The following is a 72089-nucleotide window of genomic DNA, read 5'->3' as shown; positions in this document are numbered from 1 at the left end:
AAATGGAACTTGAAATTAAAAACAATACCATTTATATTAGCACCTCCAAAAAAATACTTAGGTATAAATCTAATAAAATATGTATAAGATATGAGGAGAACTATAAAACGCTGAAAAAAAATCAAAGAACTAAATAAATGGAAAGATATTCCATGCTCATGTATAGAAGATTCAATGTTGTCAAGACGTCAGTTTTGCTGAGTTTGATACACAGATTGAATTCAGTCCCAATCAAAATCCCAGAAAGTGCTGGGCACGGTGGCTTATGCCTGTAATCCCAGCACTTTGGGAGGCCGAGACAGGCAGATCATGAGGTGAAGAGATCAAGACCATCCTGGCTAACACGGTGAAACCCCGCCTCTACTAAAAATACAAAAAAAATAGCCGGGCGTAGTGGTGGGCGCCTGTAGTCCCAGCTACTCGGGAGACAGAGGCAAGAGAACGGCATGAACCCGGGAGGCAGAGCTTTCAGTGAGCCAAGATCGCACTACTGCTTTCCAGCCTGGGTGACAGAGTGAGACTCCATCTCAAAAAAAAAAAAAAAAAAAAATTCCCAGAAGGTTATTTTGTGGATGTTATCAAACTGATTCTAAGTTTATTCGGAGAGACAAAAGACTCATAATAGCCAACATAACATTGAAGGAGAAGATCAAAGTTGGAGGACTGACCCTACCTGACCAAAACTTGCTATGAAGTTACAGTAATCAAGGCAGAATGGTATTAGCAAAATAATAGACAAATGCAGCAGTGGAACAGAATAGAGAAACCAGAAATTGACCCACATAAAGTTGACTGATCTTTGACAAAGGAGTAAAGGCAGTTTGATGGTGAAAAGATAGTCTTTTCAGCAAATGGTGTTGGAACAACTGGACATGCAAAAAAAAAAAAAAAAAAAAAAAAAAAAAAAAAAAAAAAAAGAGGGAGAATCCAGACATAATCCTATACCCATCGCAAAAATTAACTCGAAATGGATCATGTGTGACAATGTTTTGTGGACAATGTGAAATGGGAAACTATAAAGCTTAAATCTATATGACCTGGGTTTGGTGATGACTTTTTAGATATGACATTAATGGCACCGACAGGATGATCCATGAAAGAAATAATTGACTAGACTTTATTAAAATGAAAAATTTCTGCTATGAGAAAGATACCTTCAAAAGAGTAAAGCAAGAGGCCACAGACTGGGGAAAAATTTTTGCAAAAGACATATCTGGTAAAGGACTCTTATCCAAAACTTGCACAGGACTTTTAAAACTGAACAATAAGAAAAACCAAATTGATTTAAAAAAATGACCCAAAGACCTTAACAGACACCTCACCAAATATGCATATGATGCAAATAAGCATGAAAAGATGATCCACCTTTTATCATCAGGGAAATGCAAATTAAAACAACAGTAAAATACCATTACACAAATCTTAAAATGGCCCAGATCCAGAACACTAACAACATCAAATACTGGTAAGGATGTGATGGAATAAGACTTCTTATTCATTGCTGCTGGGAATGCAAAAGGGTTATAGCCACTTTGGAAGACAGTTTGGCAGTTTCTTACACAAGTAAACATACTCTTCTTACCATACAATCCAACAGTCATGCTCCTTTGTATTTACCCAAGTGAGGTGAAAACTTGCCACACAAAAGCTGGCATGCAGATGTTTATTATAACAGCTTTATTCGTAATTGCCAAAACTTGGAAGCAACTAAGATGTCCTTCAATAGGTAAATGGATGAATTAACTATGGTACATCCAGACAATGGAATATTACTCAGTGCTAAAAAGAAATGAGCTATCAAGCCATGAATGGCATGGAGTAATCTAAAATGTGTACAACTAAGCGAAAGAAGCCTATCTGAAAAGGCTACATACCCTATGATTTTCACTATAAGACATTCTGGAAAAGACTAAAACTATGGAGACAGTAAAAAGATCAATTGAGGGGAGAGGGGGATGAATAGGTAGAACACAGAAGATTTATATGGGACAGTGAAACTACTCTATATTATACTATAATGGTGAATACACATCATTATACATTTTTTCAAACCCATAGAATGCACAACATCAAGAGTGAACCCAAATGTAAATTACAGACTTTGGGTGATAAGGATGTGTCACTGTAGGTTCATCAATGGTAAGAAATGTGCCACTCTGGTGGGAGAAGTGGTATATAACAAATCTGTGTTCCTTCTGCTCAATTTTCTTGTGAACAAAAACTGCTCTAAAAAATAAAGTCTAACAAATTAAAAAGCAGTAATACAAAATAATTATAAACTAAGCAAATAGATGTAGGAATTTGGATTGAATGATAAATTGGTTGGGTTTAGTTTTGTTCAGATTTTTTTAAAGCAAACTATGGTTTGAATAACTGTGTATATTAATTTATAGAATGTTAAAACTTTCATAATGTTGTATTTCCTACCTAAATCTAGTTTTTCAAATTTGGCTGTAAGTTCTTGAAGGCAGAAACCATATCGTGCCTTTCTGGTATGCACAATATATTTTAGCATGTGAATGGAAGCATGTCGAAATTTTATAAATACCATTCAAATGTTTACAAATAGAATGAGTGAATTTATTGCACATTTAAAAATAAAAGTACTAAAAAAAAAAAAACAAAACCCCAAAAAGTGCTTTGGCTTCATGTATTGATCAATAAAACATTATTAAGTGGGTTCAACTCAACTTGAAGTTTAGGGAAATAATGGGATTTGTTTGATTTAGGAGTTATTTTTGTTTCATTTATTTATGTTTTATTTGTACAAGTTTATGGGTACATGTGAATTTTGTTACATGTATTTAATGTGTAGTGATCAAGTCAGGATTTTTAGGGTGTCCTTCACTTGAATGCAGTACGTTTTTGTTAAGTATAGTCACCCTGCCCTGCTATCAAACACTGAATCTATTTCTTCTATCTTACTGTATGGCTGTGTCCTTTAACCCACTTCTCTTCATCTCCCTCCTCCCCCAACTCACCCTTCCCAGTCTCTGTTGTCTATCTTTCCACTCTCTATCTCCATGTAATTTTAGCTCCCACATATGTGAGAACATGCAATATTTGTCTTTTTGTGCCTCTCTTACTTCATTTAACATAATGACCTCCAGTTCCATTCATGTTGCTGTAAATGACATGATTTCATTAACTTTTGTGGCCAAATAGTACTGCACTGTGTATATATACCATATTTTCCTTATCCATTCGTCTGTTGATGGACGTTTAGGTTGATTCTATGTCTTTGCTACTGTGAATAGTGCTGCAATAAACGTGAGAGTGCAAGTATCCCTTTAATATATTGATTTCTTTTCCTTTAGATGGATAGCCACTAGTGGGACTGCTAGGTCATATGGCAATTCTAGTTTTAGGTTTTTGAGAAATCTCCACATTGTTTTCCATAATGGCTATACTGGTTTACGCTTCCACCAGCCACATGTAAGAGTTCCCTTGCATCCTCATCAACATCTGTTATTTTTTGTCTTTTTAATAATAGCCATTCTGACTGGAGTAAGATGATATCTCCTTGTGATTTGATTTGCATTTCTCTGATAATAAGTGATGTTGAGCATTTTTTTCATTACTCGTTAGCCATTTGTATGTCTTCTTTTGAGAAATAGCTATCATGTCCTTCATCCACTTTTTAATGGGATAATTGTTTTTTTCTCTCAAGAGTTTGAGTTCTTGTATATTCTGGATATTGGTCCCTGTCAGTTGGACCAATGTTGTTGAATAATTTGCAGATATTTTCTCCTATTCAACAGGTTACCTCTTTGCTCTGTCGATTGTTTCCTTTGCTGTGCAGAAGCTTTTTCGTTTAATTAAGATCCATTTATCTATTTTTGTTTTTGTTTCCTGTGCTTTTGAAGTCTTAGTCATAAATTCGTTGCCTAGCCCAGTATCCAGGTGAGTTTTCTGTAGGTTTTCTTCTTGTATTTTTATAGCTTTGGGTCTTATGTTTAAGTCTTAAATCTGTTTCGAGTCGATTTTTATATAGTATGTATAAATTTTTGAATAGATTTGGTATGGTGAAAGATGGGGTCCAGTTTCATTCTTCTGCATGTGGGTATCCAATTTTTGCAGCAGCACTTATTGAAGAGGGTGTCCTTTCCCCAGTGTAAATTCTTGTTGGCTTTGTCAAAGATCAGTTGGCTGTAAATATGTAGTTTTACTTCTGGGTTCTCTATTCTTTTCCATTGGCCTATCCATCTATTTTTATAACCAGACTGTGCTGTTTTGGTTACTCTAGTTTTATATTTTGAAGTCAGGTAGTGTGATGCCTCTAGATTTGTTCTTATTTGCTCAGGACTGATTTGGCTAATCAGTTATTTTGGCTAGTCAGTTCTTTTCTAGTTCCATATACATTTAGGATTTTTTTTTCTAATTCCATGAAAGAGGACATTGGCATTTTGATAGGGACTGCATCGAATCTTTAGATTGTTTTGGGCAATATGGTCTTTTTAACACTGTTAATTCTTTTGATCTATGAGCATGGGATTTTTTTTTCATTTGTTTGTGTCTTCTTGGACTTCCTTCATTTATGTTTTGTAGTTTTCCTTGTAGATACCTTTCACCTCCTTGGTTAAATTTATTCCTAGGTATTTTATTTATTTTTGGCTATTGTAAATAGGATTTCCTTCTTGATTTCTTTTTTGGCTAGATCGTTATTGGTGTATAGAAATGCTACTGGTGTGTGTGTGTGTGTGTGTGTGTGTGTGTGTGTTTTGATATGGAGTCTCACTTTGTCACCCAGGCTGGAGTGCAGTGGTACGATCTCGGCTCACTGCAACTTCCACCTCCGGGGTTCAAGCGATTCTCTTGCCTCAGCCTCCCAAGTAGCTGGAACTATAGGTGCACACCACAACACCTGGCTGATTTTTTAATTTTTAGTAGAGATGGGGTTTAACCTTGTTGACCAGGCTGGTCTCGAGCTCCTGACCTCAGGTGATCCTCCCACCTCGGCCTCCCAAAGTGTTGGGATTACAGGCGTGAGCCACCGTGCCCGGCCACTACTCATTTTTGTATGTTGATTTTGAATCCTGCAACTTGAATGAACTCATTGATCAAATATGAGAGTTTTCTGGTGGAGTCTTTAGTTTTTTTCTTTGTATAAGATCATATTATTAGCAAAGAGGGACAATTTGGCTTCCTCTTGTCCAATGTGGATGCCTTTTATTTCTTTCTCTTATTGCTCTGGCTAGGACTTTCAGTACTGTGTTGACTAGGAGTGGTGAAAATGGGTATAGGATATCTTTTTTTAAAGTTATTTTAATGGAAAAATTTAAACAAAAACTAAACACTTGTAAAGGGTTAATGTTTTAGAATATTAAGTTTTAGAAAGTTTACTTATTTTATGGAATAGTGGAAATTCAAGATTATTGCTATAAAAAACTGTCATTTATTTGCATTCTTATATGCTTTTGTTACAAGAGAGAAAATTGTGTTAACAGAAATTGCACTTGAACGATGATCTATTTCACCTATGCCACAAGCTGTAGAAAATAGTGTAGTGAACTTCCAAGTACCCATCACTGGGCTTCAGTAATTATCAGCACATGGACATCTACCCACTAACTTCTCCCTATCTTTTTTCATATTGAGGCTAATCCTAGGTATTATATAATTTCATTTACAAATACTTCAGTGTGTGTATCTTTAAAATATAATTGTTGCAATTATACTTAAAATTAATAGAAAATTAAAAATATATCAAGTATTCAATCTGTGTTCAATTTCTTCAATTATACGTTTCAAACACAGTGCACCTGTTGTACTTAGTCATTACATCTCTTAAATCTATAGACCCCTCTCTTTTTTGTTTATTTTGTTTTGGTTAGGTCCCTTAATAGAATTCCTAACTTGAAGGTGGCTAGAGACCTTGGAAAGGTTACCAAATTCATACTTCACGTGAAGCACGATCACACCTAAATTATCTTGGGCAGAGAGGTGCTGTCTGAGAAAGTTTCCATCCTGATGAAATCAGCTGTGTTGAAGTGTCTTCTACATTGAGATATGTTGAGGTTGTGATACTTTGCAGAAGGGAGATATCTAAATCTAACGTGTACAATAGCTAGTAGTGCTAGAAAGACCTCTTATTTGCTCCAGCTCTGTTTATTAGAATGCACTCTCATTACTAACCTGACAACAAGAGGTTTTCTTTGTGAGAGGCAGAGGGGTTACTAGGGAAGTATAAAGAACCTTTCTCAATGGAAGAATTTGTCCAGGAATGGTGTGTCCCTTCTGTGAGTCTCCGGAATTCTTAACCTTAGTCAGAAATTCAGTTAAACAGTGTTTATATGCTATTTTATATTATCAAAGGGTAATTGGTGTTTTCTTTAGGATCCTGGCCAAATTCCAACTCTGATAAATACATTCTACTTCCCTAAATTTCCCCTGCAATTTCAAATGGATTTGGTATTCTTAATTACCTGCCCCAACCTGTTGCTTGATGTTGAAGTTCACCTATTAAGCAGCTGCTACTTTTGGTTTCAGAGGGACCCAAGTAAATTTGGCAAATGAGTGGGTGTATGTGTGTGCATGAATGACTTGGAGGACTCTAGAACTTAAACTTCTTTTCTAATATGAAAATGTTTAAAACAGAGGGAAAGAGAGAGAAAGAGATACACATAATAAATATATAGTCACCCCGCAACTACAACTACAACCCCACCACTATGGGGCCTTTCATTTTCTTGCTCTGTTACCCAAGCTAGCTCAATCTCCTGGTCTCAAGTGATCCTCCTGACTTGGCCTCCCAAAGTGCTGGGATTACAGGCATGAGCCACCACACTGGCCTGCTCAGTAAACCTTTATTAGGAAGTTTATATGTGTGAGGTTTTGCTCTAGGTATCATGGAGGATACAAAGATGAAATAGATAATAGTTCTTGCCTTAGAAGAATGTACAGTCTAGTAGGGTTGATGTTTTTATAATATTAGGTAGTACTAATTAATCTTTTTAAAAAGTCTCCTTTATAGTGAATAAAAACTTGAGCAAGTTATTTGCCTCTTTAATCCTAGGTTTTCTTATCTTTAAAATGGAGATAAATATTTAACTGAGAGCATCTGTGAGCATTTTAAGATTTGAAGTGCTTTTGATATTGCCTGGCACATAGTAAGTGGGTGCTTAGTGACCATTAGTTATTGTGCATTTTAAAATGTATCACTTAGGTCAGCTGCTAGGAAAATGTGAATACCATGGAAGACTGTACTAGGTTGAGCATTCAGATTCAGATATCTCAACTGTCTAGATTACAGAACCATGGATGGACAGCTCACTCATCCCATAAATGCCAGGATTACAGGATAATTCCACACCCAAGTTTCTAGCAGGCTCTAAATCTTTCATTTACTAGATCTCTGGTAAAGATCGTAAAGTCAGGAAAAGGAATTGGTGTCCTTCTGCTTCTACCCCATTATCTAGTTTAAGATTTGGAATGGTGTTAGGGACTAAGATTTGGAAATTCAGAACTTTAAAGCTGTTATAACAGGAGAAAATAAAAACTTTACTGTTTGGCATTGGCATATATGCCAAAGTTCCTCCCTATTTAATGAGCTTTAAGCTTTCATATGAAACATAAGACACTAAAGGAAAAAGTATTGCCACAAGGCTAATGATGACAACAGCTGCCAGCACACCTTCCATCAAAAGCATGTGAAGACTTGAAACAAACCTGAGCTTTGGTGTGTTTTAGAAGCATCACTGTGACATGCCTGTGCCGGCAGAGGCTCAGAATACATTCCTTAACACTAGGACTCCAAGATGTGCTGGATGCCAGAAGCCCGGTGGTGATGAGAGAGCATTGTGAAGCTTCATTCAGATGATGTTCTTTCATTGTGGGTATGCTAGCTCAGAATGTTTGGTGTAGGGAGCCACAGTAAAGAATCGGCCAATCCCTTTCCTTCATCAGGGGTTATAGTCTGGCAAATACATGTATCCATACCCTCATCCTCCAGATATTGACTGCCCACTATATTTAAAGGCAGTGTGCTGGTGATTAAAGCAAGTAAAATACTATATTTGGAACTGTCAGTAGATTATAAACTTCATATCCTATTCTTTGTGTTTTTAAAGAAAATCCACTGAGATACTTTAAATTGAATCAAATACACACACACACACACACATACACACACACACACACAATATGACTCCAAAAAGTAAATTTTATTCTCTTATATTGACAATTTACTATATGTAGAACACCATTCTAGGTACTTAGGAAATCCTAAAAAGAATATAGTTGGATTGTGATAACTAGGTTAGAGTGAGAACAGGCTACTTCAGCTTCACAGAGAAATCTGTGTATTTTTTTCCATGGGAAACATACTCTGCTTATAAACATATGGTCCATTTACTAAGTCTTGGCTTCCTACCTATATATCAGATAGCTAGGTCATTCTAAAAACCCTAAATTGGCAAGTTGTGATCTTAACCTTAACAGTTACTGTGGGCTTTCCATACACATTCTCATTGTGATCACTTTCCCCACTTCAATTTGAGTGAACAGTGGAAATTCACCTCCCCCTTTCAGCATTTTTAAAGATTATAGTTCCACAAGTATCCATTGGGATAAACAGTGTAGCTATATTTTGTCTTTCACAAGTAGAGTAAGAGGGAGTATTGGGAAAATATGTACAAATCTAATAAAATCAATGCTATCTAATCAAAGTTTTATTGGATAAGGAACACTTACATAGTAAAAATGTCCTGCATTTCTAACTTCTAAAAGTCTAGGAACAAACAGGAGTTTTATTAAACTATTATCAACAGGTTGATGTGCTAAGACAGAATGATACATTTTGTTCTCTTTGCTATCTGAAAAGCGAGTTATATTCATTTGCACCCACTCTTTTTTTCCTATCATATTCTTAATAGTTAAATTTCATTCAACTCCTCCTCCCCACTTCTGGCCAATTCCATCATGCCTTGAAATACACAAAATCTATCAGATCTTTCTTCATGGTCTGGCCTTCTCTGTCTCCTTTAGTGCCCAGGAATATTACCCAGATTCTTTTTAGCTTTGGCAGTTCCATTTTCCAGGCATTCATAGCCTCATTAGCATATTTTAACAAAGATGTGATTTCTGGTCTCAACGAGTGTTTAACACTCTATTTAAAATGAAAGGCAAGACATGCCTTTTAGGAGAAGTAACTCATACCAATACTGTTTTTCATGGAATTTTAATTTTATGAAAGACCATGAAGGTCTTATAATTTAATAAGGATAAGTAGCATTGGAAACCCAGGCACATAAAAATAAAAATCTTTTTACTTTAAATGATTTCAGCATTGTGGAGTGATTCAAAATATTAAACAGCAGCACAGACTTCTTCTAAAAATGGTTCTTTGTTTATATCACTGGCTATTCAGTTGGTTAGCCTTTGGTATGTTGGGACTTTTTATGCTGTTGTTGCTTTAAATGGCATAATCAAATGGTCCAGCCGTGTAGGGATTCAAATTATTGTTAAATCAAACAACATAATACTATATTTTTTAATTCTAAATATAAATTATATCTTCATGTAATTGTATTTATCATAGTCCTTTAGTCTAGTAAAATAGAAAAAAGTAGAAGGAAGTAGAGATAACATTGGCCAAAGAATTATTTTTTGAAATTATTAATAAGAATGCTTCTGATTTCTTTTTTTTTTTTCTTGAGACAGAGTCTCCCTCTGTCGCCCAAGCTGGGGGGCAGTGGCATGGTGATCTGGGCTCATTGCAAGCTCCGCCTCCTGGGTTCCCACCGTTCTCCTGCCTCAGCCTCCCAAGTAGCTGGGACTACAGCTGCCCACCACCACGCCCAGCTAATTTTTTGTATTTTTGGTAGAGATGGGGTTTCACCGTGTTAGCCAGGATGGTCTTGATCTCCTGACCTCGTGATCCACCCACCTCGGCCTCCCGAAGTGCTGGGATTACAGGCGTGAGCCGCCACTGTGCTGGACCAAGAATGCTTCTGATTTCTAAAGACACAGCATTACCTCTGGTGGGTCAATGGGTAATAAACTTCACATGTAGTGGAACTAAGTTATTTATAGTTAGGCAAACGAAGAAAACAAATATTAGTTTAATGGAAGCCATACTGTTGAAAATGCAAACACAATTTATACAGCTGTCTATTATGTTTCTGGTTCCAGATAAGATATGGTTCTGGTTCAATTAGAATATGCTGCTTGAAAAGTATTTTCAACTCCTATTTGAAAAGTAATAGTAGGCAGAAAGCAGTACAGAATTCAAAGTACCACCAAATAGGTGATAAGACAACCATTTCTTGTTTCTAGGTAAACCCTAACCTGAACTTAAGGCAACCCCAAACCAAAAAAGGAACATAGACACAGAGCTCCAGGAGGAGACCTCTAATTCTTCCAGGAAAAGATTAGCTAACATTTAGAGAAAGAGTTGGAAATCCCCTTTCTTCCTTCTTCTCTCCCCCAGCTCCTCCTCTTCTTTCTTTTCCTCCTCTTCTTTTTCTCCTACTCTTTCTCCTTTAAGTCTCTACTCCATTTTCTTATGCCAGTCTTTAGGCAATTGTGCTGTGATAGGGGCACTGACAGCAAGAACAGCAGCTACTGGGTTCCTCCTAAAACTGGGGCAGGGGAATATTTCTGTCTGATGGGAGAAGCTGTGGTTTCAAAAATGTGGAGTGAAACCCTGTTACTCTCCCTCCACCTGTTATCTTGCTTTGGCTCCAGAGAGGGGCCACTAGAAAATGTGGAGGAGAGGGGGGTATGGTGGCTCATGCCGGTAATCCCAGCACTTTGGGAGTCTGAGGTGAGTGGGTCATTTGAGGTTAGGAGTTTGAGACCAGTCTGGCCAACATGGTGAAACCCTGTCTCTATTAAAAATGCAAACAACTTAGCTGGACATGATGGTGCACACATGTAATCCCAGCTACTAGGGAGGCTGGGGCAGGAAAATTGCTTGAACCCAGGAGGTGGAGGTTGCAGTGAGCCACTGCACTCCAGCCTGGGTGACAGAGTGAGACTCTGTCTCAAAAAAAAAAAAAAAAAAAAAAAAAAAAAATGTGGAGGAGAGAAGTTCCGTGTCCTGATTAGAACATTGAAAAGGGAGCCCAGGGCACCAGAAATACCAAGGAGATCATGGAGAACAGGGAGACTGGGAAGAAAACTCATAAAGTTGTCTGTGAACTCCTGAGCTCACCCTGGATTTGTGCATGCATGGATCCTAAACAGGATACCAAATACTTTGAGAACTGAACTAAGGGGTAGATCACAGTCTAGGTCCCACACTGGTCATTGGATGACACACACATGGAACAGAGCTGAACACCAGGAAATCTCAACCTGCATAAAAATCAACAGATGCCACTGCTAATGTATCACCAATGTTGAAATTATCTGATAAAATATGTACAAATAAGTAATGACATACACTCTTGAAAGTAATGAAGAGATAAAAAGTCCTAACAAAGAAATAGGTAATATAGAGTATAATCAAATGGAAAATTTAGAACTGAAAAATACAATAACTAAAATTAAAAATTACAGAATGGGTGTAATAGCAGAATAGAATTGACAGAGGAGTCAGCGAATGTGAAGATATAGTAATAGAAATTATCCAATCAGAAAAAGTATTTTAAAAATGAAGAAAGATGTGTGGTATAATACTCAAAAGTCTAATGTTCATGTGATTAGAGACTCAGAATGAGAGGAGAAAGAACATGGGGGAAGAAACATCATTTGATAAATAATGGCTAAAAACTTCTCAAATTTGGTAAAAGATATACACCTACAGACTGAAGAAGTCTAGTGAATCCTAACTGTGACAAAAACCAAATAAATCCATGTCTAGACCTATCACAATTAAATCATTATGAGCTAAAGACAAAATATTACAAAAGCAGCAAGAGAAAAATTATGTATTATTGAACTGGCTACAGTTTTCTTATCAGAAACTGTTCATGCAAAAGATAGTGGAGGCTGGGCGCGGTGGCTCACGCCTGTAATCCCAGCACTTTGGTAAGCCAAGACGGGCGGATCACGAGGTCAGGAGATCGAGACATCCTGGCTAACACAGTGAAACCCTGTCTCTACTGAAAATACAAAAATTAGTCGGGCGCGATGGCGGGCGCCTGTAGTCCCAGCTACACGGGAGGCTGAGGCAGGAGAATGGAGTGAACCTGGGAGGCGGAGCTTGCAATGAGTGGAGATCACGCCACTGCACTCCAGCCTGGGCGACAGAGTGAGACTCCCTCTCAAAAAAAAAAAAAAAAAGATAGTGGAATAGCATTTTTAAGTGCTGAAAGAAAAAAATTGTTAACCTTGAATTTTATACCCAGTGAAAATATCCTTCAGGAATGAAGGTTAAATAAAGACATTCACAGGTGAAAGAAAACTAATAGAGTTCACTACAAACAGTCTTCATCTAAAAGAATTACGAAATGAAAGTTTTCAGATGGGAAATGACACCAGAAGGAAATTAGGAGCATGAGGAATGAAGGAAGAGTGGTATAAATGGCAAATATTTGGGCAAATATAATAGACTGTTCTTCTCCTTTTAAGGTGTTTGAAGTATATTTGATAGTTGAAAACCAAAACTATAACATTATCTGATGGGTTTTCAATGCATATAGATGTAATATATAAGGCAACTACAACATGAAGGATGGAAGGTAAAGGGATCTTAGAAAAATTTCTGCATCACATTTAAAGTGGCAAATATTGATTCAAAGCATGCAGAGAAGGTTTAAGTGTGTTTACAGTAACAGTTCATCACCACACACACACACCCCAAAGTGAAATAATAATAAACTAGAATACTAACAAATGCTCAAATAACCCAAAAGAAGAAAAAAAAATGGGTAACAGAGAAAGGAAAAACATAAGGAATAGTGAGTAAACAATTAATTAAATAGTAGCCCTAAACCCAAACATATCAATATTAACATTAAATGTAAATGATCTAAGCACACTAGTTAAAATAGAGATAATCAGAATGAGTAAAAAGGTATCACTCAACTATATGCTGTCTACCGGAAACATACTTCACGTATAAAGATATAGGAATGTTGAATGAAAAAGAATGGGAAAAGACCTATTTTAAACATGAATAAAAATAGAGTTGGTATAAATATAGTAATTATCAAAGTAGACCTCAGAGCAAGGAAAATCACTAGGGATTAACTGAGACATCATGTTATAACATAAAAGTAAATTCACCAAGAAGACATACAAATCTAAATGTGTGTGTACCTAACAACAGACTTTAAAAATACATGTAGCAAAAATAGACAAAACTGAAAGAAGAAATAGCCATATTCTCAACATACATATAATAATTCTAAAATGTATATGGGAAGACAAAAACAAACAAAAAACCAGAATAGCCAAAACAATTTTGAAAAAAGGAAACAGTTGAATGACTTACATTGATGTTAAGATTTGCTACAAAGCTATAGTAATCAATATAGTGTGGTGTTGGTGAAGGGATAGACATGTAGATCAGTGGTACCAAATTGAGTCCAGAAATTGACTTCACTCAAGTATGGCCAATTGATTTTTTATGAAATTGCAAAGGCAATTCAATGGGGAAAGGATCGTCTTTTCAACAAATGGTTTTGGAACAATTAGATATAGACATGCAAAAAAAAAAAAAAAAATTAACCTCCACCTAAACCTCATGCCTTTTTAAAAAAGTAAATAAAAATGGATCATGGTTCTAAGTGTAAAATGTAAAAAAAAGACCAGGCTGGGCACGGCTCATGCCTGTAATTCCAGCACTTTGGGAGACTGAGGTGGGTGGATCACGAGGTCAGGAGATTGAAACCATCCTGGCTAATACGGTGAAACCCCGTCTTTACTAAAAATACAAAAAATTAGCCAGGTGTGGTGGCATGCACCTGTAGTCCCAGCTACTTGGGAGGCTGAGGCAGGAGAATCACTTGAACCCGGGAGGCGGAGCTTGCAGTGAGCTGAGATTGCACCATTGCACTCCAGCCTGGGTGACAGAGCGAGATGCCATCTCAAAAAAAAAAAAAAGTAAAACCATAAAGTATTTAGAAGAAAACATGAGAAGGAATGTTCATGACCGCGGTAGGCAAATAATTCTTAGATATAATACTGAAAGCATGATCTAGAAAATAAATAATTGATAAATTAGACTTCAAAAATAAAAACTTTTGCTCTGCAAAAGACTTCACTGTTAAAATAGAAAAGATAAGATTTTATCACTCTCCCAAATCTACTGATCCTCATGTAGGTACTCCTTTCTTTTTTTCTGTTTTATTCCACTGTGCTGGAATTTAGTCCTGTGACTTCAGGACCTCTCTTTGCTCATCTCCGGGGCATCCATCTCTAGCACTTTCTTGGAACTATCTAAGTAGATCCCCAGGTTTCTTTCTCACTCAAGCCTGCCTTGGGCCATGAGAAACATGTTTCTTTGCTCCACAGTTGGTAAGAGTGCAACTAATTCACTTTTTTCATTTGACCACCTCAGTTCTTCCAATCCTAGATAGTTTTCTAATAACTAGAATGGGACTACCACCATCTAGTTATCTAATATTTAGAAATTGAGAATAAAATTTTATTTTTGTCTTGTGTATAATGCATGTGTGGGTTAACTCACAAATGCTGACTCTCAGATTTGCTATATCCGAGCTTGTATGCGCCTTGCTTCCTACAAATGTGTTCCAAATAAGAAAAATAAATCTTAAAATTAATCTAAGCAAAGTGTAGGAAGATGGCATTGTTGCTGCAAAGAGTTACCCAAAATATTTCAAATAAACTCAGTTTTCACTTCTTTACTGTTGGATTGTCCCTGCAAACAGTTTTCTCTCTACATAGAAAGTTATTATATTGAGTTAATGTGATACTCAAATAGGAGAACTTAATTTCAATTTTAGATTCTTTTCTCCTGGAACAAATACCATTTGGACATCCATTTTATCATAAAAATCCTTCTATAAGCTAAAGAGTTGCTTTTTGTTTCCCCAGCTTAAAATTATTTTATGGCAGTTAATGAACAGGTAAGTATCTCTATGCTGTGACACAAAAACTGGCCAATTTGTTGCAAAAAAAAAACTCAGTTAAACTAGTTGTTTTGGCATTGCATAATTTGAGATTGATCAATTCGTGAATGGATGGAACTCGAGATTTAATGATACATGTGAATGCTTTTAAGTTTCTGGGTGTTAGCGGTAATTTAGAGTGTTTTACTCTATTAAATTTAGCCCTTGCTCATCTCTTTTCCATACTATTAAGAATGGCCGGCTGGGCGCGGTGGCTCACGCCTGTAATTCCGCACTTTAGGAGGCTGAGGGGGCAGATCATAAGGTCAGGAGATTGAGACCATCCTGGCTAACATGGTGAAACCTCGTCTCTACTAAAAAATACAAAAAAATCAGCCGGGTATGGTGGCGGGCGCCTGTAGTCCCTGCCACTCGGGAGGCAGAGGCAGGAGAATGGCATGAACCCGGAAGGCAAAGCTTTCAGTGAGCCGAGATCGCGCCACTGCACTCCAGACTGAGCAACAGAGCGAGACTTCGTCTCAAAAAAAAAAAAAAAAAAAAAAAAAAAAAAAATGTATGGCCATTTAGCTGATCTTGACTACAGCTTACCCACTTTCAAACTATCCTCCACACTGTCATTCAATGACCTTTCAAATTGGATCATGCTGCTCTCCTGCCTTTTTAAAGGCACCCCAGTGGTTCTCTCTTACATACAAAATAGAGTTCACATTCTTCAGCAGGCCTTTGGGTCTTCAAAAGCTAGTCTCAATCTGCTTTATCCATTTTATTTTCTTTAATATCTTTTTTCTCACACTCTATAGGTGTTCTTACCTTTCTCTGAATATAGAATATTCTTTCAGGTCTTCATATTTTGCATAACCTGTTCAATTAACCTGTAGTACTCATCCTCTGCCCCATTGCCCCTCTGCCACCCATGGTGATTTCTTCTCATATCTTTACATTCCAATTCAGATGTCACTTTTTTTTTTTTTTTGTGAAATAGGCCCTCTGATGCTCACTTCGTGCCATTATAGTACTTTTTTTTTTCAGATGGAGTCTCCCTCTGTCGCCCAGGCTGGAGTGCAGTGACACAATCTCTGCTCACTGCAATCTCTGGGTTCACGCCATTCTCCTGCCTCAGCCTCCCCAGTAGCTGGGACTACAGGCGCGCGCCACCACGCCCGGCTAATTTTTTGTATTTTTAGTAGAGACGGGGTTTCACCGTGTTAGCCAGGATGGTCTCGATCTTCTGACCTCGTGATCTGCCTGCCTCGGCCTCCGTAAGTGCTGGGATTACAGGCCTGAGCCACCACGCCCGGCCACATAATAGCACTTTTTACATACTCCTGACAAGGTAGTACAAGTATTTCTTTACTTTTCTATTTTGTTCAATAGATTGTGAGCTTCTTGAAGACAGAGTCTGTTTATTCCCGTATCTTGAATCCTAGCCTAGTGTTTGAGATAATGCACACCCAGGCAATATTTGTGGAATGAATGATTTATTGGCTAAAAGAGTTAATGCACTTTTAGTGGCTTGTAAAGGGAATACCTACCCTGGGAGAATCTGGCACACATGTATTTCATAAAGTTCCCTATATAATGGAGTGAGTGCCTGAAAGAAGTTGTGAAACTCTTATGGGGCAGTTTGTTCTCTTCTTATTCATGGACTCAGGCCAGGGCATTAGAAGAAAGGTCTGACTATACTTATTAAGCAATCCTCTTAGAATTCCTAAGCATAACCAAGTATTTGACAAATGCAAAATTAAATTTGGCTTAAAGCTGAAGGAATTCAAGTCCCCCAAATATTTTAGAGTCCTTTCTCCAAAAAAGGGCCTATCATTTTCATATCATAAAATTATTTCTTTAATAGGGCCTTGTCCCAAGTAGATGCTCAATAACCACTTGTTAAATGAATTGATTTTTTCCCCTATCTAGTGAAATTATAATAGCAAATGTCACCTATGCATATGTTCCCCAGTATATCCTTATATGAACATGATCCTATAACTCATAGAATCATAGAATATCAAACCTAGGACTTTTGAGTTTGTCTTATTGAACATCCCCAAGTTTAAGATGAAGAAACAGGTCTAGAGAGATGAGTCCTTTCCTGAGCTGAATCAAGTGAAACTGCGGTTTCTATACGTCAAAAATGGTACAAAATTAGCAATTTTTTTGGTTGCATCCTAAAACCACCAAAATGTACATTGTATATCAGGTTATAGGACTCTTCCTGAGGATGATAAGAACAAAAGAAATATCATGTAAAGTAAAAAACACCAAATCAGTTAGCTTCTGAGTTGTAGGAGAGGGATCATGTCCCTGTGGCTTTACCCATGGTCAAGGATACATTTGGATCACAGGGTAAAAATAATGATTTGCATGGTATGTTGGGTTGGGAAACTTGTAAAGAAATCATTGGTTTTTTAAAAATATACTGAGTTATAAAATCTTCTTCAGTGAGTTTTTTTTTTGTTGTTTTTTTTTTTTTTTTTTTTTTGAGACGGAGTCTCGCTCTGTCGCCCAGGCTGGAGTGCAGTGGCCGGATCTCAGCTCACTGCAAGCTCCGCCTCCCGGGTTTAGGACATTCTCCTGCCTCAGCCTCCCGAGTAGCGGGGACTACAGGCGCCCGCCACCTCGCCCAGCTAGTTTTTTGTATTTTATTATTATTATTATTATTATTATTATTATTATTATTATTATACTTTAAGTTCTAGGGTACATGTGCATAACGTGCAGGTTTGTTACATATGTATACTTGTGCCATGTTGGTGTGCTGCACCCATCAACTCGTCAGCACTCCACCCATCAATTCGTCATTTATATCAGGTATAACTCCCAGTGCAATCCCTCCCCCCTCCCCCCTTCCCATGATAGGCACCAATGTGTGATGTTCCCCTTCCCGAGTCCAAGTGATCTCATTGTTCAGTTCCCACCTATGAGTGCAAACATGCGGTGTTTGGTTTTCTGTTCTTGTGATAGTTTGCTAAGAATGATGGTTTCCAGCTGCATCCATGTCCCTACAAAGGACGCAAACTCATCCTTTTTCATGGCTGCATAATATTCCGTGGTGTATATGTGCCACATTTTCTTAATCCAGTCTGTCGCAGATGGACATTTGGCTTAATTCCAAGTCTTTGCTATTGTGAATAGTGCCGCAATAAACATACGTGTGCATGCGTCTTTATAGCAGCATGATTTATAATCCTTTGGGTATATACCCAGTAGTGGGATGGCTGGGTCATATGGTACATCTAGTTCTAGATCCTTGAGGAATCGCCATACTGTTTTCCATAATGGTTGAACTAGTTTACAATCCCACCAACAGTGTAAAAGTGTTCCTATTTCTCCACATCCTCTCCAGCACCTGTTGTTTCCTGACGTTTTAATGATTGCCATTCTAACTGGTGTGAGATGGTATCTCATTGTGGTTTTGATTTGCATTTCTCTGATGGCCAGTGATGATGAGCATTTTTTCATGTGTCTGTTGGCTGTATGAATGTCTTCTTTTGAGAAATGTCTGTTCATATCCTTTGCCCACTTTTTGATGGGGTTATTTGTTTTTTTCTTGTATATTTGTTTGAGTTCTTTGTAGATTCTGGATATTAGCCCTTTGTCAGATGAGTAGATTGCAAAAATTTTCTCCCATTCTGTAGGTTGCCTGTTCACTCTGATGGTAGTTTCTTTTGCTGTGCAGAAGCTCTTTAGTTTAATCATATCCCATTTGTCAATTTTGGCTTTTGCTGCCATTGCTTTTGGTGTTTTAGAAATGAAGTCCTTGCCCATGCCTATGTCCTGAATGGTACTACCTAGGTTTTCTTCTAGGGTTTTTATGGTATTAGGTCTAACATTTAAGTCTCTAATCCATCTTGAATTAATTTTCGTGTAAGGAGTAAGGAAAGGATCCACTTTCAGCTTTCTACTTATGGCTAGCCAATTTTCCCAGCACCATTTATTAAATAGGGAATCCTTTCCCCATTTCTTGTTTCTCTCAGGTTTGTCAAAGATCAGATGGCTGTAGATGTGTGGTATTATTTCTGAGGACTCTGTTCTGTTCCACTGGTCTATATCTCTGTTTTGGTACCAGTACCATGCTGTTTTGGTTACTGTAGCCTTGTAGTATAGTTTGAAGTCAGGTAGCGTGATGCCTCCAGCTTTGTCCTTTTGACTTAGGATTGTCTTGGCAATGCGGGCTCTTTTTTGGTTCCATATGAACTTTAAAGCAGTTTTTTCCAGTTCTGTGAGAAAATCATTGGTAGCTTGATTGGGATGGCATTGAATCTATAAATAACCTTGGGCAGTATGGCCATTTTCATGATATTGATTCTTCCTATCCATGAGCATGGTATGTTCTTCCATTTGTTAGTGTCCTGTTTTATTTCACTGAGCAGTGGTTTGTAGTTCTCCTTGAAGAGGTTCTTTACATCCCTTGTAAGTTGGGTTCCTAGGTATTTTATTCTCTTTGAAGCAATTGTGAATGGAAGTTCATTCATGATCTGGCTCTCTGTTTGTCTGTTACTGGTGTATAAGAATGCTTGTGATTTTTGCACATTAATTTTGTACGCTGAGACTTTGCTGAAGTTGCTTATCAGCTTAAGGAGATTTTGGGCTGAGACAATGGGGTTTTCTAAATATACAATCATGTCATCTGCAAACAGGGACAATTTGACTTCTTCTTTTCCTAACTGAATACCCTTTATTTCTTTCTCTTGCCTGATTGCCCTAGCCAGAACTTCCAACACTCTGTTGAATAGGAGTGGTGAGAGAGGGCATCCCTGTCTTGTGCCAGTTTTCAAAGGGAATTTTTCCAGTTTTTGCCCATTCAGTATGATATTGGCTGTGGGTTTGTCATAAATAGCTCTTATTATTTTGAGATACGTTCCATCAATACCGAATTTATTGAGCGTTTTTAGCATGAAGGGCTGTTGAATTTTGTCAAAAGCTTTTTCTGCATCTATTGAGATGATCATGTGGTTCTTGTCTTTGGTTCTGTTTATATGCTGGATTATGTTTATTGATTTGCGAATGTTGAACCAGCCTTGCATCCCAGGGATGAAGCCCACTTCATCATGGTGGATAAGCTTTTTGATGTGCTGCTGAATCCAGTTTGCCAGTATTTTGTTGAGGATTTTTGCATCGATGTTCATCAGGGATATTGGTCTAAAATTCTCTTTTTTTGTTGTGTCTCTGCCAGGCTTTGGTATCAGGATGATGTTGGCCTCATAAAATGAGTTAGGGAGGATTTCCTCTTTTTCAATTGATTGGAATAGTTTCAGAAGGAATGGTACCAGCTCCTCTTTGTACCTCTGGTAGAATTCAGCTGTGAATCCATCTGGTCCTGGACTTTTTTTGGTTGGTAGGCTATTATTGCCTCAATTTCAGAGCCTGCTATTGGTCTATTCAGGGATTCAACTTCTTCCTGGTTTAGTCTTGGAAGAGTGTAAGTGTCCAGGAAATTATCCGTTTCTTCTAGATTTTCTAGTTGATTTGCGTAGAGGTGTTTATAGTATTCTCTGAAGGTAGTTTGTATTTCTGTGGGGTCGGTGGTGATATCCCCTTTATCATTTTTTATTGCATCTATTTGATTCTTCTCTCTTTTCTTCTTTATTAGTCTTGCTAGCGGTCTGTCAATTTTGTTGATGTTTTCAAAAAACCAACTCCTGGATTCATTGATTTTTTGGAGGGTTTTTTGTGTCTCTATCTCCTTCACTTCTGCTCTGATCTTAGTTACTATTTCTTGCCTTCTGCTAGCTTTTGAATGTGTTTGCTCTTGCTTCTCCAGTTCTTTTAATTGTGATGTTAGAGTGTCAATTTTAGATCTTTCCAGCTTTCTCTTGTGGGCATTTAGTGCTATAAATTTCCCTCTACACACTGCTTTAAATGTGTCCCAGAGATTCTGGTATGTTGTATCTTTGTTCTCAGTGGTTTCAAAGAACATCTTTATTTCTGCCTTCATTTCGTTATGCACCCAGTAGTCATTCAGGAGCAGGTTGTTCAGTTTCTATGTAGTTGAACGGTTTTGATTGAGTTTCTTAGTCCTGAGTTCTAGTTTGATTGCACTGTGGTCTGAGAGACAGTTTGTTATAATTTCTGTTCTTTTACATTTGCTAAGGAGTGCTTTACTTCCAATTATGTGGTCAATTTTGGAATAAATGCGATGTGGTGCTGAGAAGAATGTATATTCTGTTGATTTGGGTTGGAGAGTTCTATAGATGTCTATTAGGTCCGCTTGGTGCAGAGATGAGTTCAATTCCTGGATATCCTTGTTAACTTTTTGTCTCGTTGATCTGTCTAATATTGACAGTGGAGTGTTGAAGTCTCCCATTATTATTGTATGGGAGTCTAAGTCTCTTTGTAAGTCTCTAGGACTTGCTTTATGAATTTGGGTGCTCCTGTATTGGGTGCATATATATTTAGGATAGTTAGCTCTTCCTGTTGAATTGATCCCTTTACCATTATATAATGGCTTTCTTTGTCTCTTTTGATCTTTGATGGTTTAAAGTCTATTTTATCAGAGACTAGGATTGCAACTCCTGCTTTTTTTTGTTCTCCATTTGCTTGGTAGATCTTCCTCCATCCCTTTATTTTGAGCCTATGTATGTCTCTGCATGTGAGATGGGTCTCCTGAATACAGCAGACTGATGGGTTTTAACTCTTTATCCAGTTTGCCAGTCTGTGTCTTTTAATTGGAGCATTTAGTCCATTGACATTTAAGGTTAATATTGTTATGTGTGAACTTGATCCTGCCATTATGATATTAACTGGTTATTTTGCTCGTTAGTTGATGCAGTTTCTTCCTAGCCTTGACGGTCTTTACATTTTGGCATGTTTTTGCAATGGCTGGTACCGGTTGTTCCTTTCCATGTTTAGGGCTTCCTTCAGGGTCTCTTGTAAGGCAGGCCTGGTGGTGACAAAATCTCTAAGCATTTGCTTATCTGTAAAGGATTTTATTTCTCCTTCACTGATGAAACTTATTTTGGCTGGATATGAAATTCTGGGTTTAAAATTCTTTTCTTTAAGAACGTTGAATATTGGTCCCCACTCTCTTCTGGCTTGTAGAGTTTCTGCCGAGAGGTCTGCTGTTAGTCTGATGGGCTTCCCTTTGTGGGTAACCCGACCTTTCTCTCTGGCTGCCCTTAAGATTTTTTCCTTCATTTCAACTTTGTTGAATCTGGCAATTATGTATCTTGGAGTTGTTCTTCTCAAGGAGTATCTTTGTGGTGTTCTCTGTATTTCCTGAATTTGAATGTTGGCCTGCCCTACTAGGTTGGGGAAGTTCTCCTGGAAGCTATCCTGAAGAGTGTTTTCCAACTTGGTTCCATTTTCCCCTTCACTTTCAGGCACCCCAATCAGACGTAGATTTGGTCTTTTTACATAATCCCATACTTCTTGCAGGCTTTGTTCATTTCTTTTTCTTCTTTTTTCTTTTGGTTTCTCTTTTCACTTCATTTCATTCATTTGATCCTCAATCGCTGATACTCTTTCTTCCAGTTGATCAAGTCGGTTACTGAAGCTTGTGGATTTGTCACGTATTTCTTGTGTCATGGTTTTCATCTCTGTCATTTCATTTATGACCTTCTCTGCATTAATTAGTCTAGCTATCAATTCTTCCACTCTTTTTTCAAGATTTTTAGTTTCTTTGCGCTGGGTACGTAATTCCTCCTTTAGCTCTGAGAAGTTTGATGGACTGAAGCCTTCTTCTCTCATCTCCTCAAGGTCATTCTCTGACCAGCTTTGATCCGTTGCTGGCGATGAGCTGTGCTCCTTTGCAGGGGGAGATGTGCTTTTATTTTTTGAATTTCCAGCTTTTCTGCCCTGCTTCTTCCCCATCTTTGTGGTTTTATCTGCCTCTGGTCTTTGATGATGGTGACGTACTGATGGGGTTTTGGTATAGGTGTTCTTCCTGTTTGATAGTTTTCCTTCTAATAGTCAGGACCCTCAGCTGTAGGTCTGTTGGAGATTGCTTGAGGTCCACTCCAGACCCTGTTTGCCTAGGTATCAGCAGCAGAGGTTGCAGAAGATAGAATATTGCTGAACAGCGAGTGTACCTGTCTGATTCTTACTTTGGAAGCTTCCTCTCAGGGGTGTACTCCACCCTGTGAGGTGTGGGGTGTCAGACTGCCCCTAGTGGGGGATGTCTCCCAGTTAGGCTACTCAGGGGTCAGGGACCCACTTGAGCAGGCAGGTCCGTTCTCAGATCTCAACCTCCGTGTTGGGAGATCCACTGCTCTCTTCAAAGCTGTCAGACAGAGTCATTCGGGTCTGCACAGGCCTCTGCTGCTTCCCCTGTTGTTTTTTAGCTGTGCCCTGTCCCCAGAGGTGGAGTCTACAGAGACAGGCAGGTTTCCTTGAGCTGCTGTGAGCTCCACCCAGTTCGAGCTTCCCAGCGGCTTTGTTTACCTACTTAAGCCTCAGCAATGGTGGGCGCCCCTCCCCCAGCCTCGCTGCTGCCTTGTGGTTAGATCGTAGACTGCTGTGCTAGCAATGAGGGAGGCTCCGTGGCCGTGGGACCCTCCCGGCCAGGTGTGGGTATAATCTCCTGGTGTGCCCGTTTGCTTAAAGCGCAGTATTGGGGTGGGAATTACCCGATTTTCCAGGTGTTGTGTGTCTCAGTTTGCCTGGCTAGGAAAAGGGATTCCCTTCCCCCTTGCGCTTCCCAGGTGAGGCAATGCCTCACCCTGCTTCAGCTCTCACTGGTCGGGCTGCAGCAGCTGACCAGCACCGATTGTCCGGCACTCCCCAGTGAGATGACCCCAGTACCTCAGTTGAAAATGCAGAAATCATCGGTCTTCTGTGTTGCTCGTGCCGGGAGTTGGAGACTGGAGCTCTTCCTATTCGGCCATCTTGCTCCGCCCCCCTCTGTATTTTTTTTTAGTAGAGACGGGGTTTCACTGTATTAGCCAGGATGGTCTCCATCTTCTGACCTCGTGATCCGCCTGTCTCGGCCTCCCAAAGTGCTGGGATTACAGGCTTGAGCCACCGCGCCCGGCCTTCAGTGAGTTTTTTTAAGAATACTATTTTAAAACCTTTTACCAAGTTTAACTGTGTGGCTGTATTTCAAAGAGCTAGAATTTGCCAAAGAATTCCTGTTCCCTGAACAATCTAGTTCCAACCTAAAGTAAAGAAATGGAACTGAAAGTGAGGATGATTTTGTTTACTCTGTCCTGCCTTTATGGAAAGCTAGGCTTATCACAGGGACTGCGTTTCATTTTCAGAATGAGCTTTCAGCAGGAAGCAGTCTGCTCATGCATGCATGACGGGAGAGGAATGTGCCCTGAAAAGATGATATTTTTACTTAAGAAAGGGTTTTGGCTCAAGGATTTCTTCGGGAAATTTTTTATGGTATTTTCCCCCCTTAACACATGTGGTCTAGTTGACACTTTCCTTCATAAACACATATACTTCAACCCAAGCCATCCTGTGGACCTTTCTTTTTTTTGTTTTCTCTTGTTTCTCTAGCCTGTCAGAAGAAATGTGACATTAGGTTTGGGGCCAGGAAAGTCATTATGACCTTAGAGTATTCAGAGATTTCTATCTTGGAATTTGGTCCTTGGAAGACCTATCCATAGGTGAAATAGAACACAGGTGCAATTTCCTGGTCAATCACGGTAAACGTGTTTTTCTTTGTTTTACTTTTAGATGAGATAATTGCTTTTGCTCTTACCTTTGCCTCAAATGTTCAGGTAATTATTTTTGCTCTCTGTTTTGCTTTGTTAACTGAAAAAAATCAGCAGTGAGAAATAGTTTTAAAACATGTCTCATGTTTCTGATTGTCTAAATGAACATATTCTGATTTACTGGACAGCCTATCCAATTAATTCCATAGACAGTAAAAACAAATGCTTTATGGCTGTCTTCAAACGTAGCTTACATTAATAAGCATGATTTGTAAATGCCATAGGACAGGAATTGTTGGTTTTGCTCACTGTCACATCCCCAGCATTTAGTATTCTGCCTGGTACACAGTAGGGACTCAGAAAATACCTGATGAATAAGTAAATGGCAATAGAAATATTGACCTTGAGCTCTGTGAGGGATACTTACCTAGACTTACGAAAATTAACTTAATGAAATATTCAATTATGGCGGACAGAGAAGACATAATAAATGTTATTCTGATAGAAAACAGCCTAGGGAAGCAAGTGCCTGTGGGAGGATTTAACCCTAATTCTTGCCCTTCAAATCTGGGTGTTTGTGAGCCTTTGAATAGAAGGAAACTTTCAAGGTCATCAGGTTCAATTACTTATTGACAAAAGGTCATCCAGCTTTCAATTTGCTCACCATTTATAATACAGTGATAGGGCTTTTCTAATTAATAGGGAACATAGTCTTTTATGGGAAAATTCTGATTGCTAGAAAGTTTTGTCCTTTTGAGCCAGAATTTACTCGTCTGTTATTTCCAAATGCTGGGACTAGTTCTGCTCTCTGGGACTGCATGTTGTAAGTCTGACGGGAGACCAAGGAAGACCTGACTTAATATCTGAAGTCCTTTATATCAGCACTAGTCTAGATTTATTTTGGGATAAGGCCCAAACTAGATAATAAGCCTCACCAGTTCTGGTCACATAATAAGTATAAATTAGCATGCTTAGCACCACCTAGTGTTCTCCTCTTGTACATTATTTATGGGAATGTACATTGATAACACTTCTTTCCAGAGCAGTTTGCCCCTACATAGGAAATTACATCATTTCACCAAGAAATTCCATTATAGGAATTTACCTTAAAGAAGTACTTCCAAATTTGTACAAAGAGAGATAAACGAAGATGCCTTCAGGTGATCCAGGATACCCATTACAAAATTTTAAAGCCATTTAAATATTCATTAGCAGGTAAATAAACTTGATATGTCCACTGAATGGAACAGAGTCATGAAAAAGAATGAGATAGAGCTACATATATCCAATTGGCAGAGGTTCATGATATTAAAATTTAAAAATCATAAAAGTATGTATATCTTCATTTTCATAAAATATAATAATACATCTATGTTAGTCAGACAATTTTGAAAGATTATATAATAAGCTGTTAACACAATCTCTAAGGGATAGCATTATGGTGGACTCTAATTTTTACTTAATATATTTCTGTGTGTGTGTGTGGATATATATATATATATATATTTTTTTTTTTTGAGGCGGGGGATGGTGTCTCACGCTGTAGCCTGGGCTGGAGTGCAGTGGCGCAATTTTGGCTCACTGCAGCCTCTCCCTCCTGGGTTCAAGCGATTCTCCTGCCTCAGCCTCCCAAGTAGCTGGGATTACAGGCACCTGCCACCACACTGAGCTAATTTTTTGTATTTTTAATAGAGACAGGGTTTCAGTATGTTGGCCAGGCTGGTCTCAAACTCCTGACCTTGTGATCTGCCTGCCTCGGCTTCCCAAAGTGCTGGATTACAGGCATGAGCCACTGCGCGGCATATTTCTGTATTCTTGGAATATTTTTAAGTGAGCAGGCATTACCTTTGTAATTAGAAAAATAACCCAGACACTTAAAAATGTTGTCTGGATGAGTTATAGGATATTAGGGCTGGAATAGACCTTGGCTTGAGTAGGAAGAGTCTTGAGAATTAATCCAACACCCTAATTTTACAGATAAGAAAACTGAGTCTTTAGTTTTTAGAAAACTAAAAATGTGAAATGAACTACCTAAAGCCCCAAAAGTAGTTAGTAGCAAATCCATTTTTAGAAGCCATGTTTAGTATTGTTTGAATTATACCACAGTGCCTTTAAGAAGCAGCACAGATTTTGAGAAAAATAAAATAGGAAAATATTTACTTATAAATGTCTTTATATTTCTTCTTTTAAAAAAGTGTCTCATCATTAGAGCAATATAAAAGAGTAACAACTTCACAAATTATGATAGATTTTTTTAAAAGCCTGGATGTTACTTTAGAGACACTTAACACCAATGTTCTCAATCTCAGAAGAGAAAATTAAAGCCAAGTGATTTGTGGAAGATTGTATAATGCACTAGCAGCAGACTTGGAACTAGAACCCTGGTATCTGGGTTCTCAGTTGATGACTCTGTTAAATTGTCCACACTTCTTCTTGCAAGTTGATGTGCATTTATTAAATATCTGTCACTGTGCTAGGTTACGCCCTTGAAAAATAAAATGTGCCAATGAAATGAGGATTCAACAGACTTAAGTATAGATAAATAATTAATTTGAGAAAGTCTAATGAATTAATTCTCAAGATTTGATTGAATTCTTTGGCCTTAAATTTAAAATGGTGTGTATGAGAACTTTTTTTCCCTTTTCTCATTAAAGATTTCAAGGCATTCCATACAATTATATAAAACATTACAACCTTCTCAAAGGGAGAGATTATTATATCCATTAGGAAATGAAGGTACAGAGACATTAAATGGTTTGTACATTAGTCACCAAGAATAACCCTAGGATCCCTTAGTTCTGGGTGATTTCCAGAAAACCACACCTTTCATGGATTCAGATTAACTTTGGACCACTCCTAGAATCCTGGACTTGTCTGGAAAGTGAATAGGTCATTGCACTTTAAGGTTAAGTCAACCACAAATCTGGCTGAACCTGACTAATCTGAGCAGAGTCCACCAAACTATGGCTTCTAACCTAGGTTAACTCCAACAGAACTGGGGAACCATTTATTATTCTGTGGGTGAGGCCGCATGCATCAACAGCCAAGTCAACAGCAGATGAATGAAAACCACAAAATTAAAGGTGTTACTGGCACCAAGACCCAAACTAAAAGTGCTGATCCAGGAATGACAATCTCTAAACATTTTCAGACAAGTTAGGAACACAAGTAAGACTAGCTTTGGGCAGATCCCATTTGTGTGACTGGCATCAACACAGAAAATATTGTACAGTGTGTGCCTCATTTACCTTGGCACTGAGGCTGCATCAGCCCTTTTGTGCCCTGACTATGCCTTATACAAATTTTAAGATACAAAGCAAATTTTTGTTCCAGGTTTATTTTAATCATCTTTAGATTCTTCTTCCCTTAGCAGGTTACCTTCATTGTGGCAAAAATAAAGAAATAAGTAAGTCTCTGATCCCCTTGTATAGTTTAAAAACATTCTGATTGCCAGGGGAAATGCAAATGCAGATCCTTTCTTCCATAGTCTTCCAGGTTTTCAGGGTATATTAGTTCAAGTCCACTAAGAAGTAGGAGATTTACTGGGGGAAGGAGGAGAAGGTGGGGAGATCCTTCAGATTGTGTAGAAGAGAGGGAAGAAAGGAAGACTGGATATGAGGAGTCTCAGACTGCAGTGCAGTACCAAGGAAGATTTGGCCAGGTTGACGGGGAGTCCTTGAATCAAAGTTACTGAGGAGTCCTGCATATTGCCGAAATGGACCTACCTTAGTATCTCTGAAGTGGTCCAGAATTGGCTGGGAACCCTCCCACAAAAGTATGTCCTTTGGGCAAATGCAGTGCTGGATCCAGAGGGACAAGATCTCAGGCTGTTGGTCAATTATGCTTCTCACAACAGGAGGTCTGACAGGAGCATTTTCCTGCCTGCTCCTGTCTAACCCTTGTTCCACACAGGTCTACTTCATGGGATGCTAACTCCTCCATGGTTCCTTAGGGGTCTCTTTCTAAGGGGGAATTTAGAAGAGGGATAGTAGAACTATGTCTGGCACAATAGCTATCATCAGGGATACTCCTTTGTTGAACTTGTGATAGTCTACAGATGGCTTTTGCAGGGGCCAGATTAGTGAATTAAATGAAGATATGATGAGAGCCACCATCTCTGCCTCCTTTAGCTCGTTAATGACAGCAACAATCTCCTTCATCATCTGTAGGATATACTGTTTTTGAATTACTATGTTGGCTGTGAGGAGGAACAATTTTAAAGATTTCCACTTGGTTTTTCCTACTGTGATAGCTCTTACTCCATAGGCCAAGGGTCTTAATCTGGGGGTTACTCCAACTGCCAAATTGTTGCAGTGGGTGTCATAGGAATGATTATAGAATATACTTTCTGCGGTATTTGGTCGATGAATTTTGGTTCTAAAAATCTGCTCAAGTCTGGGAATATTAGCAGAGGATTGTGACTTTTTTATAGGTATGACTATCCTCCGCCTCTTGCTCTCCCATTCTTGTCTTTTTAAAAAATTTATTTAAAGATGTTAAGTAGTCCGGGCACGGTGGCTCAAGCCTGTAATCCCAGCACTTTGGGAGGCCGAGACGGGTGGATCACGAGGTCAGGAGATCGAGACCACCCTGGCTAACACGGTGAAACCCCGTCTCTACTAAAAAATACAAAAAAACTAGCCGGGCGTGGTGGTGGCGCCTGTAGTCCCAGCTACTTGGGAGGCTGAGGCAGGACAATGGCGGGAACCCGGGAGGCGGAGCTTGCAGTGAGCTGAGATCGTGCCACTGCACTCCAGCCTGGGCCACAGAGCGAGACTCCGTCTCAAAAAAAAAAAAAAAAAGATGTTAAGTAGCACCCTTGCTGGCTGCCCTTCTATTTTGCTCCTAGGAAAACCATGCTTTATCAACCGTCTCCACAGCTCCCTGTGGGTGAAACCCATTGGCCGCTCTGATCTTGCAGGCTATTATGGTAATTGCAACCTCCTGACTTCTGACAGTTAAGTGCTGTCACCTGGTCTCTATTCCTGTGGGGCCTCTATCATGAATATAAATACTAATGAGCCCAGCTCTATGATGGCCTCTCCTACAATCAGCCCTGGCCCGCAAAGGAACCGCTACCGAACTTCTTAGTGATACGGCTGTCCCTCTCAGCACATGGTGGCCTTGGTAGAAGATGTGTTTTCCGGGCTTTCTTGTGAACACAATCCTCTAGGGGAATCTTACTGCCTTACATAATAGGTACACTCTATCATACCCATTTCCAGGTCCAGGACTAGGATGAGGCAAAGACCCTAATATTTCAAGACCATGAGAGTGAATGGCTCCTTCAGTTATGCCCCTTAGAGACTGCTCTTGCCTCACTCTAATCTTGGCCTTGCCCACTTCCCTTAGCCTCGCCCTCTTCATTCTTTCCTCTAGCGTTTGTGAGGGCAACTCGGGTACTTACACTTTGCTGTGTTGGTCATCACTTTTTTCAATCTTCTCAGAGCCATTCTACCAGTGACTTTTCCTCGTACTCTGGGATCCTTGCCAGGCTTTAAATCCTGTGTCCCAAGTAAGTACCTTCAAGTTAAATTCAAGTTAATGAATTTCTGCTTACCCAATCCAGTCTTACATTCTGGCCCTTTTTATCAAGCACACTTAAAATCTAATCCTAGGCTCCTGGCTCCTGCTGGTACATGCTAGCTCACTCTTGCAAGCTCTTCTTTGGTATAGAGTCTCTTTCTTATCAGGCCCATCAGGTGCTCAGCTGGGTAACCAAGGGGAGGAAAGGGCAGTTTCTGAGGGGATATTTACTTCCTCCTAGAGGGGACAGGACTCTAGCATTTTCCAGCACAAAGGGAGGTGCTTCCGCTTACTAGGGATGGGTAGGCCACCTTTGCAAGCTCTGAAGGTTCAGGGGGATCTTCATAGCCAGTATCTTCAGGAGGCATCCATCTAGATATTGTCATCTAATTTTTCTGGATCCTAGTTTTTCCCAGCTAGGGTCCTGACCTTACCATAGTAGACCTACTTTGGTGGATCATTCAGACATCTTTGGAGCTCTGCGTGCACCACCACACCCAGCAATTTTGTATTTTTAGTAGAGACAGGGTTTCACCATGTTGGTCAGGCTGGTCTAGAACTCCTGACCTCAGGAGATCCACCTGCCTGGGCCTCCAAAAGTGCTGGGATTACAGGTGTGAGCCACTACGCCTGTTGTTTTTTCAAATGCCTGAATGATTGGACCTGAATGATTGTTCCCTTCCACTGGGACATTTTCTCAGGCCATCACGGGTGAAATCTTGAGCATTTCGGCCTCTGCCTTGGGCCACGGACTATCTGTACCCTACCTACCACATGAGATGGCCCCCACTTAATCTACTGTTGGGTGAGTGAGCCAATCCCAAATCCCCATCTTCCTGTCTGTTTTCTCTCACCACTCTGTGTACCACCTGTTTTGATTTGGACCCATCCCAAATAAATCTTGAGCTAGGATTAGATATGAAAGAGATTACTGAGGGAGGGAGCAGGAAGAGGTGGAGAGAAACTTTAGAACCACAGTGTAGAAGAGAAGAAGGAAAGTAGCAGGATTGGGTAGGATGGGTCTGAGACTGCCGTGCAGTGCTAAGAAAGTTTGGCCAGGTTGATGGTGAGTCCTGTATATTGCCAGAATGGGCCTATCTTAGTATCTGCTGTGCTCTATCATTGGCTAGGAAGTATGGCCTTCGGGTAAGTGCAGTGCTAGCTGCATCCAGAGGGACAGGATCAATTAAGCTCTCTACAGCAGGTGGTCTGAGAGGAGCATTTTCATGACTACCACACACAGCAACCCAGCTGCTAATGATTTATAGTCTTCATGGGTTAGACATATTTGTGTTTTACAGTTGAAAACAGCTGAGAGGAAATAGGCTCAGTAGGTACTCCTGGAACTGCATTTAGATAAACACTTTCCATTTTTAATTTTAAAGAATAAGGCAAACTAAATACATCTAAACAGTTTACATCATAGTTAAGTGGAATAACAAGTCTGGCACAGGTTAGATAATTCAGACCACAAATTCCCATTCTCTGGTTCCACAGTGGCTTTTTGGATCTATGAAATGTAGAGGTGTCATTTTGTGGACAGGTGTGCCTTGGCATAACAGTGCTTTAGCTCATCCAGATGATCACACACTACCAATATCATTGAGTAATTTTGGATTGAGTGGTCGGTTGGAGGCAGAGTCATGCTCCCTGGTCTGTAGTGCGGTGTGATTGCTTCATGACACCTGCATTACACAAGTGTTTTTATCTTCTGAGTAGCTATTTGCCTTGTGTTTCCTCTTGCCTATATTTCTCTTTTTACATCTCATGGGTGTTAGAATGTAAATTCCCAGACAATACATAAAAACCCAATAATTATCAATGAGACTGATAATAATGATGCTATTTGACATTTGGCAACATAGAGGGTTTTCTTGGCTCACGTTGGATATCTTGAACCTGTGCCCTATTAGGTAACTTTCTTTTTTTTTTTTTTTTTTTGAGACAGAGTCTCGCTCTGTCGCCTGGGCTGGAGTGCAGTGGCTGGATCTCAGCCCACTGCAAGCTCTGCCTCCCGGGTTTCCGCCATTCTCCTGCCTCAGCCTCCGAGTAGCTGGGACTACAGGCGCCTGCCACCTTGCCCGGCTAGTTTTTTTTGTGTATTTTTTAGTAGAGACGGGGTTTCACCGTGTTAGCCAGGAGCCAGGATAGTCTCGATCTCCTGACCTCGTGATCCTCCCGTCTCGGCCTCCCAAAGTGCTGGGATTATAGGCTTGAGCCACCACGCCCGGCCTAGGTAACTTTCTTAAACTGCCTGGAGTGTATGATTTTTCTCTGTTATCTCAATGAATCATTATTCTTCTAATGTCTCTTCAAGTTTACTTCCTCTGTTGATATCTCTCTTTTGTCCCTCATTTGGCATTTTGGGAGTAATGATAAATGTTGGGTGGAAAAAATAAGCAAGGTGGAGCATAGCTTTGCATATGCTCATTGCATTTTTGGAGCCCCTTTGCTCTTACTGTATCATCAGGAAGAAGTCCTAGGATGCTTGTATGGCTAAGGTAAGTCAGATAACTTGGTAGCTATTCATCTCCAAAGGTATCTTGGATTTATAATGGAGATAAGGCAGAGAAAGGAGAGATTACATTAGTGACCTCTGTTCAGGGCTGTGGGAGTTCCCTGAGTCTAATGAATAAACAGCTATATCATCTTAAGATCAAAACGGAAACTATAGGCTAAGGTCAGCAGTCAGAATATTCAGGAGTCTGTAAGCTGGTAAGCACTATTAAGCTTGAGTTTTCAAGCTGCACTCAATAGGGATATAGAATATTTGTTGTTTTTTGAAGCTTATTTATCTTTTGTGACATACTTAAGAACTTCCTGTGATCTGACAGTGTATCATAAAGCATTTTAATGCATTTCCTTCTCAATTTATTTTTATCGATAACTCAAATTGTGTAAGCAAGGAGGTATACTGAAAAACAAACAAACAAACAAACAAAAAACAGTTCTAAACAGATTGAGAAGACTGCCTTAAAGATTTAACCACCTTAGTTTTCCAGGAGGGTCTGGCCGTCAGACAGTTTCATCTCATGAGCCTCTCTGCCTACAATTCCTTTTCCTTTCTGTAACTGAAATGCAGGTTCCGTCCATCTCTGCTTTCACAGTCTGATTAACTAGAGTGAGATCTAGTATAAATAAAGTGTTTTTTTATTCTGAAACTAGCTTAGGGGAAGAAGTACAGGCTTCCTGCCTTAAGGGTACGGCTTCGCTTTTGGAGCAGAAAGTGAGTGCTTTTAAAGGGGAGCTTATGAAGGAGGAGAAGTGAGCAGGATGATGGGGGAGCGGTCCACATACTCACTTCAGTGCCTTATCTGCCAGGCAGTTGGTGTTTTCATGGGCAGAAATAGGTTGTAAGAGTGGCTGAAAACTCTCCGGGTGGGAGGGAGTTTCATAGCAGGGGTACTTTGGGCTGTAAATTGACTGTTATCTCTCAAGGCAGGCTCCTGGTGGGAGGGAGTTTTGTACTGGGCATGTTGTGGGTGTAGATCGAATGTTATTTTGTGAGGCAGTCTCCAGGTGGGGGAGAGTTCCTTTCTGGAGCTTCTAAGCACATCGTTAGATGAACTTGTTCCGTAGGGAGCATCTGGTGAAAAGGAGGTAGAAGGTTATAATTGCACTTCCAGAGGGCTAAGTAGGAAGTGGGGAAGAGGGGGAAATGGAGAAAAGAGAAGAGAAAATAATTTTTAAAAAGTAACTCACTCTCTTTCACTTAGAAAAATGGGGGTGCTTGGTTATGCTTCTACCCCCTCTCCATTAGAAATACAACTTAATCCAAACAAAAAAATCATCACATATACATCAAATAAATTCCATATGAATGTTCTCATGCTTTATTCATGCTTTTGGAATGGGAAGAGCAATTGTAACATTTTTCATGTTATAGGGAAGAAATGCTAGTAGGGATAAAAGATATGGAAAGAGGTTGAATGATCAGGATTTAAGAAAAGAAGGTAAGAGCTGTGATACTGTTGGCAAGGGGACTTTGATTTAGAATCTATATTCTTTTTATATTGAAAGAGTTATTTGGATCTTCATTGCTTCAGGTGAACCCATTTATATTTTTCTTTTTCTCTTCTCCTCTCCTCCCTTCTCACCTATTTTGTGTCAAAGCAACCTTGTTTAAAAGATATTTACTTTTCTAAAAGGAGTTCTCATAGAACAAGTCTAATAATTACCTTCTAAATATTAGCATTTAGAATAATTGTAAAAAATAAAACCATTATAGTCCAGAGGAAGGAAGGCCACTCAGCAGGAGATATTCAATTTCAGCAGCTGAGGGAACATAGTCATGAGTATCTTCTCATATGTCAGGAAGGGACTAGTATTTAGTCTTTCTTGAGATCTTATGGTATCATTACATATAGAAAGTCATCTAATTCTGACAGTGGACTATCAGATAGGTGCAATATTATTCATCTTACTGTACACACAAGGAACTGAGAGAAGGTAAGAAATTTTCCCAATGGGCTGAGAGAGCTGGGGCTGAGAGAAGTTAAGAAGTTAAGAAATTTTTCCAAGTTCATATAGCTAGTATGGAAATGGTAGAGCTGGAAATGGTAGAGCTAGGACTGGTTCCATAGTCTATGATTTTCCCATTCTATCTCTATCAGGCTATAATTACACACACACACACACACACACACACACACACACACACACACCCCACATACTTAGAACCATGAGTAACCCATTATGATTGTTTCTTATATACAAGCCCCTAGATTGAATAACAACCAACCATCTGAGGAGAAAACATCAATTATGAGGCGAGAGAATGTCCCACACCAGACGTGAGAGGAAATGACAGAGCAGCCTTTAGTAGAATTGATATGTTTTCCTTAAAACACTTTCATCATTTGGCTTTCCTAATTTTCCTACCTCATGAGCCACTATTTATGTTTCCTGAACTGATTTCTACTCTTGTTCCCAAACTGTTAATGTCGAAATGACCCAGAAATCAGGTTTTGGACCTTTTCTTTTACCTATACACACTCTCTCTTTAGATTTTATGTATTCCCAGAGCTTAAAATAGCAAATATATGATGGTGATTATAAGTATTTATCTCCAGGTTGGACTTTTCCCCTGAACTTCAGATTCATATATCCAACCTCTTCAGTATCTTCACTGGGATGTCTGATAGACATCTCAAACCTAATCCTTCTCAGGCCTCACATACCCACATACAGTCTTCCCCATCTTAATGAATAACAACTATTTGCTTCTAGTTTAGGACAAAAACTGTCTTGAATCTAAAGTGAGACTCCTGTAACAGCATATAGTTGAATTATTGTTTTCCATCTGTTCTGCCAGTCTCTGTCTTTCAATGGTGATATTAATCCATTCATATTTAAAGTGATTACTTGATAAGAAAGGACTGCTTCTGACATTTTTCTATTTATTTTCTATATGCCATTTTTTAAATATTCCTAATTTCCTTCAATTCTACTTTGTTTTGTGTTGTGGGTTTTTTTTCTAGTGTATCATTTTGACTCTCTTCTTATTCCTTTTTTGTGTGTATTTTTAGTTATTTTCATAGTGGTTACCATGAGGATTATAATTAAAAATCATATGTTCATAACCTCATTTGAATTGATACCAACCTAGCTTCAATATTATATGAAAACTTTGCCTCTTTAGAGTTCCACCTTTTTTATATTGTTATTGTCACAAAATTATTGTGTACCCATTAACACAGAATTATAATGATTGTTCATGCACTTGGCTTTTAAATTATGAAGAAAATTAAAAAGAAGTTACAAACCAAAAATAAAATGATATTGCCTTTTATGTTTATCTATATGGTTACTTTTACTGGAGTTCTTTATTTCTTTATTTTTTCATATGGCTTTGGGTTACTATTTAGCATGACTTCCATTTCAGCTTGAAAGAATTCCTTTAGTATTTCTTGTAGGGAATGTCTAAGTGATGAACTCTCTAAGCTTTTGTTTATCAGGGAATGTCTTAATTTCGTCTTCATTTATGAAACGTAGTTTTGCCAAATTTAGAATTCTTGGTTGACATTTTTTTTTTATCACTATAAATAAGTCCTCTCAATGCCTTCTGGTCTCCATGGTTTCTAATGAGAAATTAGCTGTTGACCTTTATTGAGGATCCTTTGTTTGTGACAAATTACTTTTCTCTTGTTGCTTTCAAGATTCTTGCTGTGTCTTTGGCTTTCAACAATTTGATTGCAATATGTCTCTGTGAATCTTATAGTTTATCCTACTTGGAGATTATTGAGCTGCTTGGATGTGTGGATTCACACTCAAGAATCCCATTGAGTCTCTTGGATATGTGTCTTTCATCAAAATTGAGAAGTTTTCAGCCATTATTTCTTCAGATATTCTTTCTGCCCTTTTCCTCTTTTCTCATTATGCATATGTTAGTATTCTTGCTGGTATCCCACCGGTCTGTGAAGCTCTGTGTCCCTCCATACTGCTATTTGTTTTCTATTTGTTGTGTATGTTCCAGGTTCTATGTACCATTTTTCTTCTTTTCTTGCCCTATTTTAAACTACGTGCATATTTTTAAGAATTCTGCTTTATCTCTATTTTGTTGCATTCTGTTTTATTTTTTAGTGGTTACTTTAGTGTTTCCTATGCATCTCTACATTGTAGCAGTCTAACTTCACATTATATTACCTCATATATAATGTAAGATCTTTATAAAAGTATAATAATATTTCTTTCCTATTGTACTTTGTGCAGTTGTCATACATTTTACTTTTACATATATCACATATATTGCTTTAGTTCAATTATCTTTTGAAGAAATTAATAAAGTGCAAGGTACAGTGGCATACACCTGTAATCCCAGCACTTTCGGAGACTGAGGCAGGAAGATTTATTGAGCCCAGGAGTTTGAGACCAGCCTGGGCAACATAAATGAGACCACATCTCTATTAAAAAAAGAGACTAAAAAAAGAGAAAAGATCCTTTATATTTAATCATTTATTTACCCTTTTTGACAATCTTTATTCCTTTGTGTAGATTCAAGTTTCCATCAGATATTATTTTCCTTCAGTGTGAGAAACGTTCTTTAGTGTTTCTTGTAGTATAAGTCTTCCGGATATTGTCTCAGCTTTTGTTTGTCTTATGAACTCTTTATTTTGTCTTCATTTTTGAAGGGCATTTTTTGCTGTAAATAGAAGACATGGTTAACAGTTTTCTTTCATCGTTTTAAAGTTTTAAAATGCCATTTGTTATATTCTAGTTTGCATAGTTTCTATCAAGACATCTGCTTCCATTATTATCTTTATTCATCTGTATGTACTATGTCTTTTTTCCCCTGGTAACTTTTAACATTTTCTATTGGTCACTTACTTTTTAGCTATTTGATTCTGATATACCTTGGAATAGTTTTCTATGTTTATTCTCTTTGGTGTTCATTGAGCTTCCTGAGTCTGTATGCTTAGAGTTTTCATAAAATTTTACAAAATTTTGGCCATGATTTCATCACATTTTTCTACATTCTTAAACCCTTATCCCAAGAATTCAATTACACTTAGGTGAGTCCATTCAATACGTCACAGATGATCGAGGCTTTTTTGTTGTTGTTGCTCTGCCTTTTTTCTGTGCTTCAGTTTGGACAGTTTCTGTTACTGTACTTCACGTTTATTGATGTTTTCTTCTGCAGGGTCTATTCTGCTCTTCATCCCACTTAGAGAATTTTTCATTTTGGAGACTTTTTCTTCTCTAGGAGTTTTCATTTATTTATTTTATCTTCTTGTTAGGTTCCTGCTTTTCTCTAAATACTTTCATGTATGTTCATTTTCCTCAACCATAACAGAGGAATAATATTATTATCTGGCCTTAGAATTATTCCAAGGATTTAATGAGGTAATGGACACTATGGATGTAGCATGCCTGTCACATATAAAATGCTATATAACCATTATTATTGTGGTTTTATATTAAATTTACTTCTAAAACCATATTTCCTACTACTGCTGTGACAAATTACCACAAACTTATTGGCTAAAAACAATACAAATTTATCATCTTACAGTTCTGGAGTCAGAAGTCCAAAAGGGAGTTCACTGGGTTAAAATAAAGATATTGTCAGGATTATATTCCTTCTAGAAAGGTGTGGAGAATACATTTCCTTTTCAGTTTATAGTGGCTGCCCCCAGTTTTTGGCTTGTGTTCACCTTTCGTCTTTAAAGCCAACAATGGAGGATTTGAGTCGTCACATCCCATCACTCCAATATTGTTTCTGCTGTCACATCTTCTCTGATTCTGACTCTCTTACCTGTCTCTTTCACTTGTAAGGACCCTTGTCCTTACATGGGCCCCTTCACATAGTCCAGGATAATCTCCCACCTCAGGATTCTTAATTAGATCTGCAAAATTTCGTTTGCTCTATAAGGGAACATATCAACAGGTTCTGTGTGTGCTTGGTGTGTTAGAAGCAAAGAAAAAGAAAAAAGAAAAAAACAGATTCTATGGAATAGGATATGGATGCCTTTGTCTACCACTTCATTGTATAAAGCCTTACTGGATATTTCCATTCTTCTTTCCCTGTCATTAAATCACCCATTAAGTAACTATATGCAAAGACAATCTCTTACAGAAAGGTTACACATGGTCAAAAAAAGAAAAAGTCTAGAAGAAAATTCAGATTAGTAAAGAAGAAAGTATCCTGAATTTGGGTTCTAGTCCCAGATTTGTTTGTCAATAGCTGTTTATCTCTGAGAAAATGACTTCCCTTTCTGAATTTCTGTTTTCTTACAGGGGAAAGTAACTAAGAAACCTCTTAGATAACTCTGTCACTATGGTTCAATAAATCTAATATATCTTGCAGTTTGACTAAAGTAGGATATGAAATGTGCTCATTGTGGAGTATCCTGAGCCTCCTTTAAGTCTTTAAGGAGACACAGGTTTTTGGATAAAGGAGACCTACCCTTGCTGTTGCTACCAGAAAAGAACTATGCAAATATTATTACACATGAGGTAATATAAACCAAACATAACAAAAGAGACTATTGGAGGAAGGCCCAGGACTCAGAGAGCAAAGATCAGAAAAGAGACAAAAGGCTGGCACAGGTTCAGTGCTCAGGAGGGATATCTTCTAGCAATGTTCCAAAGGGATGCAACGAAGGTGAGGGTAAAAGCCCCAGCATCAAACACTTGCAAAGCCCTCCTCTAAGCTTAGACAATGGAAAAACAGACAGACAATGACTCAGAGCCTTAGCTGTGTGTGGGAGCCACTGAAATAAACTGTCAAAGGGGAAACGGGGGTTGCAACAGCATCCATCAATGGTACTATGCAATATACAAATGAGGTATAGGGTAGAGGCAGTGGTTATAACCAAAAGCATTGTGAGTGATCAAGGAAATGCCTGCAGGTTACTAATCAGCCTGTGGGTCAGTGTGCATAAAAGGGTTTGTGAGAAAATGACTCCTCTCCTGGGACTTTGTTGGCTGTCCAGGTGCCGCACTGAGAAACAGATTTTGTTGTGGCAAAAGGGCCCAAAAAGTCTTCATTCTTGATCTGACCCATCACCTGATAATTTCATCATGTTTCTGGCTTAAAGATGATAGTGGGCAACAGCTTGCATGTTGAAAGAAGCAGGGAGCATGCCAGTCACATGCCATAGTAGTGAGCTTAATGAGGAGGTCAAACTCACTATTTTCAGAATTCTGTTAAGACTGTGAGGAAATATAGACAAACAGCAATGCAAGGCAATGGATCATCAGAAATGAGACCCGTTATTTGGCTGGAATAATTTGAATAGTATTGCTGAGGACCAATGTCCCTGCGAAAGGAGAGGAAGATCTTTTACCCTCATGCTAAAGACACAACGGGTTATAGAAAAAGAGTTTGATGTTTAATTCTACTGTAAGATTCCAAACAATTTTCCTTACCAGCTTTTTGGTAAGTATGCCGTATATTATGTCAAATTCGTAGGACATGTGAGGATAATAATTTTCTTTCAGGTTATTCTAATCTTTACCACATGGGAATTGAATCACTAGATTATATAGGTTATATTGGATCACTAGGTTATATAGCAGGGTAGCAGTGGCAGTAATGCTAGAGGGAGATGGTGGTTGCCCCAAGATTAAGCTCCTAGGGGCAGTTGTACAAGCCATAATGTTTGGTGCTTTTTGGTAGCACCCATGACTACTTCACAGGATGAGTTTGGCAGCATGATTTTTGGGCTTTGTTCTTGACTGTGTAGCTCCAAAGCCTTCCTTTCCATACCTTCTTAATACCTCCTTGATTTTGTAAGCTGCCTAATGTCCTTTTTTTTTTTTTTAATCTTTTCTAATGTCTTTTAAATTATTTTTATTTTGGCTCTGCTAGACTTTTATTTCTGCTGCTTGCAACCCAGAACATAAGATACTGTTGGGGATCTTGTTAAAAATGCAGATTTCAAGGTCTAGACATAATCATTCAGAATATCTGACATTGGGACACAAGAATCTAGTTTTTTAAAGATCTAGAATCAGTCAAGTATTTTTTTCTGTAGCAGGTGACAAAATCCTCAGTTTAAACCAGTTTAGGCAAAAAACAGAATGTTATTGACTTACATAATTAAAATGTCTAGGGAGTAGACTAAATTAAGGCAGTACTTAATCCAGAGCTCAAGCAGTACCTTCAGGATTTGGTTTCTCTATTTCCCAATTCTATCTCCTGTAGTGTTTTCTTTAGTCTCAGATTTCATGTGGTAGTCAGATAGTGGCAGGGACTCCAGGCATCCTCTCAGCTTGTGTTTCAGGAGACAAGAACACACTTGTCTTGGTCCTAGAAGGTGTGACTCTGTTGGAGGTCCGTATCTGAAACCATTGCTCTGGCTAAGGGAATCCAAAGGTTAGTTGGTGTGAGTCTCCTGCCATCTCTGGAGCCCAGATTATTTCAAGAGACTTTTTATTTTTATTTCAAGAGACAGATTATTTCAAGAGACTTTTTATTTTTTCACTTCAATGACAGTCTCAACTTTTTGTTAACCATCTTTCTTGAGGGCTACTGAACATCCTCATACTTGCTGTTAAGTTGTATACTCATTTATATACTTACTCATAAATAGTTTGAACACTTACTAGGCATTGTGCTAGGCAAAGGGGATTTAAAATGGAATAAAATGTGGTCCTTATTTTAAAAGAACATAGATTCTAGTGGGAGAGACATCTAGCAAACCAGTATATAAATCCATTTGATTTATTATTGAACATCTATTGAATGCTTGGCACTATTCTAGTGCTGGGGATACACCAGTGAATAAAATAAAGTACTTGTCCTGATATTGCTTACATTATAAGGGAACAAGAGAAAATAAATCAATACACATATAAGTAATATACCAGTCGGGACATATTATAGCATGAAGAAGGGTATGATGAGTAAAGAGAAGACTGATGATGCAAAAAGAGAAAGCGGATGATTTCAGGAGCAAAGTCCTTAAGTAGAAGAAAGGGGACAAGATCTGGTGCACAACTGGAGTTGGATAGGGACTGAAACAATTGTTCTTACCTTTTTGGAGCTAAGAATTAAAAAAAAAAACCTATGAAAGCCTCTTCATAGCATCCATTTATTAAATATTTTTAAGAACTTGTTATGTGCTACATACTATTCTGGTTTCTGAAGATATGCCAGAGAACAAAACAAACAAGATCCCTGTTCTCATGGGGAAGACAGTAAATCAGTTTAAATATATACATACATAATTTCAAATACTGATAATGACCATGAAGAAAAACAAAACAGGGTAAGAGACTGATGAGGAAGAAAGACTTCTCTGAGATGTGATTTTGACTAGATGTTATTTAAAGCCATGACTCTAGATGAGATCACCTAGGGAGGACAGCAAATAATGAAGAGAAATCTGAGGACTCAGCTCTTGGGTATTTACCTTTTCCATTTTAGTAAGAACAGAAAGACCCAGTGAGTAAGACTGAGAAAGAGGTAGCTGGTGAGATAAGAAATAAAACAGGAAAATATATGTTGTGGATGCCAACTATAACCCAAAAGTAAGTGATTCACTAAAATGAATTAATCAACTATGTCTTATGCTGCTGAAAGGATGAGTAAGATGAAAATTAAAAATTGTTTCTTGAATTTGGCAAGAAGGAGATCATTACCAATGAAAAGATTGGTTTCAGTGGAATCAGGGTACAAGAGTTAGACTAGAATGTGTTCCACAAATAATGGGAGATGAAAGGATAAAGAGAGTGATTATGGAAAACTCTAAGATAATTACTGTCAGTTGGGGAACAAGGAAATTGGGAGAGGAAGTGGTCAGATGGAGTCAAGGAGAGAATGCTCCTGCAATAAATACTTAAACATGAGGAAGCAGCCTTGGAATTGGGCAATAGGTAGAGACTGGAAGAGTTTTGAGATGCACATTAAGGACGATTCTGATAAGGGCTCAGAAAGAAAATAGGAAAGCTGGAGAGAAAGCTTCTGTTTTCTTAGAGAATACGTAAATAATCATAAATTGTTAACAGAAATGTAGACATTAAAGGCCATTCTGGTGAGGTCTCAGGAGAAGTGAGGAACATGATATTGGAAACTGGAGGAAAGGTAATCCTTGTTATAATGTGGCAAAAAAATTCAATTAATTGTGTTTATGTGCTAGTGTTTTGTGGAAGGTAGAACATGTAAGCAATGAAATTGGATATTTAGCTGAGAAGATTTCTAAGCAAAGTGTTGAAAAAGTGGCTTGATTCCTCCTGACTACTGATAGTAAACTATGAGAAGAGAGACCAATCAAAGACGGAATTGTTAAGCAAATCCAGAAGCAGAACTTGAAGACTGGGAAAATTCTCAACCTATCCATATTGCAAAAAAAGAGAAACAAGTATGTGTTGTGTAAGCCATTTAGTCGTGTCATTTTGTTATAGCAGCCTGAGCAGACTAAGACACATTGGTAGCTAGCAGCACTTGGAGAAGTGCAACTTGCAGCATGACATGCTGGCTTTTCTCACTGTGGATTCGGTTCAGGGTTTTGCTCCAAATCAAAAGTATCCAGAAACTGGTTCTTCAAAAGATTGAGTCTCTCACTTGGCCTTCTCTAGGTAATTAATTGTCAAGGTAGTTTATCCTCATTTCTAGAGGGGAGGAAGTTCTGTGAAAAAGGGGATATAACCTGAGTGAAAGTCGACTTGGCCTGGAAATGGCCACCATTTCCATCTGACTCAGAAAGGAGAATGTGGGGTATCTTGCATTCCTACCTTGAAGGGAGGTTTTTTTAAAGTGTGGAGATGTGGAAATAGGCAAGTAATTCAAGGCCTTGGGGTAAGGCAGAGGTGCCAAGGCTACCCAGAGGTGGGAGTTTATAGGAGGCGGAAAGACATCCCAAGGACAAGTTTATACAAGAACTGCTCAGGGAAAGACATAAAAGGAAGTGAGGCAAGAAGCCTCAAGATTAACTTGGCATCTTGCAAGTCTTTTTGAAAAAATCCCCAACGGGGTTGTCAAAAAGCCTTCCTGTGTTTTCCTCAGATGCTTGTACTTGCCCCAAGCCTGCTTCCTTGCTGGATGTGCAACTTGAACCAGTCCTTAGATACTCAACCTTGGCAGTATTTAAAGCAAATCATTTCTTGCTTAGCACTTTTCCCTGGGTAGGAGGGAGGACTCTTATGAGCAGGTGTTGGCATGGTTAATGCAAAGCTATATTCTTCCAGGTAATATTTTGAGGAGAAAAGCAGAATGATGTCGTTCCTGCAGGCATATCCTCCATCACCAACACACACACACACACACACGCACACACACACACACGCACACACACACACACACACCACATTGGAGGTCCTGTTGAATAACTGACAGACTAAATGTTCAATTCTCTATTTCACTTTTCTATTGAGATATATAAGGCTTCCAAAGAAAGTGATACTTTTCAGAGAAAGGTGTGGGTTAGTAAATCTACTGACTTATTGTTCTTTACTTTTTAAGCGTCCCACTAGAGCAGCTATAGATCCCACCTCTATTTAATACTTCTTTTGTCAAAAAAAAAGTATTAATAGATTCATGCTTCCAAAATCTGCAAGAGGTTGTGCTTTTGCTAAAAGATGAGTATTTTTTAGCCTTTATGAGTATCTGTAAAATCTTTTAACAAAGATAGGTATGTCTCAATGGCTAGGTGCCAAAGATGAAGCTAGAAACGGTATTACTATAAATGTAGTTTTTGCCAGTGTGCCTACATTTTGTCAAATACAGATTATTATTATTGTTTGGAGGTATTTACTATTAATATGCCTGGCCTGGCATACATACCTCAGTTTGATGAAGAGCAACAATGTTTGTTAATGTTTTCTCTGACAAATGTTATCTAGATAGTCTTATAGTAGGAAGGGCATCCAAACCTAGTATAAGAAATAATGCCTAGTAAAGCAAGTTTAAAGTAGGTATTTTTGGATACTATTGTAGTGTTAAGAAGAATGATGTGTTTGCAGAGTTGCTTCTTGCCATCATTGACAGGTTCTACTTGAACTAATAAGATACTGTTGGATGCCATTGAGGTTAATACAAAGTAAACTCCAGAGAACTGATAAGGTTGTGTTACTTGTACAAGAACGCCTGTAATCCCAGCACTTTGGGAGGGCACGGCAGGCAGATCAGCTGAGGTCAGGAGTTCGAGACCAGCCTGGCTAACAAGGTGAAACCCCGTTTCTACTAAAAATACAAAAAATTAGCTGGGAGTGGTGGCATGTGCTTGTAATCCCAGCTACTCAGGAGGCTGAGGCAGGCGAGTCACTTGAACTTGGGAAGTGGAGGTTGCAGTGAGCCGAGATGGTGCCATTGTACTCCAGCTTGGGCAACAAGAGTGAAACTCTGTCTCAAAAAAACAATAAATAAATAAATAAATAAATAAATAAATAAATAAATCTACTACTTGTAGATGTGACGTTTGTGGAAAATATATCATCAACAAAATAAAGACTATTCTTAGTAAGTGCTCTGATTTTCTTAATTCATGGTTCTCAAAATGTGGTCTCTGGACCAGAAGCACCAGCTTCACTTAGGAACTTGTTAGAAATGCAGATTCTCAGGTCCCTACTGAACAGAAACTCTAGGCCTGGGACTCAACAATCTGTATTTTAACTAGTTCTTAACTAGCATGATGCATGCTAAGTTTGGAAGTCACTGACCTGAACCCAAATCAGTACTGGGGCTAACAGTGCTTTTTCAGTTTTTTTTTTTTTTTTTTTTTTTTTGAGACGGAGTCTCGCTCTGTCGCCCAGGCTGGAGTGCAGTGGCCAGATCTCAGCTCACTGCAAGCTCTGCCTCCCGGGTTTACCCCATTCTCCTGCTTCAGCCTCCCGAGTAGCTGGGACTACAGGCACCCGCCACCTCGCCCGGCTAGTTTTTTGTATTTTTTAGTAGAGACGGGGTTTCACCGTGTTAGGCAGGATGGTCTCGATCTCCTGACCTCGTGATACGCCCGTCTCGGCCTCCCAAAGTGCTGGGATTACAGGCTTGAGCCACCGCGCCCGGCCGCTTTTTCAGTTTTATAATTACCTAGAAGTGTTTATGTTGGGAGATCTTGACACATAGAATGTGATTGACTGGTCATATTTTCTATAGACAAAATGTTTTGTCTGGATAGGATAGGCAACTGATGATAATAATTTTCATTAATTAATTCAACAAATATTAATTGAATGCTTACAATGTAGGCACTAGGCAAACAAAAGTGAAGAAGAGAGAAAAGAATTCATCTTTGTAAGCTACCATTCTGGGCTGAACGTATATTGTGATGTTAATTTGACACAATGGCTCAAATTGCCTAGTATTAGACCATAGGGGAAAAAGTTTGTATAATAATACTCTGTGCTTATGGATGAATTGCCCACTTTTTACAGCAAATGAATTCTTTCTAGGCTTGACCTGATCATATGATACTGTCGTATCACATTGAATTAACACAGCCAGTGAAAAGTAACAGTTCAATTAGTTGTTTCATTCATCCCAAATTACTGGATTTTATGCTACTAAATTGACAAAACCAACTAGTAACATTGGAATTATGTCAATTTAGCATGAGGCTGTACTTATGTGGAAGATTATATCTGGAGAAAAAACACTGGTGGATGAAAAGAACATTTGGAGCATAAATGATCCAGTTTGGCTATTGCTTGATTTCACTAGTTTTTTTCATTGCTCCATTTTTTTTTTTTTGGTAATATACATAGCCTTCCTATTTAAGAAGAGATTAACCATGTTAACAATAAAAGATAATATGAAGAAAATTTAGGACCAGTGTCTAACTTTATAAAATTTATTTGGTTGCTAGAGAATAAATGACAATTCTATTTTCATCCAATTTAGTGGTGTATTAGAGATGAATATGAAATAGAGCATATCTTAAGTTCTCTCTACCTTTCTTGAATGTATTAATATACATGGTAGGGGAATGACAATCCTAAAAAAGAAGCACTTTATTAAAGCAAACTTTAATAAAGAACCTGAACATTTTTATTCATATAAAGGCACTAAATCTTTCCATTTCTGCCACCATGAATGTTTTTTAAAGTAGTTATTAACCACCAGTTGGCATATGAGGTTTTAATAAATACATTGTATGTTAACCAGTCACTGTACCTGCTTCTAAAGAGTCTTCCTTTCCCAGGAACTAGTCGAAGATGAATGATAGTGTTTTAAAGAAAAATATCAGGCTTAATCTCTGGCTATGCACAGGGAAATCAGAAACATTTATCTCAGAATTTAGGCCACCCAGTTCAGTGCAAGTCTTGTCTAAAAGTGATTCAACTTCAAATGTTTCAGTCCTATCTTATGAATGAATATTTATACTTCACTCATTTCTCAAAATTCGCTGATTAAAGGTCACAGAATGGGGTTAAAGATTAGTGGTCTGGCTGTAGCCTTTGATCTTTGGGATCAGGATACTGGGTTTCTCCAGGTTTGATAGTTTGTGAATGTAGGTCAGACCATCAAAATGTATTAAGTTGAGCTGTATGAGACTGTCATTTTTGTAGGTAAAAAATGGCCAAGTATTGGGATGATTAAGTCTAACATTTTCTATCAAGAACTAACAAAAGCAAGGCATATACTCTTTTATCCTTTCCTTCATTCTCTAAGGAAGAGGTATTTTTTGTTTATATGCTAGTTTGCTTCTCTTTGTAAAGCTACATTCTCCTATTGATTCAATCATTCAAAAATCTTTCTTTTTTAGAAGTTGGGGATGCAATCGTGAACAAGATACACACCATACCCACCTCATGATACTTACAGTCTAGCTTCTAGAGAAGTAAAAAGGCAATTTTGTTATGGCAAAATGTGTTAAAGAAGTTCAAGGTCTTGTGAGAGTACTTAGGAGGGGGATACTTAACTTGAAACTGGGAATCCGAGAAAGTGTCCTGGAGAAAGGAACTTCTGAATTAAGAGGGGAAGGATGGTGAGGACTTAGCCAGGCCAATGGGAGGAGCAAGAGTGATTAAAGTAGATGGAATAACATGCAAAGCTGAAAGAGAACCTGATTATTTTTAGTGAACTGTAGGTAGTTTATCTTGACTGGAACATATATGTGAAACACAAAATGAAATTGGAGAAGTATCAAGAGACTGTAACCATGAAGGGTCATTTATGCCAGGTTAAGGTGTTTGGAGGCTATCTCAAAGGCAATGGCCAGTTATTGAAAGATTTTAAGGGGTATTGGGTGTGGCATGATCAGATCTGAATTTCAGTAGAACCAATTTAGAAACTTAGTTTGAGACTATTGCAGTAAAACTGGAAATAGAAGATAGTTACTTGAAATAGGCAATGGCAGTGGTGATAGAGAGTAGCTAAGATAATCTTATTAGGAGGTAAAATCAGTATGCCTGATGGTTAGCTATGAGAAGAAAAACAAGGAGTTAAAGATAACCCCCAAATATCTGACTTGAACAACCGGGTAATTTCTTTTTAGAGAAGCAGAAAACGGAAGAGGAGGAGCAGGTTGGGAATAGAAGATTATGAGTTCACTTTAGGAACCAATGAGTTCGAGTTGGTTATGGAAAATCCAAACCAAAGTGTCCAATAAATAATTAGATATGCTAGGTAGACAGTTGGTATTGGAGCTATAAATTAGAAGCTGTGTATAGATATAATTTAAGCCAGAAGAGTAGATAGATTAAAACACGGAGAGTTTGTAGAATGAGGCAAGATTCTAGCATAATCCTTACAGAACAGAAAATTTAAGGGAAAAGCAGAGGAATAAAACTCCACAAAAGATGCTGAGAAGTAATTAGAGAGATAGAAGGAAAATCAGAGGGTGTGTTGTAATGGAAGCCAAGGGAAGAGTGTTTAGCGGAAGGAGTGATTAGCCACAACAAATGCTGCCAAGGGTACAAGTGAGACTGAAGTTCATTGTATTTAACAATAAGGAAGTCATTGGTGACCCGCTGAGAGCAGTTTTTGCTGGAATAGTGGGGTCAGAAACAAATTGAAATGGTTTAGGAGTGAGTCAGCATTGAGCAACTGGAGATCTTTAAGAAGTCTGGCTTCCAAGGGGGAAAAGGAATATGACAGTGAAAGACTAGAAATAAACTTCTCTAGAAAAAAAAAAAATCAGAATGAAAAAACATTCTTGAGTGTTTTGTATATAAAAGGATTTAGTAAGAACATGACATAGGTATAACGAGCTCTCAAATAGCAGAATAAAATGAAAGGGAATTCACAGAGCTGAAAAAAAACAGAAGACCAACACCATTATAGAACTAATTTATATGGTAATGAACAGATTAGACATGGCTTAAAACTGAATTATTGATGTGGAAGAAAGGCTTAAGAGAATCAGTGCAAAAAATACATTAATTAGACAAGGGATAATATAGAAGTGAAAAGGCTGATATGTCAGAAAGATATTTGGTATCACTAAAGTAGAAAACAGCACAGAAAATGTAATAAAACACATGATATAGAAATTTATTACATGCATATATATTACTTATATAACATATATATTCTGTATAGCCGAATTCAATTAAAGGAAGAAAACATAACCAAATAATGTAATACCCAGCCAAATTGTAATTCATATATAATGGTAACAAAAAGTTATTCCTAAACATTCAATAACTCAGTGAATATGGCACATATGAAAGCTTATTGGAGAAAAAAGACTATTTGATAAAATACTGATAACCAAAGAATAAATTGGCTGGGCTTGGTGGCTCATGCCTATAATCCCAGCACTCTGGGAGGCCAAGGCAGGCGGGTTACCTGAGGTTACGAGTTCAAGACCAGCCTGGCCAACATGGTAAAACCCCGTCTCTACAAAAATACAAAAATTAGCCTGGCACGATGGTGGGTGCCTGTAATCCCAGCTACTCGGGAGGCCAAAGTGGGAGAATCACTTGAACCCAGGAGGCGGAGGTTGCAGTGAGCTGAGATCATGCCACTACACTCCAGCCTGGGTGACAGAGTGAGGCTCTGTCTCAAAAAAAAAAAAAAAAAGAAAAAGAATAAGTCAAAAATATAGAACGATGGAATGGAAAAGACATGACAAAAGAATAGGCGGAGATTATTGGCTTCATTTAGATATTGATCTAAGACTTAACAATTGTAGGAATTATGGCTGTAGAAGCAAATGTAAATGTTATAAAGCCTGAAAGTATAAAAATAAAAACTAACCAAAATGAGTATGTGGGAAGAAGTGAAAGCTGGCTAATTTTCTTAACTTGTTCAGGAAGGAGTCAATTGGTAATATCTATATTAAACATATAGTTTCATCATTATTTAATAATTTAAACTTTTTGTTCTATGATTTTTTCTGTAATCTTAGAGAGATATTTTAGAAAACAAAATATTCTATGGTGATAAAAATGTTTAGCTGAACCTAAACAATTCTTTTCATGCATTTCAGTTTTTTCTTTTAAAGTCAATAATACTTAGATTTAGTGCTTTTTATGACAGTGTAGCATTCATGTGATTCTAGTTTATTCAACTTTAATTTATTTGCCTATATAGCTATCATTTATCTAGCTAATTCACATGTCTAGATATATTTATGTATACAGAGATACCTGAGATGATTGCCATCTTTTTAGAATAATGTTCACCTAACTAAAAAATGATTATTTTTAGAAGACAAGATTTGGGAATAATTTTTTTCTTTCTTTATACTTTTTGTATTATATAAATTTCTTTAATAGCTTTATTTTTTAAATTACCTTATGTTCATGTAAAAAATTATGTATTTATAGAAAAGTACAAAAGCGAAAAAATCACGTGTAAGTCTGGCACTCAGAAAGAGTTATTGTTTTGTTACATATCCTTACAGACTTTTTTCTGAATATATGTATACATGGTTACACATACACATATCTTTTAAACATTATTTTAAAACAAACTGAGATCTTATTTATTTTTAAATTTGCTCATTTAGCATATTGTGAACATATTTTAATGTTAATAAATGTAGATCTGCACTATTATTTTAAGTAGAATTTCATTAGATGGCAGTCCCATAATTTGTTTTACCATTCTCTAAATGAGGGACATTTACAATGTTCAACATTTTTTATTATTATAAAAGTAATTGGCCGGGTGCGGTGGCTCACGCCTGTAATCCCAGCACTTTGGGAGGCCGAGGCGGGCGGATCACCTGAGGTCAGGAGTTCGAGACCAGCCTGACCAACATGGAGAAACCCTGTCTCTACTAAAAATACAAAATCAGCCAGGCGTGGTGGTGCATGCTTGTAATCCCAGCTACTCAGGAGGCTGAGGCAGGAGAATCGCTTGAACCTGGGAGGCGGAGGTTGCTGTGAGCCGAGATCGTACCACTGCACTCCAGCCTGGGCAGCAGCAAGAGCGAAACTCCATCTCAAAAAAAAAAAAAAAAAAAAAAGCAATTATAGGTGAATAGCTGCTATCATTTGTGTTTGCATTCTTATTTATAAGAGTTATTTATTATGGTAAGTTCCTAAAAGTAGAATTTCTAGTTTTAAATACATGCTTTTTGGGTGGCGGGGGAGGCAAATTCTGTGTGTGTGTGTGTGTGTGTGTTTGTGTGTGTGTGTGACCAGGCATCAAGCAGTCTGCTGCAGATTTTTCCACTAAAGAGAAAAAGTGACAATCCATCACCTGGGGCCTGAAGGTATGTCTTCAGATACCCAGCTATAAGTGTGAATTGTCTTTGTTTCATATTTTAAAAATTCATTCAGATTCTTGCATTGTACTTTTTAAAAAATAATGTTTTATGTCTCCAAATCTTTGAGTGAATTTGATGTTCTAGGAAAGTGTGTCAAGAATATCCTGTTGCTCATATAACTCCCCTTATCCCTTATTCTATGCTTGGAAAATAAAAGGTGTAAATTAACAAAAGCTAATTGTTAATTGAGGAATAACTGTCAACCAAGCATTATACTAGTTTACTGTGGGGAATTACAAAGAAGTTGAGAACACAGCCCCTGACTTTGAATAGCTTCCAATTTATTTATTTTCCTTTAACAAACTCATCAAAGAATTATGCTTAACCTGATAACTGACTGGGCTAAGGTCTATGATGAATTTGCTTGACAGGATGGAAAGTCCCTACTAGCTTTCATTGCACACTTCTAGGACCTTGCTAATGTGTTTGTCTTGGACTCCAAGGCATTATTATTAGCATCTGTAGCATTCTAGAGTCTTGGGAAGGGGGTCGGGTGCCCTGCTGGCAAGAAGTCAGTGTAATGAAGATAGGAGTTTTTAGGCTTTTACATTTGGGACAAGTACAGTACAGGAAATGTAATAGATCCTAAATTAACCAGGGCTGCCAAATCAGTAGACATTTTTTGTTGTTGTTGCTTTTGTTGTTAAAGTCAGGATCTCACTTGTTGCCCAGGCTGGTCTCAAACTCCTGGTCTCAAACAATCCTGCCTTGGCCTCCCAAAGTGCTGAGATCACAAGCTGGAGCCACATGTTACCACGTGTCTGGCCAGACATTTTAATGTACATTATCTTAAACACTTAAAATTGTTACTAGGAAAATGTCACTAGGAAAGACTCTTATCAGAGATATTAAAGTCACATTCAGAGCCCATTTCGAGGATAAAAACAAATAAGGTCCAGTGTTAACTTCTGTGGCTTCATTCTATTTTCCTTACACTGACACTGATGCATAACACAGTCCCAAGAATAGAATAGGTAACTGTTTGCTGAATAAATAGATGAATGCTCCCAATAATTACATTGTATTTATCACGCTGTACTTACGGAAAGAAATAAAGTATGCTCTTTTGTTTTAAGAAGGCCTTTAACATCACGGACTGATACGGAAAATGTTTGCTTGTGAGCCTGGAGCAAAGCTACAGAATGCTCTTTCTCATCTTCTGAGCCATGTCTCTCTATAGCTTACCTTTAGTCCCAAGGTTTTGCCATTATATTCCTATGGTCTGGCTGTAGAGGGTCTCTTGCAGGGAAGATGCCTTTATCTGTTCTTTACTCTCCTGACCTCACACTGGGATCACTGACCTTTGTGTAACTCTTGCTTAAGGTGCTGCTTTAGAAGCTCCAGACTTTGAACTTGGCATTCTTCCAGTGATGGCAATGGCTGCTGCCATCACGTCGGCCTCAGCAGGGAGGAGCAGCTGGGGCTGCACAAGCCAAAGAGCCGGTGGGAGCCACGCCCCTTCTGAATCGGGGCAGGAGCTCCCTGGGTGCTGCTGCCCCTGCCCAAATTGTGACTGCAGACCCAGCCCTCCTGCTCTATGGAGCAGGCAGAAGACCTGCCCTCCTGGGTGGGGCTACAGCCACCCAAATTGCAGCTGCGGATTGGAGCCTCCCAGTGATCTTGGGTGGGGGCCAGAAACAGACAGGATCTGCCCTCCTGGGTGCAGCTGCAGCAGGCAGACCCGAGGCTGCAGACCTGGCCCTCCTGTTTCATGGAGCAGGAACAGGGGACAAGTGGGAGCCCCGCCCACTTCCGAGTTGGTGGGGCTGGAGCTCCCGCCCTCCCAGGCGCAGGAGGACCCTGGCATCCTTGCAGCCTGTACCCTGGGGCTGGGGGCGGTGGGGAGGGTCAGGAAAACCCCTCCCGTTTCCTTTCCCAGCGTCTTCTGGGATATCTGAGTGGGGTTGGGGCCAAGCCCCGGGCCTTGAATGGCAGCAAGAGGCAGAGTCCTGGGTGGAAGGGGGCAGCCCCCAGTAAGACCCCACCTTCAGGTCGGGAAGGGCCTGAAGTCTTGGGGCCGGGCTGCCAGTCCTGTGGATGGGAGTGGGGACTCGTGGTGCCTCTTCCACACCACCCATGGCTGCCTATGGACCAATGGGCACACACTTCCTCCCCTCTGAGGTCCATAAAAGCCGCGGGCTCAGCCAGAGCAGGGCAGGGGATGGCCAGAGGGACAAAGGGGAGAGAAAGAGAGTGGGACGACCAGCTGCAGAGAGGAGCTATTCTCTCTGCTGATAGCTGGAGATGATGGGATGACCAGTTTGCAGAGAGGAACTATCCTCTCCAGGGCTGCCTCTCTGCTAAGAACTGAAAACTCCATAGATGACCTGCCTACAGAGAGGAGCTACCCACTGCAGGTCTCCTGAGCTGTTGTAACACTCAGTAAAGCTCATTTTTGTCTTGTTCACCCTTCGCTTGTCTGCGTACTTCATTCTTCCTGGATTCAGGACAAGAGCTTGGGCAAAGGTGCTGTGGCCACAAAATTGACACCCCAAAGACCCCATAACACCAGGACATGACTTCTGATGTTTCTGCTGATTCTTGCACATCTTCATTCCTCAGGAAGGAGGCACCTGTCCCCTTACTCTGACCTGAAGCCTTGTAAGATTATCAACATGCAGCCGGGAGAAGTGGCTCATGCCTGAAATCCGAGCACTTTGGGAGGCCAAGGCGGGCGGATCACGAGGTTAAGAGATAGAGACCATCCTGGCCAACATGGTGAAACCCCGTCTCTACTAAAAATACAAAAATTAGCTGGGCGTGGTCTGTAGCCCCAGCTACTTGGGAGGCTGAGGCAGAAAGATCGCTTGAACCCAGGAGGCAGAGGTTTCAGTGAGCCGAGATCGCACCACCATACTCCAGCCTGGCGACAGAGTGAGACTCTTGTCTCAAAAAAAAGATTATCAGCATGACTCTTTCTCACTCAAGTTCCCACCAGTGTGGAAGAACCAGACATCCTGATTCTGAATTATTTTTGTCCATGTTATTTCCCAGGACTGAACTGAGTAGTTATAGGCAGATGTTTAGGCATAGGGTCACACTGATGTGGAATGTTATACTACCTTTGACTGATTCTATTTATTTAAGTACATAGAATTGGATTATAGTCCTTGCTTCATAAAATATTATTGTTGTTGTTTCATGAATGGCTTTCTTATTTTATTTGCTTATTTATGCTTTTAGAATATAATGATGCTACTCATTCAAGAACTAATATATTACTAATAATTTATATCTACCTATATATATATATTTTTTCTATTTTTTTAACTTCTCCTTTCACTGATGACAGTTAGTCCTTTGCAGCTATGGGGTGGATATCTTTACTTAACTATAATCCAGTTTACATAAGAAAACCTTCAGGCATCAACATTCCAGGTGCAGCCATTCATAAAGACAGTTTCGTGACTTATATAATGAAGAACTAAAGGCCTGGTGTGGGATTTCCACTAGACAGAGGTGTCATTAAGAATTGGAACAGTTGATGGGTGTGGTGGCTCATGCCTGTAATCCCAGCACTTTGGGAGGCTGAGGTGAGAGGATTACTTGAGCCCAGGAGCTGGAGACCAGCCTGGGCAACATGGTAAGACCTCCATATCTATAAAAAAAAAAACAATAAAAAGAATTGGAACAGTTATTATTTTGACCTTACTTGGTAGGGGCACATTGGTGTGGTGTTGCAAGAATGCTGCCTAATGCATCAGCACTCATAAAAGACAAAGACAGTAAAAGCTGGCTTGTGTGTTTACTTTTATAAATCAGAGTTATTTAAGGGTCAGAGATGCTTTGAACATTTACAAATTAGAACTACATTTCTCCTGTAGTACAATGCAGAGGAAGTATGATTCATCTAAATCTTCCTTTGTGTTTCACATTGGCCCTGGATTACATGCTGGTTGATTCGCTTTTAGTCTGAACAATAAACTCAAATAAGACTTTCTTTCTCTCGAAATTATGTTTCTGATCATATAAGACAAACTGGTAAAGCAGCCCTTTAGTTTAGTGATTTAGTGGTTTGTTGATCTAGACCAGCCGAGGAATTTTTTTCCCCTACACCTGGCAGTAGTCTTAGGTTCTTGCCTGAGCTTGCCTGGGTCTGGAAAGAAAATTCTGCCTTGCTCTACAAAGCACTTCTCCATATTGTTGCTCCTCCAGGAAAGGCAACTTTCTGGTTTAGGAGATTTCACTCAGGCTAGAGCTTTTCTTGAACGTAACAATTACCTAACAGTGTCTGCAGAATTAGAGCTTAATTCTGTCCTTGGCAAAGGAGGTAATTATACATAATTTGGAAAGGAAAAGGCCATGATCGTTATTAACAGCATTTTCTCTTTATGTCTTCAAGAAGTGCAGTTATTAATAATTAAGCTTTCCTCCTTAGATTGACGTGTGTAAAAACATCTATTCAGTGAGGTTTAGTCTTTAATGTCGCTGCAAAGAGTGTCCCTGCTCAGCTCAGTCAATTAGCACCATCTAGTGTATCACATGTGCAGAAACTCAAGACCAACTCCAGGACAAAACATCCAAAAAAGTTCTTTGGACCTTTGGGGAAGTTGTAAGTATGGTCATCTAGGACACATTCCTTTGCGAATCATAATTGCACCATCAATTTTTTTTTTATAAAGATGAAACAACGAAAATAAGAGGAATATGTCAAAGAAAAGAATAAATGAGCACCAAGATTATGTGAGAGGATATGTGTGTGGAGCCTGAGAATGGTATCAGCACTTGTTGAATGCCTACTGTGTACCAGGCTGCATGCTTTGCTTATATTTTTTTGAAGTGGAGGGAGTAGAGTTGGGCTTTTTAATTTTAATTTCACCATTTTTTTTTTTTTTTTTTTTTTTTTTGGTGCAGATGAATGATAAAATGGGCTGATATTTCGTGACTCCAGGTTTTTTCAGAACCTGCTAAGTCACTGTTGAAGGTAATTCTACTTCTACATACATCTCTTCCATAGCTGGTGAACAGAGGCACTGACAGCCCTTTGTTCCAGACAACCTTTTCAAGGATGTTTTATAGTGAAAAGTCTTGGAAAAAAGAGATAGTGTCTTCCTCCAGAGCAGAGGTTTACTTTTGTTCAGTATGTCTCTCTCTGGAACAAAGGTTAGGCAGATTTGCTTGCAGCCCATTATAAGATTTGGGTTTCCTAATCTTGAGATTACTCAACTGTGATAGAAACCCACAGTGTACATAGCACCAACCTGGGCATCTCTACTTTGCCCCTGTGGGACTTAGAGGAGCAAGGGAAACTGATGCAAGCATGAAGTTCATGCTCCTTCCTGTGGCTTGGGTAATAAAATCCTTTTCCCTGATCCAGGAATCTTGTATCTTCTAACAGCATCCATAAAACAAGTTAGCTTGCCAGTAGGGTAAAACCTCAGACACTTGCGTTTCTTGACAGTTACCATCCCAGTTGCCAGATACCTGGTTCCCACAGTCATGTAGCACCTGCCCTTCCCTATCTTGCAGAAGGAGAGCATCCCGGTTGACCCTGCCATTGTTCTGACCACAGTCCTGTTGCATTAAAAAAAACCAGATACTAAGAATAATCCAAATGTTAAAAAACTGAGCTAGCAGATGATTACGTGCGTAATACATAATATTTATATTATGCTTCCCAGGTGTACATGTGTAAATTACATAATATTAGAATTTTTATAGGTTTAAGTTAGTTTTAATTAACTTTTTATGGCATGATGAATATCCAGGACTTACTAGAAGTGTTTATTACGTTTAGCAAAGACAAAAAAAAAAAAAAAAAAAGGCCCAGGATGATTAAAGGAACTTCTACTGAGCCAGGTTCTTCCAAAGATGTCATAGTTTTTCTTACTCTTGGAAACCTGAAAATTGCTCTCAAACTTTGTAATTACAGTATAGGAGTGGGTTACTGTGTATTTGTGTGTGTATGTGTGTGTGTGTGTGTGAGTGTTAAAATGCAAATTATCCAGACACATCTCCAGAGATTCTAATTTGTCAAATGTGGGCTTGATTTAGAATTCTACATTTGCTACATGAATCGAGGTAATTCTGACTCTGGTGTCTTGAGAATTACATTCTAAGAATGTGACAGAAAAGACTTCTCAAATGAATCACTTAAGGCACGCAAGTGATTTGTGCAACTGTGGTGCTCTAAGAATGAGTTATTTGTTATTCGGTTGCTGGTGACCTTTATTGTAAGAATAAGTGAGTGCCACCCACATGTAAGGCTGTTTGAGATTTCCGAAGGCACAGAATAGTAAATGGTGGTAGAATCAGCTATACCTTCTTTTTATTCATTCAAGAAATATAATGTATGGAGTCTGGCTATGTGTGGTAATACGCTTGTTGCTTAAAATGGCTTCATTTTCATACCCTTTGCTTTCCCCTCTGTATTGTTTCCAATTCTTGTAAGTGGATTTTCATGAAGAGGGTTTGAAATCCCAGAGGATATGGATTTAGCCTTTCTTTATCCCTCTCTAAAACATTTCACTGGGTGCTCACAAAATCCATAAAGTAGGTTAAAAAAAAAACAAAAAACTCATGGCATCTTCATTTTACAGATATGAAAACTGTTGGACAGAGGCTAAAAGACTTACCAAAAGTCACACAAGTAGGAAGAGATTGAACTGGGGCTTGAGTTTGATTTTCTGGCTCCCACCCTCCATTCTTCCCTATATGCAGTGTTGCCTCCTGTATGATTTTCCACAGGGACCCTAGAAATAGTGAGCGCCTCAACTGTATTTTGGATGTAATTTGATTTTGATGAAATGTGATTTACATGTACATTTTCAGGCCAGAAATTTCCTATCGTCTAAGCACAGTATACCTGTGCAGCAAAGAGAAACATTGACATCCTTATGATGTCATAAAAAATGCCCCAAAGGAAAAGACAGATTTCTGTTTTCAAAATGAAGTGATGTCTACAATAAACAGAGTCAGGCATAATTACATAACATCATACTCTAACCCCCAAGACCTGCACACTGAATTATCTTACCAGTCTCCAAAATGCCCCATGAGAAGGGGGAATGGAAAAAGGCAGTGCAGAACAGATTCAATAATGTGGACACAGTACTATGTTAATTTTGAAGGGGACTTGGGAACCACACATTTGGTTTCTTGTTCCCAAGTACCATGCCAAGCATTGCTCTGGGTTTCCTGCCTTTCCCAGACACTTCTCTAGATTTTGTATTTTCCAGGGCACTCAGACCCTGTCTGGCTTTCAGTAAATGTTCAGTAACAACAATAACACAGAAGTGACTGTTTATTCAGATGGAAATTAACATGGATGAGATAACATTCTTGATTTCTGTTTCCCACCCCTAAGATTGTAGGTTTTAGCAACAAGGGAGAGAATAGATTCAATACACATTTCTGTTGCTGATAGAGATTAGCATTTACTTACCTTGGGGCAGGTTCTTTACCGTTTTCAAAATGCTCTCACATGTGTTAGCATCCTTAATTAACCAAACACCTACAGAGTGAGCAGGAGAGGTATTATTTCATTTTATAAGTGGGCCTCAAAGAGAGTGATTTGCTTAATGTTGCGGTAATTAAGCTTGTCCATATTTGAGCGTGGGTCTTGACTATTTTTTTTTTTTGGTTGTTGTTGTTGTTCACTTAACCACATAGTCTGGAGATTCTCCTCTAGCCAGAAAGTGGGCATCACTTTAGAACGCTGTACTCGGCAATACCATGCAGTGGCCAGAACGCCCTGGGTTTGATTTGAAGGTCTGCCTACTACTTGTCTGAGTATGACCTTGGTCAAGTTATTTAAACTATGCAAATCTCAATTTCTGCATCTTTTATTACTTGGGACAAAGACTCCAGTTGAAGTAGCTTGGCCCCTGGGATGGATTCACGGTGGATGTAACTAGAAGGGCAGGGGCATAGTAGAACACATGGGAACCAAGATTTTCCTGCATCTGGGCTTCCTCTCTGCTTCTCGTGGACCTCACTTTGATTCTCTCCCACTGCACTTCTGCCTGTCTGTGTTGTGTGTTAGTAGTTTGGTGCAGATATGTGAACAATTTTGCTATGAGAGGAAGGGGACCCCCATACCAGTTATAGTTTATAACAATCTACTCAAGATTCTCATTCTTTTGATCAGGTCACCTTGAGACTGTGGCCAGAAGTGTAAGGTACTATAACGGTCCAGCTTGGGTCACTGGCCTCGGGAGACATAGGATATGACACTGGCTCCACCCAAACCACTTGCCTAAGGTCTGGGAGAAGTGGTTTTTTATGGTTTTCATTTTTTAAAGATGGAGGCTGCTACTAAATCAAGAAAGAAAGGGTTCTGGGCATATGGCATAAATAGATATACAGTATGGGCTTTTAATCTGTAAATAGGAATAATTCTATATGTTTTTGGTGAAGACTATTAATACACTAAAAACTACCAGATCTCTGTATTCAGTCTTGATACCTTACTGACGTTCTAGATCTCTATATCCAGTTGCCTGTTGGACAGTTAGTACGATGGTTAGTTTTATGTGTCAACTTGATGGGATACCCAGATAGTTGTGAAAACACTATTTCTGGGTGTGTCTCTTTGTGTGTTTCCAGAAGAGATTAATATCTGAATCAGTAGACTGAATAAAGATCCACCCTCACAGGGTGGGTGGGCATCATCCAATCCACTAAGGATAGATCAAGAAAGTGGAAGAAGGGCAAATTCACTTTCTTTTGAGCAGGGACATCTATCTTTTCCTGCCCTCGGACATTAGAATTCCTGGTTATCAGGCCTTTGGGACTTAGGCCAGTAGTTCTCCCCTCAACGCTCCCAGGGTTTTAGATCTTCAGACTCATACTGAATGACACGACCAGCTTTCCTGGTTCTCTCACTTGCAGATGGCGTATCATGGGACTTTTCAGCCCCAATTCCCAAAATAAATCTCCTTTCATATATCTGTATATCCTATAGGTTCTGAATCTCTGGAAAACTCTAATATAGTTAAGATATTCCACCAGCATCTTAAATTCAAAGAACAAAAACCAAACCACTATCTTCTTCCTCACACATGCTCCTTCTCCTTCTTATCTCAGTTAATGGCACCTCCTTTACCCGACCGCCCAAATCAAAAACATGGTGGTCACTTTCACCTTCTCCCTCCCCATTCCCAGCTCAGTCTCTTCAGATAGTTACTAGAGCCATTGACTCCACCTTGCTATCTTTCGGGCACTTCTAATTCCCTCTTTTCCTACTGTCACCACTTTGGTTCTGGCTCTTATCTCTCCTAGATTACTGCTGCAATTCTGCACTGCTGTTAGAGGAATTTTCCTACAATGCAAATTTCTTTCCTAATTAAAACTGTTCAGTGACTTCCTTCTTTCCATCTATCAAAGAAAGAAACTGAGGAACAATTCATATAGAGAGTTTGTTTGGGCCAAGGTTGAGGCCAGCTGCCTGTGACACACTTCCCAAGTTGCCTTGGGGAGTGCTCCACTTGGCCTTTGTTACAAGCAGGTTTTTTAGAAAAAAGACAAGGAGTGGGCTGATACAAAGTTGTTTGGCAGGAATTCTCATGGGATTACAGAAATAACATTGGTTAGTGATTGGCTATACATTGTTGAACTATAGGGTGTGAGTTATGGTGTCCAGGTATGGCATTTTATGGCTACTTAGTGTCAGTGTCTAGAACCCACATAGCAAGTGGCTTCAAGAGGCAATTATTTAGCTCAAGTGGGGAATGGGTGACTGCTTCACATGCTGCCACATTTCAATGCCATCTAGGCCTGATAATTAAAGGGGGTTCACATTCCTCAGATAAAAAGTTTATTTTTCTCCTTCCGTCTCTCCTTTCCTTTCTTTATTTATAAAAGATAAATGTCAAAAATCCTTCATGTGACACTAGGTCTTCTTCATTTTTTGCCTTCTTGGCTTTACCTCTTGAGCCTCATCTTTTTCTTTTCTGGAACTCTATGTTCTGATCGTATTGAACAATAAAATTAGAATTCCCCCCAAATAGCATACTCTCTCTTATCTCTAGACCTTAAAATGTGCCTAGCAGGTAGTAGGTTACCCTTGAATATATGTTAAATTAATTAACTAATTAATAATAGTGTGGTGGCTCACACCTGTAATCCTAGCAGTTTGGGAGGCCAAGGTGGGCAGATCACCTGAGGTCATGAGTTCGAGACCAGCCTGGCCAACATGGTGAAACCCTGTCTCTACTAAAATACAAAAATGAGCCAGGCACGGTGGTGAGCACCTGTAATCCCAGCTACTTGGGAGGCTGAGGCAGGAGAATTGCTTGAACGTGGGAGGCAAAGGTTGCAGTGAGCGGAGATTGTGCCACTGCACTCCAGCCTGGGCAACAGAGTGAGACTCTGTTTCAAAATAAATAAATAAAAAAAAATAAATAGTGTCTCCAGTGTCTGGCCTATGGCAGGTGTTCTCTATAAACAAGTTATTATTATTTCCCATTTTGTTTGTAAGCTGCTAAGCCTGTTGTTGCATTGATCTTGTTCCAGTCAAAGGCCACAATCTTCTTGTGCTAAAATACTTATTCTCAAAGATAGAGGTCATTCTGGATAGAAAGTGGGTTGTTGAGATTGACGTGATTATTCCTGGAAAAAAGACATCTGAGTTGTACCCCATGGAGGCCCTTTAAGTCTATGCTCAGGGCCAGTATGACCACTAACCATAGGTAACTAAAACTGACCGTCACACTAACTCCAACAGGCAATTGGATATAGAGATCTGGAACTTCAGTAAGGTATCAAGACTGAAGACAGAGATCTGGTAGTTTTCAATGTATCAACAATCTGATAAAGGACCTCCATGGGATACTTCAAGGCTGGTCTGAAGAGCACCACTATTGTAATCTCATTTCTTCCTCCAGAAGCCATGCATATGTCATCTAGGAGGGGAAAGAGCTTCTCTAGCCCTCTTTCCTTAGTGTGTGGACCAAGAGTGTCCAATCTTTTGGCTTCCCTGGGCCACATGGGAAGAAGAATTGTCTTAGGCCACACATAAAATACACTGACGATAGTGATAGCTGGAAAAAAAAATTGCAAAAAAACTCATAATGTTTTGAGAAAGTTCACAAATTTGTGTTGGGCCACATTCAAAGCCATCCTGGACCTCATGTGGTTCACTGGTCATGGGTTGGACAAGCGTGGCATAGACAGATGAATTTATTAGGCAGGATAACTGTAACCTTGGTTGGCAGGGAATATCTAGTTCTAGGGTTAAGGGAAGCGGATGTAGCTTTTTGATGGAGAAAGTAAGTCCAGATATATGTTAGTGTGGCCTTATTAGCAGAAGTTAAGGAAGAATGATCAAGGGAGGATGGGCTAAGGGAGGCCAGGTGGGATGTGAGGGGTTATGTCAGAGAAACCAGACTAGGGAGGTCCAGAGGCTCAACACTTAGAGGAGGGTTTCGGGAACATGGTGAGATGGCAAGAGCTAATCTAGCAGAGAGTAGGAACATCATGATGGCCAAAAAAGGGCACTGGATTAGGACACTTGCATTCTGGGCTGGGATCTACCAAGTACCTACCTTTGGCTAAGCCACATGTTTTTCTGAGCTTTGTCTAGGGGCACATGGAGGAAATTACTTTATTAGATTCGTTTTACTAGAGTGTAACATGATTTGTAAAGCTATAATATACAAGTGTGTAGTTTATATAAATTATAATTATAGAGCCTTTCTAGAATTCATTCTTGTGGGACTTTATCTTACAGCTTTTCCATTAGGAAACACAAATATATTAAGCTATAAGATAAATATATTTTGTCACTTATTTTATTTTAATTTTTTTTGACACAAGGTCTCGTTCTGCCACCCAAGCTGGAGTGCAAGATCACGGCTCACTGTAGACTTGACCTTCTGGGCTCAAGTGATCCTCCCACCTCAGCCCCCCAAGTAGCTGGGACTACGGGCATGCACTACCACATCTGGCTAATTTCTGTATTTTTTGTAGAGATAGGGTCTTCCAGTGTTGCCCAGGCTGCTCTCAAACTCCTATCCTCAAGCAACTCTCCTGCCTTAGCTTCCCAAAGTGTTGGGATTACAGGCATGAGCCATTACACCCAGCCTATTTTGTCATTTAAGAAGTCATTCAAAAGCTGATTGTGAAGAAATTTGATTTTTTTTTTTAAGAGATAGAGCCTTGCTCTGTTGCCCAGGCTTGAGTGCAGTGGCATGATCATAGCTCACTGTAACCTTGAACTTCTAGGCTCAAGCAATCCTCCTGCCTCAGCCTCCTGAGTAGCTGGGACTACAGGCATGCACCACCATGCCAGCATAATTTTTAAATATTTTGTAGGGACAGGGTCTTGCTATGTTGCCCAGGCTGTCTTGAACTCCTCGGCTCAAGTGATCCTCCCACTTTAGCCTTCCAAATCACTGGGATTACAGGCAAACACCATTGTGCCTGGCCAAAATTAGATTATTTTATCATGTTTAATTTCCATTCTTCATAAAGAAATGGAGAGTGAGGTTTACATTTTTATTATGTTTTAAAAGATTTTCTAAAATAATTTTGCATATTAGAAATTCTGTTTTTATGACCTAAGTAGAATTATTTTTGGGCCTAAGCCTGAACTACTTTCAAAAGGCAATTTTAAGAAACTCTTTAAAAAAGATAATACTGAAGTTAAAGCTCATTTCTTGTTATTTCCTACCAGATCAGATTTCTTAATCAGGAAAGGAGGGTGAGAATAACGAAATGAGTGCATTTTTTTCTTAGAAAGAAAAAGTCACAAGGACCTATTCCTGTAAGACGGAGAACTCCATTTTTACATCTAAGTCTATTTTGTGTTTCTGATTGGCAAAGGACTATGATAAATCCCCACAAGATCTGATAAATCCCCGCAAGATCCTATTACAGCAAATTCTTGGACAAATGCTTATCTCTAATTAATAGTATTTTCATCCATACTAACTATGTGATTGTATGACATAGCTTTGCAAATGGTGTCATACCCTGGTAAAATTAAACTAATTCAATATAATGATTTCCCTAATGAATTTGAGGATAGTCCCAAAGATAGAATCCAGAGAGTTAGCTGATGTTATTTAGGAAAATGATTTTTATGGTCCATCCAGGAACATGTCATCAGATTTCTTGTATGGATTTGTTTCTTGGAGATGGAAACCAATCCCTTTCTATGATTAACCTTTGGCCGTAAAAGTTCTTGCAATTCTGTGTCTGTTTATGGACAAGAGGAAATGGCGAGGTGTCATAGTCTCTGCAGTCAATCCAATCACCTTTGCTCCTCTAGGACCAAAACAGACACAGCTAAGTTTACATTTTATACTGGTTCATTTTTCCTTCTTAAGTTTCTCTTTTATTGCGTAACTGGAAGAAACGGGTCATTTTATGTCCTCTGGAACCAAAGATAAATTCCCACTTGTTCCCATGACTCCCAGCAGACATCACAAGAACTGTGTCCACTGGACTCTGCCGAGGCCGTGGCAATCCTATGGCTGCCCGTCCAAGCATGCCCAGTGTTTGCTGCCACCACCGCCACAGCATCTATGGTCTTGGGTGCTGGCAGGAGAACATTTTGCATCAGAAACCATGGCTGAAGGGGATCGCGCTAAAAACATCCTGTCCTGTATGTTACCTTTCACTGGTTCCCACAACAGATTTAGAGCCCAAGGAAAAGGATGCTAAGAGCTTGGGTTCTTTCTCACTATAAATCTGTGAGCTTGTACTCCTAACCAGCTTTAACTCTTAACCAGTGAGTTAACTCTGTGAGCTTTAACTCTTACCAGTCACTCCTTCCCCGTACAAACAGCCTGCTTAACCTAGTAGTAAGGGAAAATCATTCCTTTGCTATTATCCTACATTCACCCGACCCCAGACCCCCAAGTCCTAGATATTAAAGTGGGATTTAAAGTCTTTTTTTTTGTTGTTAAATTTGTAGCCAAGCCATGTAGAGGTGTTTGTTCCCTAGTGGGTGGCAGGTTGCAGTCTAATTTTATTTTCATTTTCAAGATTTGGTTTCAGGACTTAATGTGGGAAATTAGGTGATCATGAATAGAAAGTAATTGTGTTACCATATATGTCTGATTTATTTAAAAAGAAAAAACTATGAAAAGGAAAATCCCAGCAGTGCCTCATAGTTGTACTGCTATGTTAATATCTGTTTGTCAAAAAGCTTTTTCCCTTTGTACATGATAGGTGATATAAAAATGTTTCCTAAAATCTCAAATGTAACTATACCAACAACATGTTCTATTCAGAAATCTACTTTAGAACAACTTTTGCATATTAATGATGAGTTCATTTCATTATTAGATTTTTCCTATAATTTGAGATATCTTTTAAAAAGTGAAACAATACTTGCCTCTTAATAAAGTCTTCCTCTTTGTTGAATGAACTAACAATGAAGACTTCCAGGGAAGACTAAAACCATCCTCTACCAAATTCCACGGTATGACTTGGGACTAGATTGCCGTTGGCTCTGGCAGAACATTTATAATCCCTGGAGGGATCTCTTGAATTTAGTAAATGCCTCCTGTGAGTTAAATGACACATTTCTTTGGTAGTGGGTAGGTGGGGTGGGAGTATTCCTACAGTTTTTTTCAGCGTGGATAGTGCCAGGAATCCTAAGGGCTTTGCTTTCAAAAGCAGACAAATAACTCAGTTTTGTAAACCTCAGAAGATCAGTAAGAGAAAGTGACCCACGCCCCAGAGAAAAAGCAGGGATGTTTAAGGATAGAACCATCCCTTTATTTATCCTTTTATCTCATTCCAGAACCATAAATCTCTTCTCTGTCTTGGATTATCTCCCTATAACAACATGTGGTAGAGATTTTGGCCCAAGTACTAATTAAACCTGAAGGAACCCCAAGGGGAAAACTCAGTCTTGAGTCTCCCTCTGGTGGATATTTGTAGTAATCCACATACAGCTCTGTCAAATGAAGGGACGAATTTCAGAAATAAATATTCAAAAAAATATATAGTAAACATAGTAAAAATATTCTAAGACACCAGCACTATGCATTATTATTTTCTATGCATTAATTAAAATTCTTAAATTATTCACCTCTATAATCTTCTGTTTTATTTCCTAGAATCTACCCTCACTTTGATAATCTGAGCTGGATGCAGTGGCTCACACCTGTAACCTCAGCACTTTGGGAGGCCAAGGCAGGCAGCTCACTTGAGGCCACGAATTCCAGACCAGCCTGGCCAACATGGCGAAACCCCATCTCTACTAAAAATACAAAAATTAGCTGGGCATGGTGATGGGCGTCTGTAATCCCAGCTACTCGGGAGGCTGAGGCAGGAGAATCACTTGAACCCAGAAGGCAGAGGTTGCAGTGAGCTGAGATTGCACCACTGCACTCCAGCCTGTGTGACAGACCGAGAGTCCGTCTTAATTAAAACTAATAAAAAGTCTAAACAATTCCTTGAAACAAAACAGCCTAGAGTCCCCTCACTCCAGCGCTACAAAGTAAATGAAAGTAAACAGTTTGTCCGTCTCTATTTCCATTCTAACATAGAACACCAAAGCAGAGATGATGTGAAATTTGCCATTTGTAATTAACTGCTGGGCAGGAGTCCACTGGAAAATTTCCCTCTCACCTTTAGCTTGAATCCAGAGGTTTAAGGTGGGCTTTAGCATACATATTACCAGCTCTCTCTCAGGGAAGCTTCCACGCGGGAGGCTTTCTTTGGAGCTCTATTCCCTAGGTAGCGCCATTCTCTTTGGGCTTTTCTTGTGCTTATACAGTTAATGGCCCTCTGAATCGCTCTCTTCAAAAGGGGAACCGTTTGAACCTGGGAGGCGGAGGTTGCAGTGAGCCAAGATCTCGCCATTGCACTTCAGCCTGCAAGACGGAGCAAAACTCTGTCTCACACATACAAAAAAGAGGCCAGGCGCAAAAAAGAGGCCAGGCGCAAAAAAGAGGCCAGGCGCGGTGGCTCACGCCAGTAATCCCAGCACTTTGGGCGGGTGGATCACGAGGTCAGGAGTTCGAGACCATCCTGGCTAACACGGTGAAACCCCGCCTCTGTTAAAAATAAATACGAAAATTAGCCAGGCGTAGGGGCGGGCGACGGTAGTCCCAGCTGCTCCGGAGGCTGAGCGGGGAGAATGGCGTGAACCCGGGAAGCGGAGCTTGCAGTGAGCCCAGATTGTGCCACTGCACTCCAGCCTGGGCGACAGAAATAAATAAAAGTGGAACAATGAAGAAATGCCTCTCCACTCTTCAGATCTGACTCTTGCTCACCTTCTTCTGTCGTTACACTCATCTTCAGGCTCAGGCTCCATTTGATGTGCTCTGGAGTCTATATTTGAGCAGGACTCCTCATCTCTCTGTCAGCGAATCTTCTTCTCACTACCAGCTAGTGTTAATTTCTCTTTGCATATTTTACTATTTTGAAGTTTGTAAGGTTAACTGTAGTTCCATTACTTGGAAAAAAAAATCATTTTCCTTAAATAGACAATCTCTGTGTCCTAATTATAACTAGTAATGAGCTCGGCTTGTAGTACATTTAGGTTTACATAAATGTCCTTTTTTGATACGTTTGCTCCCTAACTAGAATCTAACACTATCTTTTAATGTTTTAAATTAATATACAGCAAAATTGACTTTTTTGGGGAGAATTTTAGCTCTAGAGGTTTTAACACATGTAAATTCATGTAATAACCATCACAATCAGGGTACAGAATAGTTCTGTCACCCAGAATACTACCTCATGCTATCCTTTTGTGGTCACCTTAATCCTTGGCAACTACGGGTGTGTTCTCATTACCTATAGTTTTGCCTTTTCCACAATATCATATAAATGGAAACATAGCATATAACCTTTTGCGACTGGCTTAGCATACTATCTTTGATAATCCTTCATGTTGTTGTGTGTATCTGTTATGGACTGAATGTTTATGCCCAACCCCAACTTCCTATGTTGAAATCCTAACCCTCAATGTAATATTAGGAGGTGGGGCCTTTGGGAGGTAATTAGGTTTGGATTGTGAGGGTGGAGTCCTTCAACAGGATTGGTGCCTTTATAAAAAGAGGAAGAGGCGGGTGCAGTGGCTCACGCCTGTAATCCCAGAACTTTGGGAGGCCGAGGCAGGTGGATCACGAGGTCAGGATATCCAGACCATCCTGGCTAACACGGTGAAACCCTGCCTCTGCTAAAAATACAAAAAATTAGCCGGGCCTGGTGGCAGGAGCCTGTAGTCCCAGCTACCCAGGAGACTGAGGCAGGAGAATCTCTTGAACCTGGGAGACGGAGGTTGCAATGAGCTGAGATCGTACCACTGCACTCCAGCCTGGGCGACAGAGAAAGACTGTCTCAAGACAAAAAAAAAAAAAAAAAAAAAAAAGGAGACACTAGGTAGGACTCACTTTCTCCTCCTTGTCAGGAAACCATGAGAAGGCTGCTCTTAGCAAGCCAGGAAGAAAGCCTTAGCCAAGAACCGAATTGAACCTAAGGGCGCCTTGATCTTGGATTTCTCAACCTCTAAAACTGTGAGAAATCTATGTCAGTCATTTAAGCTGTCCTGTCTATGGTATACAGCAGTCTTGACTAAGACAATGTTAATAGTTGGTTCCTTTTTGCTGCTGAGTACTGGTCCATTGGATGGATGTACCACAGTGTGTTTATTAATACTTACCCCTTGAAGTATATTTGGGTTGTTTCCAGATTTGATGATTATAAATAGTTTCTATAAACATTTGTTTTCATTTCTCTAGGGTAGATAACTAGGAGTGCCATTGATGAGTCATTGGATAAGTACATGTTTAATTTGATAAGAAACTGCCAAACTGTTTTCCAGAGTGGCTGTAACATTTTGAATTATCACCTATAACATATGAGAGTTGAGTTGTTCCATCCAGTATGTGGTCTTGTCGTGATTTTTTAATCTCATCCTGTAATTGTATCTCATCCTGTAGTAGTATCCTAATTTGCATTTCCCTAAGGGCTAATGATATTGAACATTTTTTCATGTGCTTATTTGCCATTCTTTTTTTTTTTTTTTTTTTTTTTTTTGAGGAGTCTCGCTCTGTCGCCCAGGCTGGAGTAGTGCAGTGGCCAGATCTCAGCTCACTGCAAGCTCCGCCTCCCGGGTTCACGCCATTCTCCTGCCTCAGCCTCCCGAGTAGCTGGGACTACAGGCGCCCGCCACCTCGCCCGGCTAGTTTTTTGTATTTTTTAGTAGAGACGGGGTTTCACCATGTTAGCCGGGATGGTCTCGATCTCCTGACCTCGTGATCCGCCCGTCTTGGCCTCCCAAAGTGCTGGGATTACAGGCTTGAGCCACCGCGCCCGGCCTTATTTGCCATTCTTACATCCTCTGAGGTGAAGTATCTGGATACAAATCCTTTAATAAATATGTAATTTGCAAATATTTCTCCTGCTCTGTAGCTTGTCCTTTAATTCTCTTAACAGTGTTTTTCACAGGGGAAAGATTTTTTTAGACCTTATTCTTTTTTAAAAAATTGTGACATATATATATATGCCACTACGTATATATTTATATATTTACATATATAAATATATGAAATTTATGTAAATTTATATATAAAATATACTTATATATTATATATAGTTATAATAAAATTTGCTGTTTTAACTTTTTTTTTTTTTTTTTTTTTTTTTTTTTTTTTTTTTTTTTGAGACGGAGTCTCGCTCTGCCGCCCAGGCTGGAGTGCTGTGGCCAGATCTCAGCTCACTGCAAGCTCCGCCTCCCGGGTTCACGCCATTCTCCTGCCTCAGCCTCCCGAGTAGCTGGGACTACAGGCGCCCGCCACCTCGCCCGGCTAATTTTTTTGTATTTTTTTAGTAGAGACGGGGTTTCACCGTGTTAGCCAGGATGGTCTCGATCTCCTGACCTTGTGATCCACCCGTCTCGGCCTCCCAAAGTGCTGGGATTACAGGCTTGAGCCACCGCGCCCGGCTTAACTTTTTAAGTGTACAATTTAGGGGCATTAATTATATTCACAGTCAACCATCACCACGATTTCCAAAACTTTTTCATCACCCGAAACAGAAACTCTATTCCCATTAATCAATAACTCTTCATTCCCTGCTTTTCCCCAAACCCCAATAACCTTTATTTTACTTTCTATCTTTGTGAATTTGCCTTTTCTAGGTACCTCATATAAGGGGAGTTGCACAATATTTGAGTCTGGCTTATTTCACTAAGCATAATGTTTTCAAGGTTCATTCATGTTATAACATGTGTCAGAATTAATTCCTTTTTAAGGCTGAATAGCATTCCATTGTATGTGTATACCACTTTTATTTATTCAAATGTTGATGGCCACTTGGGCTGTTTCTATTTTAACTGTTTTTTTTTAACTATTGTGAAGAATACTGCAATGAACATTGGTGTACAAGTATCTGTTTGAGTTCCTGCTTTCAGTCCTTTTGGCTATATACTTCAGAGTGGAATCACAGTCATATGGTAATTCTATGTTTAGCTTTTCAAGGAGCTTCAGAGTAAAGAGTCTTCATTTTAATGAAGTGCAATTTATTAATTATCTTAAATGAATTGTCCTTTCAATGCCATGTTTAAGAACTCTTTGCCTAACCCTGTTATGAAATTTCCTCCTATGCTTTCTTCTAAAAGTTTATAGTTTCTGTTTTACATTTAGCTCTATGATCCATTTTGATTTTTTATATATAATATATTATATACAATATATATTTATTTACATTTATATACATTTATATCATATATTATTTTATATATAATATATAATTACATATATTATAACTGTATTATATATAATTATATATAATATATTTAATATATAAAATATATTTAAACATTATGTATTATATATAATACATTAAATATATATAATATATTTAAATTAAATTTTAAAAAGATAGACATATATAATATATTTAAATATATAATATATAATACATTAAATATTTATATTATATATATGTGTGTCTTTATCTTTTTTTTTTGAGACAGGGTCTCACTCTGTCGCCCAGGCTAGAGTGCAGTGGTGCAATCTGGGCTCACTACAAGCTCCGCCTCCCAGTTTCATGCCATTCTCCTGCCTCAGCCTCCCGAGTAGTTGGGACTACAGGTGCCCGCCACCACACCCAGCTAATTTTTTTGTATTTTTAGTAGAGACAAAGTTTCACTGTGTTAGCCAGGAAACTCTCGATCTCCTGACCTCGTGATCCGCCCACCTCGGCCTTCCGAAGTGCTGGGATTACAGGTGTGAGCCACCGCGCCTGGCCATAAAGTGGAAGGTTTAGGCATGGGTTAATTTTCTGCATATGGATGTCCAGTGTTCCACTACCATTTGCTGAAACTACTGTCCTTTCTCCTTTGAATCCCTTTGCACGTTAAAACAAATCAATTGATTATATTTGCGTGCAGTTTTGTTTTGCCCCATTGATTTCCGGCTGGATCCCTTCTCTGATAGTATGTTGTTTTAATTACCATATGTTTATAGTAATTTTAAAATCAAGCAGTGTGAATTCTCCAACTTTGTTCTTTTTTTTTTCAAAATTATTTTGGCTATTGTAGTTCCTTTGCCCCTCCATATAAATTATATAATCAGTTTGTCTCTACCTACAAAAAATTCTGCTGAGTTTTGATTGGAATTGTGTTTAATCTGTAGATCAGTTTGGAGATAATTGACATTTTGCATTTATTGAGTCTTCTAACTTTTAAACACAGTATGTGTTCCATTTATAGCTTTTTAGCAAACACAACCTGGACACTTCTGTTAGATTGATACCTGAGTATTTAATTTTTTTGACCGTATTCTTAATGATATTGTTTTAAAAATTTGAGGTTTTAATTGTTCATTTCTAGTGTTTATAAATCAGATTGATTTTTGGTATGTTGATCTTGCATTCTGAAAACTGGAATAATGGACTCCGTGAGACATAGCTAAATTGAGATATCCTGACAAAACTTTAGTTAAGAGGAATGTCAGGCAACGGGGTGCTGG

General features: G+C 38.9%; 1 long non-coding RNA gene across 1 annotated transcript; it reads right to left on the bottom strand.

The window, feature by feature from the left end:
• Positions 1-37045: 37045 nt before the first annotated feature.
• Positions 37046-52720, bottom strand: LOC115895503. Its single transcript, XR_004055704.1, has 3 exons — positions 52393-52720; positions 40708-40906; positions 37046-37244 (listed from the first exon to the last, which is right to left on the bottom strand). It is a non-coding gene; the product is annotated as an uncharacterized LOC115895503 (long non-coding RNA).
• Between the last annotated feature and the right edge of the window lie 19369 nt (positions 52721-72089).

This window comes from Rhinopithecus roxellana, chromosome 21 (assembly GCF_007565055.1).
Source record: "Rhinopithecus roxellana isolate Shanxi Qingling chromosome 21, ASM756505v1, whole genome shotgun sequence".
NCBI lineage: Eukaryota > Metazoa > Chordata > Mammalia > Primates > Cercopithecidae > Rhinopithecus > Rhinopithecus roxellana.
The sequence above is the reverse complement of the archived record's forward strand: the minus strand, read 5'-3'. Positions and strand labels throughout refer to the sequence as shown.